Source organism: Lipophrys pholis (assembly GCF_963383615.2).
Source record: "Lipophrys pholis genome assembly, chromosome: 10".
Lineage (NCBI taxonomy): Eukaryota > Metazoa > Chordata > Actinopteri > Blenniiformes > Blenniidae > Lipophrys > Lipophrys pholis.
Window position 1 is genome coordinate 30,195,199 of NC_137640.1, and position 72,089 is coordinate 30,267,287.

Sequence of the window (72,089 nt, forward strand, 5' to 3'; positions counted from 1 at the left end):
GTTAGCCGGAGGTCTAACCGAAAGCTTTTTAAAATCTTTTTTTTTTCCATTTCAGAGTCTTATTTAGAAACGTTGCAGGAGATGCCTGTCTTGTCAAAAACAAGCTATAATACATGGGAAACATCTTTAACTTTAGAGGAAGTGCATTGTCATCATCGCGTGCAATGCTAATCACCCGTTTTCTTATGCTCTTAGTTAATTTTGAAATGAGATATCTCAAAATCATTATCATAGCTCTGTCACTGCCTGATAAAGCTGTTTCACGTTTGTGTAGCCACCCGGTTTTGTTATTACAGCAATTGTGAAAGGAATGTTAATTTTACCTCGGTGGAGGAAATATTTCAGTGACCAAGATCAGTTTGTTTTTGTTTTTTTATGAGCTGTACGCAATAATAAAACCTTGTAATTAAACTGTAATTGCTTATTTATCCATCATGGGGAAAGAAAAAAACATCTACAAATGTTGATGGAAGTAAATTCAAATATACAAGAGGCTGTGGTGAAAATGAATTTATGAGTGTTTCATGCTGTATTCCTTATGTGCACTTGAAACATTTCCATAGAAAGAATAAAGTCAGGAATTTATCACAATGCTCAATATATTTTATGCAATGCTTGCTGATTCACGCTTAGTCTCCATGGGAAATCATATGGTGCTTCCGTAACTCACACCTACTTAATTTTATTACCTTTTGACATAAAAGTGTCCTTGTGCAAACTTAGAATGGAACGCATGCAATGGTGAAAAAAAATACATTTGACTATTGATGAAAGAGTATTTAACTTTTGTTTTTTGTTTTTCATGTGACACCATATTACATTGAAAAGATATGTATTTGTTTCTCTGTTTTTATCTGCAGCTTGTTGCTCTGATCACCACAAAACAAGTCCTCCATTTTGCCTTTGTACATCTTAACCTAGCTGTGGTCCAGCAAAGGTGGATTGTGTTCTCCTACTTTATGACTTCATCTTTGGATGGTACGGCTTTAATGATTAGTGGCTTGCAAAAACATTGAAACCCCTTGACCATTTCCATATTTCATCACATTAAAGCCACAAATGTGTTTTACTGGGATTTTATGTGAAAGATCAACACAATGTGCTGCATCATTGTGAAATGGAAGGAAAATTATGCATGAAGTTGTTAAATTTTTACAATTAAAAAACTTTCAAGTATGGCGTGCAAATGTATCCAGCCACCTTTATTGTGATCCCTGAGATAAAACCCAGTGCAACCAACTGCAGGTCCGTCCATCCATCCATCCATCCATCCATCCATCCATCCATCCATCCATCCATCCATCCATCCATCCATCCATCCATTTTCTCCCGCTTATCCGTTTCCGAGTCACGGGGGTGTCAGTCTGAGCACCGTCACCCAGATCACATTGCACCCATTAAGAACCTTCCTGCAGGTGGTGAGCTCACTGGAAGGTGGTGCCCGGCGTGGGACATGAACCCTCTACCTTGAGATTGTGAGTCTCATGCTCTACCAACTGAGCCAGCCGGGGGCCCCAACTGCAGGTCTTGATGCTCAATTCCCATTATTTGCTGGTATGCGATTTGTTTGCTTGATCATTCACATTACACTTTAAACGCAACTCCGATAGCCACGGGTCCACCGCGCAGTACGTGCCGGTACAGGGCAAGGCGGGAGGGTACGGTTTGGCAAAGCACACCCAGGCCCACCTCTGACGTGCAGTCCCACCAAAGACAGTACGGTAAAATGTAGGTGGGGTTGTGAACGATGCAGATATGTGTTGGGGCAGAGAATGCAGCTCAGCGGCCGTCCGAGTAAAGCCTTGAGCCTCCGTTCTCTGTGACAGAACTTAAATTTCTCCTTCTGAACAGCAACGTCCAGCTCCTGCTGAATCTCCGCCTCTCCTGTTACTGAGAGGAGCGTCTGCACCTCGTTGGACATCTCAATAAATTGAGTTAACAGAAAAACCAGTGACCACACAGCGGAGTATTTAAAGAACAACAGGAGGGTTTACTGTCGATGGAATATTTAAATATTGCGGGCAAGTCGAGAGTAACGATTGTCACTACAATCAGCAGTCGGCTATGTTGTCGCTCCTCCTTATAAAATCCCTTCCTCAGTGCTGGGTATCTCAACGGAGGGGTGACGCAAAATGAAACCGGTGGTTAAGTTTTTTTCCATACCATCCACAACTTTTGTCAGTGGGGCCACATGAAAACCCGTCCCGCCCTGTTGTTGTTAAATACGAGCTGATAAAATGTTGACAACATGACGAGGGAAAGAAGGAGAAGGGTGAGGAAAAATGAGAGCACAGCTTTTAACATTTTCGGCTGTTTCCTCCGGCGCTAATCCGTGACGTCAGTCACACGTCAATGACGAAGCAGGTGCATGTAGAAAAATATCTGAATTGGTACCACATACGATCGAGGCCTGGGTCTGGTGTGAAAACATCCGATTTGGAGCTTTCAGATGGCCACAAAACAGGTCGGATATGAGTCACACTAAAAAATCAGAATAGGGTTGCATTTCTCTGCAGTGTGAACGAGGCCCAAAAGCCTTGAGAAGTCACCTAATTAGTAAATAAAGTCCACCTGTGTGCAGTCTTATCTCAGTATAAATCCAGCCTTCCTGTGAAGGCCTCAGACCTTCATCAGAGTACATTTGTGATCAAACATCATCATGGGGACCAAGGAACACAGTAGACAGGTCAGGAGTAAAGCTGCAAAGAAGATTAAAGCAGGAGTAAGTTATCACAAAAATTATCACAAGCTTTGAACATCTCATGGAGCACCATGCAATCCATCATCCTAAAATAGAAAGACCTTGGCACAACTGCAAACTTACTAAGACATAGCTGTCCACCTAAACTGACAGGTCGGGCAAGGAGAGCAATGATTAGAGGAGCAGCCCAGAAGCCCGTGGTAACTCCACCATCTGTCCACAGGTCAACTATGAGCCTGTACTCCACAAACTGAACCTTCATGGAAAAGTGGCAAGAAGAAATCCATTGTTGAAGCAAAGCCAGAAGAAGTTCTGTTTGCCACAAGCCATGTTGACGACAGAGCAAACAGGTGGAGGAAGGAGCTCTGGTCAGATGAGTTCAAAATTGAACTTTCTGAACTTAATGCAAAATATTATGTGTGGTGGAAAACCAGCATTCATCATGCTGTGGGGATGCTTTTCTTCTAGCACAGGGGTCCACAACCAAAGGCTCCGGAGCCGCATGCGGCTCTTTGGTCCCTCTGCTGAGGCTCCTTGAGCCTCGGTCCCACTGTAGTTCATCACACAGCGGGGCAGGCCAGGACGGTACGATAAGGCAAAGCACACCCAGATCCAACTGTGTTGAGCGGTCCCACCACAGAGAGTGCAGTAAAATGTAGGCAGGGTTGTGAACGGCGTTGTGAACGTTGCGGCGGCAGCTCATGGCAGCCGCAGCTCCGCGGCCGTCCGAAGCTGCGAGCTTCCTTCATCTGAGACACAGTGGAAAACTTTCTCAAGCTGAACTGCAGTGTCCAGATCCCGCTACATCGCCTCCTCTGATGTTCCTGAGAGGAGCGTCTGAACTGACATTTCAATAAACACAGTCAACTAAACAACCAGTGTGCAAAGCGGCGTATGTGAACAAAACCGGGAGGGTTTACGGCAGATGAGATATTTTAATATTCCCAACTTGTTGAGAGTGACGATGCTCACTACCAATCAGCAGACGTGTGGAGGAACGACGCTTCATGCTCACAGCCACAGAGACGGCCGCAAAGTAATACGGATTTACACAACAACTGAATGACATTGAAAGCCACAACGCTCACACTCATGGTTCGAAAACTCCTAGGAGCTGCTGCTCCCAGTGTGTTCTGTTCTGTGCGAATTGGGTAACTGGGTCAAAATGGCTGTTTGAGTGTTGAAGGTTGCCAAACGTTATTCTGGAGGGACAGGGAGGAAACGTAGAGTTGAAGGGAAGATAAGTGGAGGCAAATAGAGGATAGTTCTGGAGGAGTCTGCAAACATCTTGGGACTGAGGAGGAGGTTCACCAGCAGGACAACAACTCTAAACAGCAAGCCAGAGCTACAAGAGAATGGTTTAGATCAAAACATATTCATGTGTTAAGGCCCCTTCATCCTCCATAACAAGAAGAAAGTTCGGCAGTGCAGGGTCCTGCAGAACAAAATGACGTAATTTCCTTCTTCCAGCTTCTTCTGGCCGAAGAAACTTCTGCTCTGCCGTGTGCTGCACATGCGTGTTCCAGTTCGCTCATGACTATCAGTCATATTTTAATCATATTTAGCTTGTAACATCGCTACTGTACGAGCGCCGCAGCTCCTTAAAATGTCAGAGTGCAGGCTTTTACATGATGCACCTGAACGCATCACGAGCAGCTGTCAGCTCCTGTCGTTAGAACCGGACCAACATGGCGCTCTGACAAAAACTCTCTTTTATTACTGGAACAGTTCAGAGAAATGTGTTTCTGAAAGCACTGGAGGTGAGAAATAAACTGTTTAGTTAAAAAGTTCTCCGCATCATGGGGCGGGTGGGATATGAGGCTCCTGGGGGTGTAGAGTTGACTGTCCTCCGACCGGGGCCTGCGCCGGCCTTCGCTTTCCTGGGTCTGGGGGCGGGGCTGGTCCGGGGCGCGGCGGCTGGGGCCGTCTCTGCCTTGCCGGGTTGGGGGGGGCGGTGGGTGGGCCTGTTCCCGGGGGTGCGGCGGGACTCGCCGCCGGGGTTGGGGGGGCTCTCGACCCGCTCGGCCCGGGGGCCCTGCTCCGGCCTTTTCTCGGCTTGGCGGCTTGGGTCGGGGCCTGGGGCCCTGTGCCCTTTATCCTTCTCTTGTGGGCCCCTCTTGCCTGGGGGGGATTCCTCTCTGCATTCTCCGTCGGGTGCTTTTTGGGCGGGGACGTGGCTCTCTGGGGTGGTTCTCTGGGGTCTCCCCGGGCCTGGGGGGCTGCCGTCTGCCGGGGTGGCGGTGTCCGGGCCCGATGGCCTCGGACCCCGGGGTCTCGCCACGGGTCCCCCCGCAGCAGTTCCGGTCCCACCCAGTGGACAAACCACACACACACACACACACACACACACACACACACACACACACACACACACACACACACACACACACACACACACACACACACACACACACTTCTACTCCTCACGAAAGGTGCTTCTGAAGTTGCTTGTTCTCTATCATCATTTGCTCAAACTTTAAAAATCATGTTCCTCTTTTGTTGTCGCCTCTTTGTTAATTCATGTTCCTGCTTCACGTTACTGTCTAGATAGAGCTGCTCAGGCTGGTTAATCTAAGAAATCATCTTACTGTCTAGATAGAGCTGCTCAGGCTGGTTTAATCCAAAAACAGTTGGAAAATATTTGGATCAGTGTGATAACTGCAAATAATATATGGAGCACAACAAGGATATTGTATGTTATCCCCCTACCCCCTCCCCCCTCCCCCCTCCTCCCTCCTCCCTCAACCTTTTTCTCTCTTTTCTCTTCTCTCTCTCTTTGAGCGTTCCCCCCGGTCGTGTACGGCAGCCATGCCATCTTCTGACAGAGAAGGCAACAGGAGGAGACTCCAGGTCTCTCCCTGTTGCAAGACCAAAATCTGTTCTGACTCCGAAGGCTCTCAATCACATCATATTGTTGGCCCAAGCTGCCGAACAGGACAAGGGCAAAAAAAAAAAAAAAAAAAAAAGTTCTCCGCATCACAGACGTGTGGCTGCTGCGAAGGGGCGTGGCCTGCTGTGAGGGGGCGTGGCCTGCGAGTTCGGCAGCTTCTTATCGGAGTATGAACAGTCCTGCCGAAAAAGCTTTTTTTTCAGCAGCTGGCTGACGTCACTGCTGAATGTTCTTCTTGTTCTTCTGGGTTCAAACGGGAGAATGCAGGGGCCTTTAGAATGGACAACTCAAAGTCCAGCCCTCAATCCAGCTGAACATCTCTGGCATGACTTGAAAATGTCACAGATGCTCTCCATCCAATCTGACTGAGTTTAAGTGATTTTGTAAAGAATGGACAAAAAAATTCAGTCTCCAAATGTGCAAAGCTGATAGAGACAGGCACCAAAAGACTTGCAGCTGTGATTGCAGCTGAAGGTGGCTCTACAAAGTATTGGCTTGGGTAGTAGGCCAAACATTTCATTTTAGGTTTGAATATTTAATTCCCATGTATCATTTTCATTCCACTTCAAAATTATGCAGCACATCATGTTGCCCATCACATACAATCCTAATACATTTAATTTACATTCATCTGTGGTTTTAATGTGACAAAAATGTGTGAAAGTTCGTGGGGTATGAATACTTTTGAAAGCCACTGTACATTCCTGGACCGCATCATGCATATACCCACGAATGCCTGAATTTAGGAACACTGAAAGAGAACATGTCACTGTGTGTAAATCACTAGGAAGATACAGGAACAGTGTGTGCATTTTCAACTTTTTAACTTTAATATTTAAGTCACTGTGATGAAAAGTAGACCAAAGATAACCAGAGGACAAAGACACTGGGATAATGCTCAGTCCTGGCATTTATAAATTAATCAGTGGGAATGATTTTTGTACCATGATTACATTGGGTATGAAATTACCCTTGTGAATAAAGAAATATTTCCATAGAATTTTGACAGATTTAAGGTGGGTGAACTAAATGTTCAATGATGGAACTGTATCGTTTATTTGTTCAACTGGAATTCCGTCAGAAATAATACTGGCAACAGGGTGGCGCTATGAAGTAAAGTGATGGTGTGTCTCTCTCGGGACCAATCATAAGGAACCAAGAACACGCGTAAAAACATGGGCATGAGCTTGCATTCCTGTGTTGATCTGTCACTCTGTCTGTTGGATTTTCTTGACTGGAAGCTGAAACAAGTCCCAAACACCTCCCTCCCGGTGTAACATGTGAGTAATAGGCCCCGCCGCCGGTACCTATAAACACGTTGTTGACGCTATCGGCAGTCACAGACACCAGATCTGCCTGCACAGTCCCGTCCCCTCTGGTGCGCTCCGGAGAAAAGTGTGTTTACAGAAAGACTGCTGCGGCTGCTGCGGCGGCCGCTGCGGCTGAGGGCTGAACTGAGCATCTGTGCCTTTAAAGGCTTGTCAAGTGCGCCGCTATCAGAACGCGCAGTCAACTTCCCACAAGTTGGATCGGAGAGTATAACCGGGCTACCTTAATCAAACGGCACGCTCTCACCTTCTCAGCAAGACCCATGGAATAAACACAATGGATTACCACTGGATACTGCTATATGTGTTGCTGCAGCTCGCATTTCATCCAGGTAAGACCTTGTTTTTTTGCGCTTTTGTGCGCCGGCTTTTACGCGAGCAACTTGTTGCCGTGCACTTATGGAAACTGCGCTTGGGCGACCCGCTAAGTATTTCGCCCCCTTTTAGCTCTGTGAGATAAAGATAATCCACATAGACTGATCGTAATTACTCCACTGGTGGCGCTTCGCCCTCGTGATGCGTACTTTTCTTTGTTCCCCGAAGTGGAGCCCTGGGATCTCGCGGGCTGCTGATTAAGACAACCTGAAGTCACAGAAACCCAATGAGGGAAGTGGATATATGGGCAGGGACGTTGATGCCAGCGCTACTTTAATTATTTATTTTTCACTCAGATAACAGGGTTCCATTAACAAAAAAGTAATCACACAGTGCCACGAACGAGGCTGATGATTGTTATGGGTGTACGTGATGCGTAAATACATGTAAATACATGTTCAGATAAAGGAGGCAAGTTGAAGCGGTATTCTTCCTCTCCAAAGGGCACATACCCGTCATTTATGGAAATACATGGTAACTCTTGGGAAGTCTCTTGCATTTATACTTTCTGTATGATTCTTCTCACATGCGAGACTTCAGCGCTGCTTTACTCCACCCTCCGGGTTGGTTTATTCTGCTACCATCGCTGGACATTGGGCACGATTTTGAAAGCACATTGCAAATAATTCTGCCTTGGCATGAGCTCCAGAGTCTATAAACACATTAATACGTTCCAATTGCCTCGTCTGAGTTTTTTTTTTTTTTGTTTGTTTTTTTGTGAGGGTGTAACAGTTGTTCATGGGGTTTTTAACATGTCATTGTCAGTTAACTTCTTTTTATAATCTCCTCAGGATACAAAACACGGGACTTCCCCAGGGATAGAGTGCAAATGTATGTAAAGCGGGGAACAGCGTATGTTGGTGTTTAACTTTGCGCTCCAGGTGCGTCTGTGCAGCTCAGCTGCAGCATCAGATGGACCTCCCTTTCTCTACCAATTTCCGTCCGACGGACAGCTTGACGACACTATAATGCGCCCGTGGGAGGCCGCTGATGTTCACACCATACTGTTATCATCAGGGAATTTGAACGACTGCCACATTTCCAGGCAGTATGTACAGGCTTTACCTGTCATGTGATGCAACAGTGCACGCCATGAAGTCTGCCTTAAGCCTGTTTGCGCTTGGCGCAGACCTTTTGAACTTGTGCTCTTTCAGTCAATTAATCTATTGCCAATTCATGAATTTCAAACTAATTCAATTAATGTCGTAACTTTGCTGTGCGTCACTTTGAAACGGTACTGTTTATTATTATTATTATTATTATTATTGTTGTTGTTGTTGTTGTTGTTGTTGTTATTATGATTATTGTTATTATTATTATTAATTGCAATAATAATACAATTTTTAACATTATAATTTTTTGCACAATAAATTGAGCATCTTTTATATCTTCCTCATTTCATTCTACGTTGCCAGTCAAATAGAAACACAAATCACTCAGCATCAGAGCTTTCTTTGTCTAATGACCATTAGCTGGTCTCTGATCCAATGAATTTCATTTAAGTTGAGCATGTGTCCATACCCTTTTCACCAGAGTGTTTTCATTTGTGGCTGATTTTTCCTGCTACTCATCTTCCCTATGGTATTCTCTTATTGTTCAATGTTGAAGGATGAAGAATGTATTTATTTTTCTCTGAGCAACATGTTTCACCCTCACTGGAGGCGGAAGCAGTCACAGTCCTCCTCTGTTTATCACATGTAGCCACCCCCTGTAGAAAGCAGCTCATCTTGCATACATTTGGTTTATTTTACACCATGACTGTATAAATTCAGGAATTTCCTGTTCATTCTACACAGTTTTTGCTTGAAATCATCTGATCTGCACAGATTTTATTGAGGTTAGAGATACAATTGCTGATGTCTCACAAAAGCTACTTGTGTGTTTTAGGAACCATTTTGCTCTGTATATTTTCACCCACATCAACAACTTAGACAAATTGTTAACAACGTGGTTCTCAAGCTAAATGTCGTGATCCTCCAAATCTCTTAAAAGCAAATTTTTTCATGAGTTATTCTTTGTTTTGCTTCTCAGCAGATTCAAGAAACCGTGCTTAATAAGGGACCGAGCCCGAAAGGCCTTATTGTATTTGTAATGTTTCTTATTATTATTAGGGATCAAGGCCGGAGGCCTGGCCTGGAGGCCTGGCCTGGAAGCCTGGCCTGGAAGCCAGGACCCCATTGTATTTCAATTGTTTCTTTTTTTTTCTTCTTCGTTTTCTGCACTCCTGAGGTGGCGTCTTTAATCCCATATTCGACCCACGGAACACGCTAAAATGTTGATCAAATTTGGCACGCTCATCAAGACTGGCGAAAAAATTAAGGAAATATAAAAAATAACCCCCAGAGTGCCAAAATGTGCTCTCTAGCGCCACCTAGAAACACTAACACGGCCACCATGGCCTGTAGGAATGTCATAGAGAGATCAATCCAAAACTCAGTTGTTGGTCTCATCGAGACCTAAAAGTCACGTGCCGATACCCCTGACCTAAATTCAACGGGAAGTCTACAATTTGCCTTTCAAAGCAAGATTTTCACCCACAAAAGGCCCTCACGCAAACGCTACGTCCTCTGAGGGTGAATATTGTATCGGCTTCAAAACAATATTAAATGACAGAGGAGACTCTCCTGCTCAATAGTTCTGTTCAACCTTTTGATTAGTACACGGGAAAACCAAGATGTCTCCTCAAAAACAGCCGTGACAGAACACCCCGAACAAGTGGTGACTGTGGCTAAACCTTGACTGATCGAAAAAGCGAGCAGATCAGAAGCACGACAAGAACCTACCGAACAAGACGATGTAACACGAGGGGAAAATTCCATAAAACATGACCTTTTTGACGAGAGAGAACAATGCTGTCAGTTTCTTTGCTCCCGCAATTTCAAGCTACATTTATTATTGAGTCAGATGGAGCAAAATCGTGCGTTCGCGTCAAACTGCGCCTCCTAGTGTCTAAAGGTTACGTCTGACTGCTTCGAAACCCACACAGACTGAAAGACGACAAATATTCCTTATAAGAAATGACAATTTTATCCAAATATTTGCCCGAAAACTGGGGATTCTGAGGAGTTGTTTCCAAGATATGTTGATAAAAGCCGACCTCTCTCCCTCTCTGATGACATCACTACCTGGTGGTGGTCAGAACACTGTTGCATCATTCACACCAGGATGACGTCATACCAGGAAAGTCCTGGTTTATGGGCTGATCTGCTATCATGTGCTACATAAACAAGCTAACATGCTAATATGTGGTTTAAGGATGAGCTACTTCCTGTGGGCTCTCCACCTGCAGGAAAAGGTTCTTAATGGTGCAATGTGATCTGGGTGACGGTGCTCAAACTGTCACCCCCACCACCCGGAAACGGAGAAGAGAGAGGAGATGGATGGATGGATGGATGGATGGAGAACTAGCTAACGTGCACTTTGTGGCCTTGCTAACATGCAGTTAGTGGACGAGCGAACAATCGGTTAGTTTAAGAGCTAACATGCTAACAAGGGGTTTGTGGACTTGCTAAGATGTTATCATGTCAAAGCTCAAAACTCCTTCAAAAACAAAAGTCCTTATTTTTTCTAATGACAATGTAAACCTTCAAATTGGATCTTAAGTGTTTAGCTAGGCTAGGGGCGAACTGGCTTTCAAAAGAAAAGCCCCCAATCTTTTCAAAATAAAAGCCCCCAATCTTTTTAAAATAAAAGTCCTTGTTTATTATAAATGACACAACAAAACCTAAAATATGAATATATAAGGATTAGCTGGATTAGAGGTTAGTTGGTTAGTTTAATGCTAATGCTTATAACGCTTTTTAATACTTATGGTTTGACCCCACCATAGGGTTAGGGTTACACCAACTGTAGCTGAAAATGGCTTGATTTGCATTATCTAAATACCACCCCCCACCATCCACGCCCACTTTAGTAGATCCTTATTAGCTTTTAATGCTTTTTAATGCTAATGCTTGGCTAGTTAGCTTAGCAGATTAGCATGTGAGATAAGACCAGATTCCAGGTCAGGGACACCTGGGGAGTAACCTGTGTCATTTTCAGGTAGTTAAGAGGTACCAGCCTAGCATGCTAGTTAGCATGCTAACAAAGTGTGTTCAGTTGAGCTGATATTTGGGGGGGTGGCCTAAAGGGGGTGCTAGGGTCATGGATCACGAGCTAATTAGCTGGGTCCCGCCCACTTTTGACCCCACCATAGGGTTAGGGTTACACCAACCCGAGCTGAAAGTGACTTGGTTTGCTTTAGCTAAACACCCCCCACCATCCACGCCCACTTTAGTAGATCCTTCTCTCTGGAAACCAAAACAATTAAGGCAAGGGTTAGGGTTAGGTGGTGGCCTAAATGCCACGAACTACATTAGAGTTTAGTTGGCTTTCAAAATAAAAGCCCCTCACATTTTTCAGAAGAAAAGTCAATTTTTATCAAAACCTTCAAAATTTATATTTGATCAATATTTAAGGGGGCCAGAGGCCATGATTGGGCTGACCCCAAGAGAGCCCAGAGTGCGAGGTCCTGATAGAGGCTGCTTGCAGCTTTAATTCCATCTGTCTTTGCTTTTCAATTTTTCTTTTATTTCAAGCAGTCCGTCTGTAATTTTGCTTTGCTTAGCTAAATTCTGTACAGGGTTTACACAAACACATTTTACTTTAACGAGCCTCAGCATCTAAGTGTGAAACCACTGTGTTAACAGAATCATTTGTACTCATTTACATTGAGTCAAAAGTTAATCCGTGACTGATGGCAAACACACGTTTTGATGTGGGTGACCCCTCTTTTGACCTTTGAATCATGGATTTTACCTTTAAGCTGTTGTTATGCACAGGATTCTTGTGGGGTTGTGTATGCTGACACAACTCGATTTCACAGTGATGTGCAGATTTCACACCTCTTGCTCAGCTCATACTTAAGGTTTAAATAAATGACATAGTTAAACTGGGAGTTCAAGTCTATAAAACATTTAGTGTCAAACTGATGTGGCAGTCTCATGCACACGGAGTGTGTGCTAAAATGGGAATTGTATTGTGCGATATTAACATCACTGTGATTTCTCTATGTCTGACATTCAGTTGAAAACCATCTCTGCTGCCTTCTAGGCAACTCCAAGCCCACCATCAACCCTGCTGAGTCCTACCTTGTTGTCCCCATCAACAAACCCTTCAGCCTGGGGTGCCAGGGTGAGAACAGGACAGAGTGGAGGAGGCAGGACCGCCCGAGGACACTAAAAGCAAAAGCAATCAATGGAATGTGGTCATTGCAATTTCCCAGGGCTCAGCCTCTTCACATGGGCCGCTACATCTGCCAGGAGGAGGGCTCTGATGAGCAAGCCTCCATCTACATCTACGTGAAAGGTAGCTGGTGTATTTCAGGGACTAAAAATGTGTGACACTTTGTGGCATTTCTATGTCAAATGAAGACAACTGAAATCAAGTGGAAAGTGGAAAGAGACTACTGGGAACAGCAGACAAAATCTTTTGGTCTTTCTCGCTGTGTGTGTGGGTGTGTGTGCAGAAGAAAGTGTTTGTAACTTTGCCCTGGACAGGTGCTGTAGATACCGGAGCTATTTATTGAGAGCATGAAGAAGTTTTACTGTATTTTCTTTCTCTGTGTGACCCCCACATCGACTTGGCTGATTGCCATCACTGCAGGCTGATAAATTGATCATTCACTCGACAATCCCTACACTTACATTTGAAGCCGCCACACTGCAGATGAGAGCCTCATAACTAGTAACAACGACTCTAAATAAATAACGACTCCTGGAATTCAAGTCATATGTGATTAATGGTTACTTCAGTTTATACATCTTTGGGATTGATATCTTTTTCGGAGCCAACAAAACCTGAAGAATGAAATCACAGCCAACTTGTGATGCTGGCACAGATTTTGTTCTTGTGAATTTTCCAATTTTTGGCGGATGGATTAATTGATAGAACTAGATTTAATTTTGTAATCTCTCTGGTTGAAGTTGGCAAAACACATGGTTACCATGGCAATCGCAACCATGATCTAACCCATTTAGACCATCTTTTTCTTTTTAGAGCCGGGTGAAATCTGAGCTTGTTTCAAACAAAATATAAAATCCTTTTCATGCAGAGGGAGGTTGACTGTGGAACACTTTGTCTTAGTGGTCAGCACAGCAGATACTGAAATTCATCTGAACGCTTCACTAACTGTTGTTGAAGTTTGTTTACAGTAGCAAAAACCTTACAGGTGTACTACAGTACAACAAACTTGTTGTTTAATTGCATTTGTTGTCTCTGTCTGTTCAAAAAACAACCAGTGGAAGTTCTCACAAATAGTTGAACATGAAGCATCTGATTTCACTTTCACCTTTTCCTCCGCCAGAATTCCTAATAGCATCAGAGTAAAATGTCAGCTTTGTGTGGAGCTCCTCAAATCCATAACATATCCTCAGCATACATGCATAACAGATAGAATATATATTTAATGTATGTATTATTTGATGTATTTCAATGGTCAAATTCAAAGGGAAAGAGCACTTTGTTTCTCTTGTCAAAAAAAAAGTTGAGAAAAAAAAGAAACGTCTGCTGTGTCGTCCAAATGGCTTCATATTCACACTGGGATTTTTCACTGTGTGGTGGATTGAATGTAATACAACGTGAGACTGTTCTGGTCGTTATTCTTACATGCAAACTGTCTCACTTGCAAATATCAAAAAGTATAAAGGCGTCAAAACAGCAGAAGAATTTCCTAAATTCTGCACGTCCACAACAGTCTGCTGCAGGGACGTAAGGCTTGTGAGCCCTCCCTGCCCGGTTGGGTTCAATCAGAGCTCCTTAGTCTCTGCTGCATTCAGACTTGAGTTTAACTTAAATCCATCTAAACAACGCAAAAGTGAGACCTGCTGTTTAAAGTGATTTACTCTACTTGTTTGGTGTGCACCAGATTTCACATGATAACATTAACTTCCACATAAATGGAGCAATTGTACCACTGCTCACTTTAATTTGACCAAATATGATCACACCTTTAAACACGCCATTTCCTTCCTTCCCCTCCTGACTGCTTGAGCAGAAAGCTGATATTCATACTGTGTTGTACAGAAAGTTATTTGGTTATGCTGCAGTCAGTGGTAACCTCAAAGCAAGGAGCCCTGGTTGTACTGCGAGGTTAGTTTTTTCTGTGTAGAGTTTGTTGATTTGTCACTACAGAGCTGACTCCTGTCCTTTCTTAACTTCTTGTCACTCTTTATTAGAATAAAGTGTACGCCATCTTTTACTAATTGTTTGCTGTGATTGGCGAGTTTAAATTAAACCAACACATGTTGTTGTTTTGGTTGAGGCATGTTATCAGTATTGAGAATAGAATCTGGGCTGGTGGAGCAGCTTCAGCAGGATGGCTTCACATCAGAAATAAAAAGCACTTGCTCATTTTGTTATATCAGAAAGAGCATTTCATTTTCTAAAGAATCAGGAAGAATTTCTCTTAAGCGTGACTTTTGCTATTTCTATTATAATCACTTTCCTCTTGTATTTTTCAAAGTTGTGAGAATATCTTGAGTAGTTAATGAGTCAGCATCCATGGACATGGACGATGGCTGGAGGGAAGGATGTTGAAGATGTTGAGGTGTGATATCATATTCCTGGTGCTTCCCTCACTGGTCTACAACATAGTCTCTACTGTTTCTTAATCATAAACAAGTAATCTTGTTTTGTTGCTCAACCCCTGCTTTAGTCTAATTTATGTAAAAACCCAAGAGGCTATCAAGAAAAGTTCTGGTTCCCCCAACCCGTCTGCCCCTGTCAGATGAACATGTTTCAAGAAAAAGAAATAAACGTGTTTATTGAACCCCTCCATCTGCCTACATTGTCATTAAAGATAAATATTTGCTATAGGTTTTGAGTGACAAATCATAGTGAAGGAGGGTGTGATGGAGTGATTTAGCTGAAATGCAGCTTTGCTGGGATCGTCACACCGGCACAAAGCAAAAAGAAAATGCTTTAAATCTTCAGCAACTGATTGTGCCGCCTTGCTTACAGCTCTGACACCATCTTTGCAATTTCTTTGATTTTTTTTGTTTTTTGTTTTTGGCAGATCCTGCAAATCCCTTCAGAAAATCGTTGGTGTTCAACATTCTCGCTCGACAGGGATCCACAGCTTGCATCACCTGTTTGGCAACAGATCCAAGTCTGGACAATTTAGGCCTGGAAACATGCTCCGGTAGAGCTCTGCCCCCTGGCCTTAAGTTTTCTCCAGTACTGGAGCAAGGAATCATCATCCACAATACACAGAGAGAATATGAAGGTTGCTATGTTTGCACGGGAATGCTCATGAAGCGGCGTGTCAGATCACATGACTATTACCTGACAGTTAAACCAGGTAAAATGGTGTGCTTCTTTAATGCTTTGTACTGCACGTATATCATGGGTGTGGATGGATAAAAAGTTGGTTGTTTTTTTTCTTGGGGTTTGTTTCTCGTTCAGTGGCCATTGCTCCTCCAGTAATCCAAATGCAGCAATCAGGAAGAATAATTCTTGTACGAGATGAAAGTCTCATCCTCACCTGCAATACGTCTAATGTCAATGGCAACATTACATTGGACTGGATCACTCCACCCGGCTCGGTAAGATTTGTTTACTTAGTGTTTCCATGTATTATTGCTGGAAAAATAACTGTGTGCCTTGGAGTCTTTTTTTTTTTTTATTCAGTTGTGTGAATTCACATCAGTTCACTTTAGAAACCTTTACAGAGACCAAAGGTTAATGACTAAAGTAAAAGGGGTTAATATTCATGCTGTCTTGACTTCAGGACCTTGGTTGTGTGTACCTTCCCACCTGCTGTATGAGAGTGATTGATCGTGTGTGTTGTTGCTCTGTCTCTGTTAGTGTTTGGCTGGCAAGGATAGACATGCAGATAGGCTTAATCTCTAAAGATCTCTGGGTGTTGACAGGGTGCTGTCTGGTATCCACAGCAATCAGCAACGGTTGACGGCTCTTCACGGATCCTACTGGAGCCCGTCACTCACATCCGCGGCGCCACATTGAAAATAGCTGCGGTGAAACCACAAGACACTGGAAGTTACAAATGTGAAGCCACAAATGAAAAAGGCACCACCACCAAGTCAGTGTGGCTCGATATTTATGGTGAGCACGTTATGAGAATTCCTTGGAGATAAAGGTGCACATGCCAACTTGTTATTAATGTGATGAAGACTGAATGATATGTGAAAATAATAAATGTCTTTTCCTGTCGCTGACTGATATGGACTACCTGAATTTTCAAAGTTTGTTTCCTACAAAATCATATCACATTTTTACTACATTATGATTAATTTAATTTAACACATGGAACTCAGAGATTCAACACGTGTTTAATCAATAACACTCCCAGTCCAAAGTATGGAAGAATTAAAGCTTCTTGAACTGAATGAGGCTGGAAAATGAGAAGTAAACAAATGTCACTCACTGCCTGAGTAGATTAATTGTTCAGCATTCATGTCAAGAAAACATATTTCAGTGAATCTGTGCCAGTATAATCTAACCACCTATCGGAAATCTAACTTCCTGATATTCAGTGCTTAATCAAACGTCTTTATTAAAATTAAAAAAAACAGATTTTCCAAAACCATAAATCTGTGTTTTAGATATAAACTTATTTTGCTCATTTTGTCTTTCTCAACTGTTAAATCTTCCATTATGTATTTAGGTCACCAATAAATCAAACTAACAAATATAAATGTAACTTTTTTTCAAACTTTTTTCTGTTTTACAGCAAGAGGATTCATTAGCTTGAACCTCACGAGCAACCGAACCTTCCACGTTCGGTCGGGAGAGACTGTTCCTCTGAAAGTTACCTTGGAGGCATATCCGAAGCTACAAACCTTTTCCTGGAGTTTCATGGGGTATGAGCTCAGGAACACAACTGACCACGTAATCATCACACAAAGAAAGGAATACAGGTACGACCACTCACAAACACGTACCTGCCTAATGTTACTCTGGGACTTCCACGAAGGTGAAGATGGTCATTGCTGTCCTTTGGTGGAATTTAGCAACTGTGCTTGAGCCACAAGTCACACTTCACTGATAATACAACTGAAAAGCTGAAGCTCGCCCTGGGGGCTGTTCTTTGGAAAACAGCAGGAAAGAAAATCTAACATGCACGCTTATTATAATGTGTATAGTCATATTATGCAACTTCATAACGTTTTCATGTATGTTTCCTAATGTCATGAAGAGAAAAACAGTTTACTTGGTCTCGTCATCTTTTTGTGGCGATCAAAATGATATTAGCAATATGTGACCCTAAATGAATGTGCAAAAGAAAACAAAGAAGTGTCACTATTTATCAACTGTTATGTGCTGTTTGTCAGCAGATTGTAATAAAAGAATAGAACAAACAAACAAACCTGATCTGAGCTGCAGGTATGAGACTGTGTGGCTGCAGGTTTGAGTCATAGGAGTTGATTCCTTTATGCTTTGTACAACTAAACAGTAATAAAAGTGCTATTTTCAGTTAAGAATAAGTGATTGCATTCATGATAAAAACTGTGATTATTTCACATTTAGTTACATCAGCGAACTGACACTTGTGCGGATGCAAGTGTCGGAGAGCGGAGTTTACACCTTTCAAGCCTCCAACGGAGACTCATCAGTCAACCAGACATTCACCATCTTTGTGATCAGTAAGTTCTGACATACGTTTTCTTAAATACTTTTTGTGCCCTGAAGCTACACAATAAATGTCTTTACACAGTATTAATCTTCTGCCACTGGTACCTGGGAACTGACCTTTTCTTTGAGTAAAATGGCGCTCCCACCCAGTCACCCCTCCCTCTACCGATGCCTCCTTAAAGGTTTTTCTAGAGTAAAGACATGTTGGGATGAGCTTTCTCAGGCTTGTCATCTATTTGTTACCAGGTCTATTTTTGACGTTACAACTTCTTTATAAGGTAAACCGGAGATTGTGTCTCATGAGGGCCCAGTGGATGGACAGGTACGCTGTGTGGCCAAGGGGTTTCCTGCCCCCCAGTTCACCTGGTACTACTGCGAACAGCCTTATGTCAGGTGAGATGTTAGAAGGCAGACAAGATCCCACAAAAAATGTGTGCGGGTGTGTGTGTGTGTGTGTGTGTGTGTGTGTGTGTGTGTGTGTGTGTGTGTGTGTGTGTGTGTGTGTGTGTGTGTGTGTGTGTGTGTGTGTGTGTGTGTGTGTGTGTGTGTGTGTGTGTGTGTGTGTGTGTGCTACAGGTAGTAATCAAAGTTTTGTGATGACAGCTACCACCTGTCATTAAAGATGTGACCAAAACAAACTTTTATTTCCAAATGTTAAAGTTTCATAAACATGTAAGAAAGTAGTGATTGCATTAAATCCATAACTTAGATTGACAAACACAACATAGCTTTTAAAGAGAGGCGCAGATGAGATCCCACCAATGACTTATTTCATTTTTGAAAAATTTCAAACTCAGGTGAAAAAAGGAAAACATATAATGACAAAATACTGGAGATATAGTTTTCTCACATCGTGGGATAAGTGTGTTGAACTGTTGCCACATTGATTACTGTGGTTGAATCTTGTATTAGCCAGATTGGTTGTCTGTCATACAAACTGACGTAACACAGCCCAACAGTTCTGCCTTGTGTTATCCAACAAACAAAATGCTCTAAGGCAAGGCAATTATCAGATTTCTGTTCTCAAAAAATTCAGCTGTAACAGCTTTCCAGGAATGGGTTATTATTCACATCAGGTAACATGTTTGTTTTGGTTCTTCAATGAGACCGTTAAAACAAGGCCGCTGTCAATAGCTTCAGTTCGATGCCTTTTTCAGCCTATTAATTAAAACTTGAGATTGGTAGGGGACTGGGACATCTGCCCGGATCCAATTGGATCTGGCTTGTCTCGTGGAGAACTACCTGGTTGCCATAGCAACACCAATCCTGAGCCGTACAGGCAATGAATCATAGCTGATAATCCAAACTTTATCCACTAATTAAAACAAATTAAAATACACAAATACACTTAACACCTGTCACTCTCTCGTTACCAGCACACAAATGCATGAACAGAAACAGGAACTGATGTGACCTCAGTGGGCCTTTGACTGGGGAGCACTTAAACAGCTGCTCTTCTTGGTATGGTATTGTGAAGAATGAAGCCACATGGTATTCTACAACATTTTCACCTGTGTATCATAAGCATAAAAGGAATTTCTAACTCTTACTTTGACCTCAGGAAAAACCAAAGGCTGTTTATCTGATGGAATGTATTTGAATTCTGTCACATATTACATAAAATCATATTCTGAAAAGAAACGTGTTTTCAGAGCTCAAGGAAGGAATTTGAGACTTGCAGCGGTAGAGCAACAACACACGTCTCGGTGTCCTGAACAGAGACCGTTAAAAAATATCCGCCATGCCATCAACCTTATACCAATAGTGTATAATCTTCTTCCTTCAGGTGCTCCCAGCAGGTGAATACCTCTCAGGAGGCACAGAATGTCCTCACCATCATTCTGTTCAGCCCCACATTTGGAAGGACGGAGGTGGAGAGTCGGGTGAACGTTAGCAAGGGACGCTTCAATACTCTGGAGTGTGTGGCCACAGTGGAGGGAGAACAGGCCTACACACTTTTCTCCATCAGTGGTGAGTTCTAATCATGGACACACCTGAACAGAGCTGAGGGAGTCTAAATAACAGCCAGGTGTGTTTGAAGGTGGCGCTGGTGCCTGCGAGTCGCATGTTTTGTTGGTGTTGAACTGATGTAATCCCCTGCGTGTCTTCAGATTAAATGGAAGAGTGACACAGTCAACAGCAAAACAGGGAGTGCACACATGTAAAAATCCATTTATCTTACAGGTTAGCAATCTATCGCCAAATCATTCAGTCTTAACTAAAAGTGACTTGCCACACCTTGTATATATTAGGACTTCTGCTTCTGCCTCCAGAGCACTGGAGCTTGTAAGAGTTCTTCAACTCTAAAACTCCATATGAGATCATTCTTCAGCTCAAGATATTTACTGAAAGCATGATTTTGGCAAGGATTAGCAGTTCTGCTACGAGGTGTTGGTAATCCATAATCTGTAACGGAAACATTGGCAAATAAAGATACCAAACCATGACAAGATGTTGTATTTTACAGAAAAGTATTCGCTTCTCCTTTGTTTACTCCATGACTCCAAAATCTGCACTGTGGTGACGCCCCCCCCCCCCCCCCCCCCCCATCTGTCGTACAGTGGCCAGCAATGCATTGGGATCTCAGCAACTGAAAAAAGTATAGATTTTTTTTCTTTGTTTGTGGATATCTACAGACCCAGGCTTTCACAGGGGGGCAAAAATGTGACTACAGTGTGAAAATGAGTGAGCATTATGAGGAAGCTGAGTGTTTGCGACTGTCCAAGATGGGCCATTGGTGAGGGCATGTCCTGGATTTTTGTGTTTCACAAAGTTCCAACAGACCAGGCGGAGGTGCTGAGCGTGTTTAACGCAGTAGGAGGCCTGGCGGTGTGGGGCATTTTGTGGCGGTGTTAGGCTTGGAGGTGTCAGTGGGCTGCAGCAGAGAATACACTAAGCTTTAGAAACCACTGACAGGTTTACAGGGGATTAGTTCCTGCAGACTCTGCATTCTCAGATTTGAAGTAGAGAGAAAGCTTCTTATCTGTAAAGAGCTTATTACACCCCACTGTACAGAGGAGCAAAACAATAAGGCATCGCAACCAGCCAGACACAAAGAAACAGAACACCGATTACATATAATTACCCACCAGCACAGCTGTAAAAACAATAGCAATACAATAAAACTGTTGTATAATCAAAACGATTCAATAGGTTCACAAAAAAAAGCTGAATTTGTAAACACATAAAAGCCAAGAACCGTACAGTATCTATACATATATACGTAAATGGATTAGTTTGCTGTTATTTGATCAAAGAGGGCTTTACCATCACTTAATGCCCTCTGTCTCACCTTAATACTCAATTTGTAATGTCCTTTAAAGTGTAAACACTGCAAACCATTGATTGGTATCAAACATTACAATTTGTATCTCCCCACAGAGAAAAGAGTTCCACATGATCTGTTCACCCCTCTGCTAATTGGCTCTGTCTCAGCGGCGTGCATCCTCTGCCTTGTCCTTATCATGCTGTTCTACAAGTACATGCAGGTAGGACTGACTGTACTGCACTTCTCCTGCACGACACACCTTCTGAGACACATTTTGATGCAAGCTTAACAGAGGATTAGACCATATTGAAACCCTATGAGTCCATGTCTAATGTTTGCAAAAATGTATGTTTTGGTGTCTTTTTTCATGCCAGAAACCAAAATACCAGATTCAATGGAAAGTTATCGAAGGGATCAACGGGAACAGTTATGTGTACATTGATCCCACCCAGCTACCCTACGATCAGCAGTGGGAGTTCCCACGAAAAAACTTGCGTTTTGGTGAGCATGCGGTTCTTTTATCCAAATCATCTGTAGCACGTGTTGTATCATGATGCCATTGATCCATCACTCCTGACAGGCTGCGGCACTGGTGTCCTTGTCTGAGGTGTAAATCACCATTGGAGAAGCATGATGTGGAACTAAGTGGGCTTAATAGTCCCACTAAAGCCGAACAAGGCAGTTAGTATGACATCATTGCTGCCACCCTCAGGCTACTTGGAAGTGACTGACAGGCACCCTGGTTTCTGTGTGTACGGACAGAGCATTAAGGTTTGAGCCATGCCTCTGGTCATTACTGATGAACCAGTTCCACTGCTCATTAATGATGAAACCTCACTCCTACACTGCAAACATGATATTGTTGACATATTCTGGGTGTTGTTTTGAAACAGGATGCTGTGTGTCCTGGTGCCTATGTACACAGCCTCGGGGCTAAAACTTGTGTTTTCCTAGGAACGCTGGCACCGAGCCTGCTTGTGGGAGGGAAAAATAGACTGGGGGAATTACAGCTTTGTTTCTTCCTTCTCATTTTCAGGGAAGACGTTGGGATCTGGTGCGTTTGGGAAAGTAGTGGAAGCCACCGCATATGGACTCTCCAAAGCAGATTCAGTTATGACTGTGGCTGTGAAAATGCTCAAATGTAAGCACTGTCAACACATGCAAAAGAAGTGGGAAGTGCAGTTATTTTGAATATGTCCATAGCAGCTTTCTGCTTCCAAGAAGTTCTGGTGAATGAATAATTTCCCTGCAGGTGTCAAGAGCCACTCAGCTACGATGTGGATATTTTTATATGGTAGTTTGTAAGCTGAGGCCAAAACAACATATTTAACAAACATTTGACTTTATTCAGCCAAAAGCATCAACCTAGATCTTGCGGGTCTGAGATCACAATTCACAATTTGTAGTGATGCTTCCTCTCAGTGTTTTCCTCATCCACTTGTACATTCTGATTGTGTGTCCCTTTTTTTCCTGCCACTCCACAGCAAGTGCTCATGCCACAGAGAAAGAGGCGCTGATGTCAGAACTGAAAGTCCTCAGTTACTTGGGAAACCACATGAACATTGTCAACCTGCTGGGAGCCTGCACTGTTGGAGGTGCGACAGACAACATGCCTGTGGAATCAATTTAGAACTTTCAGATTGTTCAGAGAATTTTCAGAGATTCATTTTCTTGTGATTCTGGAAATCACAAGGCTTCACTTGGAAAAGTCCACTCTGAGGAGGTTTGCCTCTTTGTCTGCAGGCCCTACACTGGTGATCACAGAGTACTGCTGCTTTGGAGACCTTCTTAACTTTCTGCGCAGAAAACGAGAATCCTTCATCTGCGTCCAGCTTGAGAAGGACTACTACTACCGCAACGTCATGCAACAGAGAGTCACAGATGGGTCAGGTTCTTTTTAGTTTTAAGAGTGGTTTATTGTGTGGAAGAGAATAGAGAGTATCAGCATTTACTATCCAGAACGTGCGTAGGAGATTTGGACTGCAGCGTGCTTTTGTGTGGCTCTGCTCAGCTGAGACCAGACTGCTCCTTTCCTCTTCACAGTGACAGCTTGAATGGCTACATGACCATGAGGCCTTCTGTTGCTGGCAAACTGCTCTTCAGCTCATCTTTGGAGAAGCGATGCCCTGTAGGAAAAGGCAAGCCAGCCAGTCAGCCGTTCATCACGTTTATTCCACAGCCAAAAACACACAAAAATGCATTTGGGGAAATACAGTTCCATCACTCTACTGGTTGTCCTCTCAGGTGACTCCTACCTTGAAGCAGACGTGGAGGGTGAAATGTTTGAGGACGGTCTGTCCCTTGACATCGAAGACCTGCTCAGCTTCTCGTACCAAGTTGCCAAAGGCATGGAGTTCTTAGCCTCTAAGAATGTGAGTGTTTGCATTGTTTTCACGTTATGTTTTGTATTTATTTCCACGCAGAACAGAGATCTCCTTTCCACAGCTAGTAAACGGATCTAAAATGCGTGTTGGAGCACACTGCTGAAAAATTCATGAGCTGTAGAAACAAAGATACTCTTGCCATTGAGCTCATGTGTCAGTGTCAGAGGCTGCATGTTACAAAACCAAGTGTGGCGATTCAGGGCCAAAGTACATTAGAAATTAATGACTTATGTTTTGTTTTTATTGTTTGCATAACAAGAGTCATCAGAATTTGTAGATAATGGTGCTTGTGTTTTTCAGTGTATTCACAGAGACCTGGCTGCCAGAAACATCCTTCTGACTCAAGGAAGAGTGGCAAAAATCTGTGATTTTGGTCTGGCCCGAGACATCACCACGGATTCAAACTACGTAGTTAAAGGCAACGTAAGTGCACGAACTGTGGGACTGGCTGTCCTACGATCTACATCCTTACATCTCCTGGTTTGGAACTGTCTACATTATTCTTTCAAGTCATACACATGTTCTTCTCTGCTAATGTGTTAGCAGACTGTTCACGTTCTCTCTCACACACACACACACACACACACACACACACACACACACACACACACACACACACACACACACACACACACACAATAAGAAAAAAAAATGTGAGTGACTTAAAGAATGAAAAGTGTTGATGGGAAGTTTATGTCTTACTAGTTTCTTCTTAATATTTTGCACTATAGATTTATCAGTAAATATGTAGATTCTTTAAAACTTTGCAGACACTGCCAGATGTTATAGTATATTATTATAGTATATTACAGACCTGGTGCAACTATATGAGGAAGTATGACTTTTTTTCTTTCCATTTTTTGTTCTTGCAGCTGTGCACCTTATTTTCTCACACCCAGATACACGGTGTTATGCAATTCCCGATGTACCTGTCTGCAAGACTAACATACTTATATTCACCGTTTAGATCACCTCTAATATGCAAATGATCAAAAGATAAAAATTGTCCCTCAGTTTGTTTGAAAAGCTGAATTGCCTCTATCTAATTTTATCTGTAATATGGAGTGGCCTTCATTAACATGTACATCTTCTTTTTGTCTCATGTTATTAGTTGTCAAAATAAGTAGAAAACACTCATTGGGCACTAGTGCAGCTGTCAGTGGACACACAAGTAACATTTGATCATTATTGGGGTGTTTTTGCAAACTCAGAAACAAATGCTCTGGTATTTGGGGTATTAAGCAACATTTGGTCTGTTTCACAATTACAATTTCATTAAATTTCAATTTCATCAAATCAAGTTTTTTTTTCTGAAACAAAAAACACTGATGTGTTTGTTATTTAAGGAGCACAGATTCTGAATGAGTGAAGCGCTGGCCATAAGACGAGTCATGACATTAGTAATGAATTGGACACCAACCTACAGTCCTTATGGCTCATGACAGTGGGCCTCATATGACAGCCGTCATATTTTTGAAAGATGTGTCCTTCCATTTTAACCAAGTGTTAGACAGGGGCTTTGCAGATGTTCTGAGCTCTGTGTTTATGAAGACCTGGGGGCAAATACTTGGTGCATACCTGACTTTGTGTACAGTCTGTTCACTTAGCAGTCCTTGTCATTTATATTTAAACCACAAATACTGGAATATGCTCAAATTTTCAAATGTATTGAGCAAGTGCTTCCCTTTCAGGCTCGTCTACCAGTGAAGTGGATGTCACCAGAAAGTATTTTTGAGTGCGTGTACACATTTGAGAGTGACGTGTGGTCCTATGGTATCTTACTTTGGGAGATATTCTCACTGGGTATGTCATTCTTGACACTTAATTTGTTGGCATGTTTGTTGCATGTTTCTGTATTGTCTAAAGTCAATCATGAAACCAAATCTCTCTGCTAAATGCAGGAAACAGTCCCTATCCTGGCATGCCTGTCGACTCCAAGTTCTACAAACTAATAAAGGAAGGATACAGAATGGATGCTCCAGAGTTTGCACCGACTAAAATGTGAGCTTTTGATTTGTAAGAATGTGTGAAAAAGATGTGAAAAGTGAGCATGTGTAAAAAGTTATTAAAAAAGAAAGAGAGACTGCTTGGTTGGACTTAGGGAGGTGGTGAGACCACGAAAACAAAATGTAATGTGGGGGACTTAAATAGCTGCTCTCATCCTGTTGCAACTGGCTTTTCACAAGAAAAATTAATAACGAGGACATGTTTACATCCTTAGATAGAATGAGGGCCGAAAACAATTATACACATTAAAAAGTACACAGTGGTAATAATTACAAATAAATGTGTATGTTTGTATGCTGATCTGCAGGTATCACATCATGAGGTCCTGCTGGAATGCAGACCCTTTCACGAGGCCCCCCTTCAGCAAGGTTGTGGAAAGGATTGAACAACAGCTCTCAGATGCCACCAAGCATGTAAGTCACACTTGGCGGTTGTTTTCTTTCACTTTGCTTCAGACAGGAATGAACAACAAACAGTCCATTGGGCATTTTGCAGTTTGGGGTCCTATCTTGATTGGAAGTCAGGTGACATGACATTTGACATTATTTCACAAAAGCTGAGAAGATTTGGACGCCTTGCCACAAGTTGAGTTAATTAATGCAAAATCAACAACAAAAAATGCCTTTTGTTATTTATCTGTTGTAATCTTGTGTACTATAATTAGATTATGACAGAGCTTAACACAATAAGTGAATGATTGTGAAGTTTCCTCAATCACTTCTTGTGAGTGTGGTTCAGTAAACAGTCTTCTCTCAGCATCAGCACTTGTGTTTGACGGCCCAGCTCATCTGATTTACTCGTGGTGTACATACAATGACCTCAAGCAAGCTCGTGTCTGTTTCCAGACAGCCCTGCAAAGTGTTCACGCTTTGGGGGTTTACATTATCTCACTCTGGGAGAGAGCTGGATGTGCCAGTTTATAATAATCGGATACTAATGGTTGTGTTCAATTTGAAGAAGAAGTCAAAAGACAGTTTGTTGAGGCTCAAGCACAAAGTAGACATGGGGAGGTCTCTAAATCAAGTTATCAGCCTATTTTCCAGGAGACACAATGTGGAAAAATTACATGAATGGACAAAGATCACAGTTGTCTCTCTCTGTCCCTCTGTCTCTGTTTTTCTTTTTTCTTTTTTCATGTAGGTTTATCTGAACTTTAGCTCCAGGCCTCCTCTGACACCCAGAACAAGGGAGGAGCCCAGCTCTCAAAACGGGGCACTTTACCATCTGAACTCAGCTGGCAGTAATAGCCCTCAGACCCAGCCCTTACTGGTCCAGCATGAGGTCTTCCTGGAGGGGTCAACCCTCAGGGCCCAACGGGTGTAAGGACCCACCCGACCTGTCTGGCTGCCTCTTAAAGTGCCTGAAAATATCCGCCACAAACCACCCCTGCACCCGCCCGCCCACTGCCGCGATACCAGCAGCGTCGTTGTTCTGTGTTGCAGACATATTAGCAAACGCCATCAAGGAACAGAAAGATAATGAAAGGACTTGTGCATTCTTATCTTTGCTGTCACTGTTATTGCCTACTGAGGGAGTACACTGGGAATAGTGTTCCCCTGCTCACAGCGAGGAGCCTTGAATGCACCAGGAAGGGTGGAGGGACTCATTCTGTCACTCGAAAACTGAGTACTTTATTACCTTTTTTGGTTGTTTTATTATTTTTCTTTTTGCCGGATACAATTTCCTACTCTTGTCATAAGGATGTTTGTTTTTGGGTATCAAATATACACATTTCTCTCAATCTGTTTTTTTGTTGTTGACATTTTTGGGTTTATTTTTTTTGTGGTTTTGCGGTTATGAAAAGTTATGTAGCATTTTTATTTTTAGTTCGCTGTTGCAGTTGATGGAAGAAGAAAAAGTACTTCAGGACTTTCACGTCACTCCATACATCATGTAATACAACTTTTGTTTCATGTTTTTGTTTTCACTTCTTTAATGTCAGTATTACTTCCAACTGTCCATATCTCTGTTATATGAAGAAGGGTTATTGGGGGCCAATTTACACTGAAGTGTTGAGACACTGGTATATAAGCTATTACAGGGCATGGTCAGTCATGCTTAGAGTCCATAAGTGCTTCAAGTTGAGTAGGAGATACACTCTCACTTTCGCTCTTCGTTTGATGTTGGGTGTCTCTATCTAGAGGGCAAATAATTGTCTTATACTGGACCGTACTTCAACATACCACAAATAAGCACATGATTTGTCCACATGCAGTGGTCTGCAGAGATTTGGTATAGATATGGTACGCTAGCTTTCCTTTATGTGCTTGTTGACTGTATATGTGTATCTATGTGTAGGTGTTGGCGCTCGTCACTGCTCTACAATCAGATGTCAGATCAGAGCCTAAAAACAGAATACAATCCGTGAAGCCTGTAGTGTTTGTCTTAGCTTTGTTACTCAAGGAGTTCATTTTTGACAGCTGGACTGCTGGAGAGAAAATTTTCTTGTAAATAACTATTCATGTTCATATGAATTGCTCCTGCCACACTCAGTGTATGATATTTGTTTACAAGCATGATACAGGTACTGCTATTTCCTACATGTGTTTGCTCAGATATTTCACCTTTGACTCCTCTAATGAAGGAACTTGGAAACGTGATTTTTTTTTTTTCTCAATCTCTCTCTCTTTAGCTGGCAGGCGGGTATTATGTCTTCAGCCCACACTCACACTGTAGTTCTGTATTGTATTGTAAACATGGATAAGGTCAACACTCATGTGACATGCCATTGGTGAGTGGACAGCAATGTTCCCTGAGGTGATAAGCTCGAGGAGAACAGCAGGTCTTCAGCGCTCTCTGTTCTGATGCAGTGACACCAGGTGCAGATCTTGGTTTCTCAGTCATCTCATTGTTCTCCGGCCAGTAGCTGGTTTTCCCAGCAGTCCCTCTCTTCTTTGTGTCCAGCTGTTTCCTCCTTCTAATCTGAGACCTTCAGCACCTCTCAGCCAGTAATCTGCATCATTCCAGGCCTCCATGTGTCCCCTCTGTCCACAGGTGGATATTGTCCCGAAGAACGCCTGGAAGGTGTCCTGTTCATCTGTGCGTGCATGCACATTTGTGTGCATGTGCCTGCGTGTGTGTGTGTGCGAGCGCATGCGTGCTTGTGTGCATGTGCATGTGAGCATGCACTTTCACTTGTATGTCTGTGTAATTGCATACTTAAAAGAAATACTGTCAAGAGGTGCCACTGCTAAAGATTCATGTTGTTTAGGCTTCTAAGACCCCACGGTCTTACTGCTCTGTTATTTTGTAAATATAAATGTAACCCATATTGTAAAGTAATGTCAAAACTTTTGGTGATGTTTATCCTAATGAAGCTATGGTACATTGATGCAACCTTTTGTTGTGCTGTATTTTCTTATCAGATTTCCTACTTAAGATTCAGGAAGCTTGTGTCTCTGTTACCAGAAACTGTTACTGTTACTAAAACTTCACCGGAGATTTGCTTTGGGAAATGTTTAAATTCTGGCTTAGGCCCCGTTTACACAACAACGTTTCATGTGACAACACCTAATCCGCTAAAAAAAAGTGGGGGCGTTTACACTGCAGTAGCGGACACACAGACAACGATGTAGTTAGTATGCCGGGCCATGTGAGGGCGCTGTTGCTTGATTTTGTAATGAAACTACACAGACGTGTGCAGAGAACAAAACACTATAAACCTGAAGAAAATAGAGAGAACCTGACATCCTATGGACTGATGAGGAACCGGATGATATCAGGGAGAGTCTCAACTATTAAACTACTGATCTGGACCATAAAACTAGAATACGGACCGCGGGTCGTACCACTACGGGTCGTACCACTACGGGTCGTACCACTACGGGTCGTACCACTACGGGTCGTACCACTACGGGTCGTACCACTACGGGTCGTACCACTACGGGTCGTACCACTACACGGCCGCCATGTTTGTTTACAACTGAATGAGCAGGAGGGAGGAGGAGATGAGCAGTAACAGGCTCTGTAGCCTCCATCAGTCTCTGCAGGAGGGATTTGCACAATGAAAGAATCTTTCCACTTTGGGAGCCGGATTAAAAACTTTGCGGATACAGTGGATCAGAACACTGGTGCCTTGTGTAAACGGACCCCCCAAAAGTGAAGGAAGTTTTGCGGATACACTCCAATTCGTTGTCGTGTAAACGGGGCCTTATTTTGTCCTTCAGTTAGGTTTGTCAGTTCACTTGGTAACTGCCACAGTCTTGCTGTTGTCAGTGGTCATGTGTAAGTGTTAATTACCTATTATACCAAAAAAGAATAAAATAAGGCTCAGAATTCTGGATAATTTTCCACATCATTACTCTCCTCACATTAAACAATTTTCCACCATTTTGCTGCATATTTATACAAAGCATTAGAGTTATTGGGTAAATTTGATGTGATGCTATTTAAATGTGTCCAATTCAATAAAGGTGTGCATCATGAATTACCTTTAAAACTGTTTTAGTTTTTCTTTTTACCTCGCCCACAACAAGTGATCAACTTTGTCTCACTGGACAGTGAGATGACATGTGACTGATTATCTAACCAACCATTGGCTGAATGAAGTTTATAACTTCAAGTAACCGTGGACATCACCAAAGAAGCACCTTGGACAGGACCATTCGTTTTAGGAAAGACTGAGGAACCCTTGTCCAATCCTCAGTTGACCAAAACATCACAGTGAATCCAAACACTGGTGGACACACTGACTAATCAATATGCAAAATAATTCCAAGTAAAGACAATATAGGTCTTTCCGAAATTCTTTAAAATATCTCATTCTGGTTTTCTTTTACAGACAATTCAAATTCTGAAAGGCCTCAGGCTTTCCCGTTATCTCTGGTATGCCCCAAGGTTGGGTATCGCTGCCCTGCAGCAGAAAAGACAGCCTAATGTCTTTAAGGCCACACTGTACTTTTCATTTACACAGGTTGCCTTTTTTAGTTTGGGTGAAACTGAATCCTTCTTCTAAATCTGGACTAGAGTTGTAGGAACTTTAATCACCCATCACAGGATACAAGCAGAGTACAGTCTCAATAAGTCCCTCGTCCATCACTTGGCTAACATAAGAGACAATCTTGTAACTTCAGTGTTGGAGAAATCTTGTTTAGTCTCATAAAGAATGCTGTGTAATGTTCAGTCAGTGTTCAAGGAGAACTGTGTCAGCACTCTTCAAACCTCTGAGCTGCTTTTGGTGTCCTTCAGTGCAGACTCAAAACAATTCAGTCTTTAAGAAGGAGCTGTCTGACTTCAGAGTGAGACAAACTCCTGGACAATCATGCAGAGGTTGGACTGTGACTTTGTCTCTTCTTGCAAGAATAATGTAATAAAATTGTCTTAAACTTTTTAAATCGCTCTCAGTCTGATTTCTGTAGATTCTGTCTCCCTGAGGTTTTCTTACAAGGAAAATTCTCCTGACGTTCAGAAATGGACTTACTACGTTTGTTTGGATCTGTGAACTGTGATGGCCCATTTCCACCACCATCCTGGGACAAATTTGCAGCACATGACTGTTCACATTACAAAGCCTATGTGGTCAGATGCATCCGGGACCACCTCGTGAAGTGGTTTGAGTGAAAGTGCTTTGGTGCCTGTTCACACTCGTCTTCAGGGCTTGCCATATGTGATCTGATCACCCAAAACGCATGTTAATGTCAGGTCTGAACAAGCCAAGAGACAGCCAGTGACGAGTCCCAGACCAAATGTTACCTGAGGTTACCTGTGGGTAACTTACAGTCACTAGGCAACCGCCAAAATGTTTCAGTAGTGGAGCCACAGGAAAGAAAACCTGAGCAGGCAGAAGGAGCGTTTACATTTTTATAAAGAAAGGCCTCGGGAGAAACAAGTTTCAAGCCAGAAGTTTCTTGCTATGAGATGACTGTGTTCCCACTATGCAGCCCAAAGTCTTTCAAGCCGGTGATTATCATTAGGGATTAGTGCATTAAGAGCTAACTTCACTAACAAGCTGGTAGGATTGATGTCCATGAACAAGTCAAATGGCCTGATTCATTTGTTAGTGAAGATCAAGTAACTACTTCACTGGAGCCCCACGCTCCATACAAACTCAGAGTATCTGAGCTGTTTCCATTGCTTTCTTGATTTCTAGTTAAACAAACAGTGTTAAAGAACCACTGTGAAATAAACCTGCATGAAACATAAAAATCAACTATTTTAGATGTGTAATTACTATTCTATGTGGAACAAAGGGCTGTGTCAGGATTTTGATGTATGTCGTTCGTTGAAAATCTTGTTCACAGTATTCATTTCACTGTGGAGACTGAAGAGTTTAAAGTAGTGTGCAGGATAACGTCTTCTGCATGTTATAATAAAACAATAGATGCTTTTGCCGCTTTTAAAATAATATCGTTCAATGGTGGTCACTAAAGCGTGAATAGTTGGTTTCTGTTTTGTCTAATTTCTTCATATTTAATCTCCAATATGATGAGCAACAATGGTTGTGGATGGTGAAGCTGAACTCTGCATAAAAATCCTGATATTCCGTGCTAACAATCTGGGGTTGAATGAACGCTCCTCGCAGGCCATTCTCTGAGGCGACTGTCACACGTGATTCAGATCATCTGTGAAAAGAGGTTAATTGGATCTCCTACTGTAAAATATTGTAATGGATGACACACTATCTGATTGGGTTTTTTTAGCCCTTCTTCCTGTTGTACTCTTGATTTGTTGGCTCCAGCTCAAAAAAGGACATCTGGTCATGTAGAGAATGCCAAGAGGAGGACAGCAGCACTCGAAGTAGCCGCTGAGGCAATGCTGCGGCAGAGAGTTGTGGGGGCAGAGTCCATTGTTTCAGGATCTAACTGATAAGAGCGAGGCAGGAAATCCCACCATTGAAGTTTGTTAGTCAGATTCAAGGACGTTTCAGAAAAGCAGAGAAAGGCTGAGATGACTATTTGTAGTATCCCAGTAATCAGACCGAATGTGAAATACAGATATTCATTGCATAAAAAGCAGATTTTAATGTCAGTGAATCACATAAATCAGCATTAACAAAGACTGTTTTTAGTTTCAGGAATAGCTGGAAAGATTGCTCTAATTACCACAGCAATGCCAATTTCACAATTGACAGACAATAAATCTGTGGTTTCTTCAGGCTTCATGTCTGAAAACTCTGATTTACCAGAATAAGGCCACAAACTAAACACTACACAGTACAGCACTTCAAGCTCCAGGTCTCCTTGAGGGCTAACAGATGCAGCTACTGCAAAAATTGCAGTAATTATGAGAGCAAAAATGTTCTTGTTGAAACCACTGTATAACATAATTATCATGGCAAATCACATTTATTTATAAGTTGGCTAATTATCTTGCAGGGACATCTTACAAATTTCAGCAATCTTCTGTTTTCTGTTTCCTATATAGACAGATGATCAGACAATATCTCACATAAGGATCTTTTTTTTTGCCTTGACTAATGTCTATCAACACTTCATGTGTAGGGTTATAACTGATTTTCATTTTGCATACTTTGGCTCTTGTGCAAAACATAAAGTGAAACTGTTTACAAACTGCACAAACTTGTCAAAACCTTGCAACTATTTTTATCACAGTTATTCACAGGAAAGATTTCTAATGGATCAGGAGTTTGAATTAACTGCCCGGTGAGAATAATGGACCAGGAATCATAGACACCAACATCATTTTTGAAAGGTGCTTGGACCCCCAAATAATGCACATTTTTGGAGAATGGTTCCCATGGTGGAACATTTCGAAAACACTTGGACTCCATCTGCATGTAGATGGTGGAAACGCTGCTGCTGCGCGTGCACAGAACAATCATAGCAAATAGTTCCTCTGCTCATGCTGAGTAGATGGCCAATAAGAACAATGTTTCCTCCAGTGTCATGACTCAGTCCAGATTCTCCAGGACCTGGAAGTTTTATAGTTGACAGTCACTGTAATAGCAATCCAACGTGCTCATATGTCCATACCCATGTCTGTGTACTCACCATTGTTTATGTGTGAAGCTAATTGTTCTCTTCATGTGTGTGTGATCAAATGAGATGTTTTCTTCACAAGGTGGTGGACCTCAGTCTTTGGGTTGGAGTGATGCACTCAACCATCGGGGAGAGACTAAGGCTCCATCCACACAATAACGCCATTTCATGTAATCGCATCGTTTCTGGCTGATCGCCCACACAGCGTATCATTTTTAGGAGCCTGATAACAGATTTTTTTGAAAACTGGTTTCAGAATGGAGAAATTTGAAAACGCCGCCTCGGCTGGAACGTGTGGACTAACAAAACACACATTTGTTAAAAACGATGATGTAATTGTTGTGCCACCCTCCCTGCGACGTGACTTAACAACAACAATAACAACAATGGCAGACTATATGTTCCAGGTTGTGCTGCAGGAGCTACTGGTTGGATTTTACAAGGATTTTATCCATGCTCTGTGTCTTCTTCAGTTTTGCATGCGCCATGTCATGTTTCAGTGGCAGAGTTACAGTGCATCATTCTGAGTCATTTTTAAGGTGCTGTGTGGATGGGGGGGGGGGGTAGTGGGGGGTGGGGGGGGGGGGGGTGGATCAGAAACAGTTGTTTGGATTGTTTGGGGGGGCAACATTAATTAAAAACAAGAATAGGTAAGGACACTTATACCTATGTACTGTACAGTCACATAAAAAGATGAGCCGAGATGAGATGGGACAAGACAAGACAAGACAAGACAAGACAAGAGAAGACAAGTTGAACCACAATAATGGGTTTAGCCATCTGGGAGTAAACTGACAATCTGAGTTTTAAAATGTAACCCTGAGCATATTGTGAGAGAATAAACCACCAGTTAGTTTAACAACCACTTATTTAAAACAGCTATTCATTATTCCAACTGTCAAGGTTGCAGGTGAATTCCGACTGTTTCTCCCTCCTACAGTTCCGCCAGCCCGCTGAGGTTGAGGTAGGTCCTTCAGCACATCACTCCATGGAAAAGACGTCTCACCCTTTTCCTTGAATGCAAAGAGAGGTTGAAACCATGAGTGCCTTAAATGGTCTGCTGGCTTCTTCCCCACCTCCTCTCAGAAGACCCTCTTTGTTTCTGCTGTTCCACCATACCCCCCTGTTTGTCCTTCATTTGCCTCCCTCTTTCTTCTGTACCTCCTCTATGTTGACCTCACTGTTGACCTGTCAATATTTAGCTCTTTTGTCACTGATCTGATGGACTTCCCACCCTTGACATCATTGGCTGCTCTCCTCATCTCTTCAAGCTTGTTTTCCTCTGACAGGTTCTTGGCATGATGCCTTTTCTACAATGCTTAATATATGACAAACAAACCAAACCGGTTGAGTATACTCAACTTAACTGTCATTTGATACGTCAGAGACCATTGAACCATTGGCCCAACTTATCCCACAGCCTGTGGTTCACTTTACCTCTTCGCCACCAGTTTGGGGGAAATGAGCTCGCTTCGAAATTCAGACTAATCTTTAGTGAAGTGATTCACATGATTTCATATGCTAGCAAATCACCAACATGCATTATATACGTAGAATTTTAGACCCAGATAAATTTGCTTTGGTAGAATATTCATTTTATCTGAAAATTTACTTTGACAAGCAAAAAACAGTTTTCTGTGTAAAAAGTTACTAACCCTATCTTCCATGTGTTTTCTGCATCACAGCAAGATGGAAATGATGGGTTCTTCCTGAATCTATTGTCCCATGACAACAAATCTGTAATTACCTGGAAACAAGGGGAGGGTAAGCTTTAGGCTGGTACACACTACAGGATTTTTCAAAGCTTCACAGATGAAGAAACCACACACTTGATGATCACAAAAGAGAGATCGCACAAGATCTTCCTCTTCTGATCTGATAGTTTGGGGTGTCACTGCGGAGCTCACCACACACTAAGCGATTCTTCAGCAGAGTACCAGGCTCTGCACCATATACTTCTATAAAACTATTTATATAGGTCTATGTTCTTCACGCTCAATATTCCAAATCTGGCGCAGTCAAAAGTGACTTCAGATTAAAACACGGCCTGTACATGTAAACAAATCCACCTCGGGCCGACGTTGTGACTCAGGAGTTTCTTTTATGGAGGAAACTTCAGGATTAACCTGGGATTTCAATCCTGGGAAGCAGATTCACTTCTTACCAGGATAAATCACCCCGGTACTCTGATGTTTAACTCCGGAGCAGAGAATCTACTGACCGATCAGATCTCTTGGAAAATGACCTGCCTGTTTTTACACGATCCTGATTGGTGCACGGATTGTCCCGGCTTCTTGGGAGCGGAGACGGAGTGGTGAGAGCAGTCCTTCTGACAGAATAAAACAAATCCTCCTCACGAGGCTTGAAGGACGTTTTGGTTCTTGTTCTTGACTTGTTCTCAAGTCTGTCTAGTTCCACAAGTGTTTATCTGTAATAATGAGGTTATTAATAATGGTCATGTCTGATATAACTGGTGAAGCATGAATTTATGGAACGCACATCTACTCTGCTGATGAATTAATATTCCAACACAAAATGTATTCACACGGGGAAACAGCCTCAAAACAACTTGATAGAAAACAGAAAGTTAAAGAAGAGCAGTGAGGAATGATGAAGTGGAGCTGAGTGATCACGCTGCCATGCAGGTCTGCTTATGTTGTCTAATGAATTCATATTGTATATTAATGTTAATACTCATGAAGTCAGCATTAAGAAAGAAAGGAACCTTCTGGCTTTGGCTGCAGCAGCAGTGTTGCTTTTGGCCTGGTTGGTTCCATAGAATGCCGCCTGGACGTCACAGCCTCTGCTGCTCGGCTCCTCGTGGAGCAGAGCACACACTACAGGATTCCTCCTCACAAATACTCAACATGTTCATTATCTACCAGCTCTCTTTCTGACACCTTCCCAGTGGATCGGACCAGATGAAATCACTCTTAACACACCACACACCACAATTTTCTTTTGCATCTGAGAGTCGAGAAAAGCTTGCAGTGGACAGAGATGACTGAGCTTCTTTGCACTTCTCACTGTCCCACTGGATGGATGGATGGATGGATGGATGGATGGATGGATGGATGGATGGAAGTGAAACGTGTGACAGCTAATAAACTTTTTTTTACTTTTAACATATAAATGTATAAATACTTAGGATAATACTTAATACAATAGAGAGCAGCATTTTTATTATGTTTTATTTTTTAGATATTTATTCATTGATGTGCATAAAAGGCACATTTTAAGACAAGGTTAATTGCTGTGATGAAGGAGAATCTGGAGTTGTTGACCAGTGCAACACAAATGATGACAAAATAGCCTCTAAATTTGGTGCTATTGGCTGATGAAGGGTTACACTAAAATGGGTATGGCTGCCGACAATGTTGAAATCCTACTGATCCGTGATGTATCATCAAACAGTTGTGAAATTAACAGTTAGGTGGTTAATAAAAAAACAGATAAACTGCAGGAAATTATAGAAAAAAACCCATCTGAGGGCATGTGTATGTAACCCTGGCTTGTGTGCAACAAGGCTCCTGTCTATGTGTGGTGACTGCAGTTGCTCAACGTACTGTGGTTTCTTGCTCAGGTTGTAAATTTGATTAGCATGTCACTCTGCTTTAGACACTGTGGTAAATCTGGCAGTTTAATGTGAACCACTGTGTGTTTTTAAGATAAGAAGGAAACACAAATGCTCATGGATCTTGGGTACTTCAGCAATTAGTTTCTGTGGCCATGAAATAAAAGAAAATAAAAAAAATTAAATTAAATTAAATTAAATTAAATTAAATTAAAGACAATTTTATTAAATTATATTACACTCATCTTTTTCGAACTTGCCAATCGGGGTAAAACACATATTTACCCAAATCCCTCCAGGGCATATCACAATGTCTTTACTCAGCATCATGTGATGTTTTATGTCCTCCCATGTGATGCTCAAGCTCTGTCTTTATTTCATTGTACTGCTATGCTGCAGAGATAACATCAAGTATCCACTTGTGCACCAGAGCACATTCCCATATCCTCTAGACTCTCACAGTGTTGGTGAGCTGAATACCAGCATTGTACTTTTGGTAGCAAACTTATATAAGCTCCCATCATTTCGCCGAGATCTTCCTTTTGGAAGTTAAAATTAGATACACATCAAAACAATGTTAGTTCATTTGCACAACCTGACTAACATTACACTTTCTTTATTGCATATAGGAACCAGGCAATAATAAGCAGTTAACGAATGTGTTGGGGTGCAGATGGAAGGCAAAATAAGTGCAGCATATGGACTATTTTTCGGGTCACCACCACTTCCCATATTTGCTCAAGCTGCTCAGGAAACATGCAGCCCCTGTGCTGCACCCTGACAAGACTGTGGATGGGTGCCGCTGGGGCCTGCCAGCCGGAAGCTCAGAGATACACATACCACAGAGGGAGCAGGCACCAAAGTGTGTGTGTGTGTGTGTGTGTGTGTGTGTGTGTGTGTGTGTGTGTGTGTGTGTGTGTGTGTGTGTGTGTGTGTGTGTGTGTGTGTGTGTGTGTGTGTGTGTGTGTGTGTGTGTGTGTGTGTGTGTGTGTGTGTCTGTGTCTGTTGGGGGAGGTAAATTTTATCTTAGGTACACTGCACTTCCTCATATGTTCAGAGTGAACCTTCTGTTCCCAGCAGTGCGTCAGGTCATTAAGGGGCCAGATTCAGTCCCAAGCAGACAATGCTCGGGTCGGCAGCAGATGGCTTTCGTTACTCTGTTGTAAATATGTAAACATAGAACAAACTTGATACTTTTATGGAGTTTTTCCCATCCTAAGTAAATATATAATAGATAGTGACTTCAATAAGTTATCAACCCCCACCGTCACATTTATTGAAGCAGCCTGGAGAGAAAGGTGAAAGTTCCTTGAAGCAGTCTTGAAAAGTCAGTTGGCTCTTTTTTCATTTGGATGTTACATCTCATTAGTTTAATCCACTGAAAAAAGCATGTTGTGGTTTTGTAGGGGATTAAAAGCCAGTTTGTGTACTGACTGAGCACCATGTCTTCCTTGTGTTGTGACTGAGAGGCAAGCTTCTGTTTTCCTTAAACCTTTGTGTGAAGACGGTCTGAGACATCTCTAAATGGACATATATTTCTTAAAAATCACTTAAAGTGAAAGATATATAATCTTGTTTCTTTGCATATAACTGTAAATATGAATTTAAAAAAATCAAACAGGATTTATGAAGCCCAAAGTCTCATCTTAAGCTGTTTTGGATGTTAAAGAAAAGAAAAACTAGGCTTATTGAAACCATTTGTTACGGAGCACGGTCTGAGGCTCAAGCGCTTAAAGCAAGAAGAGGACACTATCTTAAGTTTTAAAGATAATTTATTAAAGGTTCTGAGCTGGCTGGTCTCGGGCTGAGTTGAGAGAGCTTAGCCGTTGTCCGGGTCTCACGGATCGTGGTGAGGTGTCATCCCAGATAGACGATTCCCAGTTAGACGACTTATTATATTAAATGAATTATTTGTAACATTTCAGTTACGTTGGATGCATAGTAATGTATTTTCACACATAAGGACACATAGTTCCTTTGCAAAAGTAGCTCAACATTAGTTTAAAATCACGAGAGGGGAAGAAAACAAAACATGTTGGACTAAAAACCTATGTTTTATAAAGACACATAGAGCAGCTCAACAACGGCCGCCTCCCCGCCCGCAGCGGTGAACGGACAACTCGTCTACGGACAACTGTCGTCACCTGAGTGGTGAACCTCCTCTTCGTTAGTTCACTTTTCAAATTATTATCAACATATTATTTCCACATATTTCCACACCATTACTCAGATATGGAAGAATGAGGGAGTTATATAATAAGTTGACTGAATTTTTATCTAATGCTGATCGGATTTTACACATTATGCCAATATTATTTGCTCATTTTGACCAGGATATTTATATGATGAGCTACTTTATGTGTCTTTATAAAACATGTGTTTTTAGTCCGACATGTTTTGTTTTTTTCTTCCCCTGCTGCGATTTTAAACTAGTGTTGAACTACTTTTTCAAAGGAACTATGAGTCTTTGTGTGGGGCTTAAATACACTAGGGAAGACAAGCCACAGGTGAGACGCATCAACACCAATCAGACACACAGAGGGAGGGTGAACAGGAAGGACAAGTGAATGGAGATGCAGACGAGACAGGAGACTTCAAAATAAAACAGGAAGACACGAACGTATAAGAGATGCAGATTTGACGAAGACACAAGAGAATCCCTTAGATCAAGGTCCTGGACAGATGACGAAACCGAGGCGGATTCTTGGACAGAGTCTCCAGATTCGGGATTGTGGATTCCAGTGAGTTTCTAGGAACAGGTTTGCAGATTCAAGTGAATCTCCAGGAGCTGGTTTGCGGATTCCAGTCAGCTAAGGTTCAGGATGATAACAGGCAGAGATTAGAGGAGACCAGAACTGGGCTGATTGGAGGTCTTGTTATGGGCTCAGATGGTGAATGCCACTACAAACCTCCGGGTGTCTTGATCCATGGTGGACTCCCAGAACCTTTGTTGCAAAACTCCCAGTGTGGGAGACACCAGGATGACAGAAGATACAGGACAAGTGGGACCACTGCAGGACCTGTGAATGCATGGTGTCAAGGACAAAAGTGGGATTAGTGGGACCATTACCTGGGTCCTGTTGCCGGTGGAGAGCTTGTTGGACAAGGGCCACGATTTTCCAGGTGAGAGAGCCTACAGTGCAGGTCTTAAGGCCCCTGCATACTCACTTTTTGAACCCATAAGAACAAGAAGAAAATTCGGCAGTGACGTCAGCCAGCTCCTGAAAAAAAAGCTTTTTCGGCAGGACTGTTCATACTCTGATAAGAAGCTGCCGAAGTCGGAGGCCACGCCCCCTCACAGCAGCCACACGTCTGTGATGCGGCGTTAAAACTTTTTAACTAAACAGTTTATTTCTCACCTCCAGTGCTTTCAGAAACACATTTCTCTGAACTGTTCCAGTAATAAAAGAGAGTTTTTGTCAGAGCGCCATGTTGGTCCGGTTCTAACGACAGGAGCTGACAGCTGTTCGTGATGTGTTCAGGTGCATCATGTAAAAGCCTGCACTCTGACATTTTAACGAGCTGCGGCGCTCGTACAGTCGCGATGTTACAAGCTAAATATGATTAAAATATGACTGATAGTCATGAGCGAACTGGAACTGGAACTGGAACGCATGCGCAGCACACGGCAGAGCAGAAGTTTCGGCAGTGCGGCTCCCACATAGTTCGGCCAGGGCGGTTGGAACAGCCGAAACTAATTTCTTCGGCTCTAGGGAGCTGGAAGAAGGAAATTACGTCATTTTGTTCGGCAGGACCCTGCACTGCTGAACTTTCGTCTTGTTCTTATGGAGGATGAAGGGGCCTTTAGGCAGAATAGAAGCCGGTACAGAGGGTTCCTCCACAGAAAATTGACGGGACAGAGCGTTAGGTTTGACATTGTGGGATCCAGGACAATAGGTCAGAGTGAAGTGGAAACATCCAAAAAAATAGAGTTCAACCGGCGAGACCGGAGTTTAGTGTCTTAGTAGGGTGGATATACTTGAGGTTTTTGTGATCAGCCTTAACAATTAATGGTTGTTCAGCTCCTACCAACCAGTGTCTCCATTCTTCCAGAGCCAGCTTGACTGCCAGCAGTTCTTTACTACCGATGTCATAATTCTGCTATGGTCCTGGATGAATTGACGGTAGATGTTTGTGAAACCGAGAAATCGTTGAAGCTGTTTCAATTCTTGGGCTCCGACCAGTCCTTTACCGCAGAGGGTTTGCTGGGATTCATTCTCACGTCACCTTGAGAAATGTTGCAGCCCAGGAAAGACAGTGGGCTTGTGGAATGCACATTTCTCTGCTTTTACATGGAGGGATTCTTTTGGGGCTGTTCCAAGACTTGATAGACGTGCTGGGTGTGTCCCTCAGGGTCACAGGAATTTATGAGGATGTCATCAAGGTAGATGAACATGAAATTGTTGATCATATCTCTCAGGACATTGTTCATCAGGTTATAAAAGACAGCAGGGGCGTTTGGGAGTCCAAAAGGCCTTACTAAGAACTCGTGGAGTATTGAAGGCAGTTTTCCACTCCTCTCCTTCACGGATGCGTACAAAGTGATAGGCGTTCTGGGGATCCAGCTTATTAACAATGGTTGTGTGATAGTCATGGAGTGATGTGATGAGTGGGCTAAAATATAATTTAGAGTGGGTTCTTAAAAATGATCAGGCGGTGAGTACACTGTTAAAATGAAAGAAGCAGGATGATTCAGGTAAAAGTGAAATGTGATTTATTGTGTGTCCTTAAATCCTTGCTGCTCACTGGTTGGTTAGTATGTTCAGAAGGAAACGCACCGCAGGTGCAAGTAATTTACACTACTGATTGCCTGGCAGGATGTGCAGCAATAAAAGTCATCACTTTAAAAAAAAGCCTGATAAAAACAAGATAAAACCAAGCCATGGAATGAAATAAAACATATAAAGATAAAACAAAATACTTACACTGGCCAACAGGTGTGCCGGGGGGAGGTGTGAAGGCAGCGCTGAGTAGAGCTCAAGGTTTTAACAGTGAAGTTGTTGGGACAGTCTCAGTGGGGATGTAGCCTTCCTACCAACAAAGAAAAACCTGGCTCCAACCTAGAAAGAGGACAGTCGGGTGATGCCCGCAGCCAGAGTCCTCCCAGATATAGGTCTCCATGGCTGCTCGTTTGGGTCAAGACAAGTTATAGAGGCGACAGTGGGGCAATGTCGCACCAGGAAGTCGGTCAATGAGACAGTTGTATGGAAGATGTGGAGGGAAGAAGAGAGGCTTGTCTTTACTAAATATGGGAGTCAGGTCATGACAAACGGCCGGGACTTGGGAGAGATCAATGGATTCTGGTGGTAACTGACGGTGTTAGGGCAGAGTGCAGATAATTCAGGCAATGGGGACTCCAAGCACTGACACGACTATTTTCAACTACGCTCTGGAGGAGTTTCTCATGTTGGTCTAACCTAACATCAGGATTTGCCAGGGTATGCTAAACAGAAGGGGCCACATCTGATCTAAGCTTGTCATCTGCTGAGCTCATCTTGGCTGGACGTTACAGAGTACAGTCTGAGGCTCAAGCCCACAAAGAAAGCAGAAGACAATAATTTAAGTCCATCCATCCATCCATCCATTTTCTCCCGCTTATCCGTTTCCGGGTCACGGGGGTGTCAGTCTGAGCACCGTCACCCAGATCACATTGCACCCATTAAGAACCTTCCTGCAGGTGGAGAGCCCACAGGAAGGTGGCGCCCGGTGTGGGACATGAACCCTCTACCTTGAGATTGCGAGTCTCATGCTCTTCCAACTGAGCTGGCCGGGGGCTTCATAATTTAAGTCTTAAAGAGAATTTTTTTAATGTTCTGAGCTGGCTGGTCTGAGAGAGCGGAGAGCTTAGCTGTGGTCCGGGGTCCACAGATGACGAAACCAAGGCTGATTCTTGGAAAAAGGCTGCGGCTTGAGTGAGTCTCCAGGAGCGAGTTTGTGGATTCAAGAGAGTCTCCAGGAAGGGGTTTGCAGATTTAAGTGAGTCTCCAGGAGAGTGGTTGTCGACAGGCAGGCAGGCGACTAAAACTGAGATGCAGAAGCGGATCGGTATCGCTGGCTAGGCTGATTCAGGTTTGGTCACGGAGCAAATCAGAGAGTTTAGATGAACAAGTCTGAGAGTCAACACGAACTGAGCTGGACAGATCTTCAAGCTGAGAACACAAGAGCATGGAATTAGTTGGGGGCATAGAGAAGCTGAAAACCACTTATGGCATGATACTGACTGTCGGAGTTTTCTGATCCAGCATTGAGTGAAAATCAGAAGCCCGGTTAAATAATGGCGGACCACAGCTGGAAACAACCTGCACTATGAGCAGCAGGTGAAGTCCATCAAGCTCAATATTCTCAGCCAGCGTCCCTACTACCACAACAACAGCTCAGCACCCCTACCCGGAGAGAAGAGAGGAGGGAGGGGGAAGAAAACACCTTAAACAGGGCAACAGCTGAGGTGCAGGGTGCTTTAGGCTTGAGTCTACTGTCAAGAAAATCGATGCCAGTTGTACAATTAGTCTTTTCTGAATGCTATGTTCATCTTATTCTTTTATTATCAAGAAGAAAGCATCTATCAACTTATTCTAAACCAGAGGTCTCCAACCCTGGTCCTGAGAGCCCCTGTCCTGCATGTTTTAGTTCTCTCCCTGCTTCAGCATACCTGAATCTAATGATGATGTCATCACCAAGGTTGTGAAAAAGCCCAATACTGAGCTCCTCATTGCAATCAGGTGTGTTGCAACTAGGAGAGAGCTAAAACATGCAGGACAGGGACCCTCGAGGACTGAGGTTGGAGACCTCTGCTCTGAACTATCATAAAGGAACAAACAAAACCAAAAGCCTGAACGCCTAATAAAAAAGTAGTCATTTAGAAAATTGTTGGCACAGCCATCCAAAGTGCAAAAGTTTCATTAAAAAAACAACAGAACATGCTTCCACTGCTGGAGGAGAAACCATCTGACAGCCCAACAGAAAGCCACAAACAAACTGTTATGAAACACAATGTTGGAAACAATTTCCTTTTTTTTAATCCGAAATGGACAATAAACTGCCAGCGGGATACAGAAATAATAAGTCTCTAAATTAATTAATAATATTGTGTAAGGACTCAACGACTGATCAACAAAATGTTCCAATGTGAATTATCAGTCCTGCAACCCTCAGTTGGATGAAGCAGTGTTAAAGATGGACGGGTGGATGGATTTCCACAGGTTTGGTGAACACCCCTGCAGAGAATGCAGGATCAAATTTACTTGCACATTTAAAAACAATCACCAAACTAGATGACTGAAGGCTTCCACTTTCAGACAAATTACCCCTATTTGAAGGCTCGCTCAGAGTATTGCTCAGGTTTTTATCAAACAATGAATTTCATACGAGTCTATTAGGAACTTTTTTATTACCTTCACTTCAACAAGAGTCTCTGAATTCACTGAGTTTCATGCTCTTGCAAAAAAACGCCTTCTATTGTTTTTTAAACATGCTTGGTGGGTAGATGTATAAAAGTTTTATGAAAGCCAATATTTTATGTTCAACCTTTGTTTGATATGCTCAAATATGTCAACAGCAATGCAGTTTGGATAATCATTAATCTGATGTGGCTCAGTTCACCTCAGGCTCAATGTCAAGTCATTTGAGTCCGATCACATCCGTCCGGTAAAGCAAACCCACTGCTTACTTTAAAACACTTTCTGGATGTGAGCCAGTATTTCAGACACCTCTCACGCTTAAAGCTGAGTTACATAATCAGATTATTTTAAATATGCTGCTTACATAGAGTTGGAAAAGTTCATATTCAAGTACCTGATTGGCACCTGAGTGTCATCCCCTGGGGGTAACAGAAGCTTAATGCAAGTGTGCTGGTAAAGAGGAAATGTTTTCATTGGTTTAACCCAGTGCTTTAGTGGGCCGGTACGCAGTACCGGCACCTTTAAATTTGACCCCTCAGCGTACAAGGATCCCCAGAGTGGTTATAGAGAAAAAACTAAAAAATACTTGTGGGAACGATATAATAAGTCGCTTCCTGAAGTTAATAATACGAGGGAACGGGATTATTTAATTTGTGTTTGTGGAGCCGCGGCTCTCGAGATGCTGCAGAGCTCCTCCTGTCAGTCTGCTACGTCGGATTTAATTTAGAAGCAGTTTTCCATTGTCATTTACTTTTCACACTTTTCATGGTAACATTATTATAACTAACGTCACATCCAGGTCTTGTTTTGTGTTCTGACCGCCGGCTGAGGAGCTGCAGCCGCTGAGCAAGGCAGTGTGAGGCTGCAGGGGGCGCTCCGCTCCACTCCGAGACGCTCCAATATTATTTTATAACCACAGAACTTCTTAATAATGAATACTTTGGGTTCATCAGCAACTAAAAAACAAACTACATACTACTGTAAATGAAAACCTGGGTTTTATAGGAATAAAATCAGCCTTTTAACGGTGAAAGAACTTTAATCAGAGTGTTTACGGAGGTTGCCTTTGGAAACAGCTTTAGAGCAGCGTTCTATCATTGTAAACCTCCATTGTTCTCCGATGTTGAAGCATTGATTCAGACACGCCCAGAAATAAAGTGAAAGGAGCAAAAATTCACAATGTAATGCCAAAATGTTGATAAATAAGACCCAAACTCATTCACGCATTATTTTTTTCACCTCTATGGCCACTCTGGGACTCCGAACTAAAACAAGACGGACGTGAACAAACACCAATAGAGACAAGAAGAGACGTAATGTCTTCTTTCTCTGTGGTGCATCAGAGGTTCAGGCCAGACTAGATGAAGCGAGCCGGACTAAACCGATGAATACAGTCCGTCTCCTGGTACCTGGATGAGCGCTGTCAGTGCCAAATTGGTGAAATCAGTGACGTATCACGTTTTGGAGTGACGCAATGACGTGGCTCCCACTTGGCTCTGTTAACGGTGGAAAAAGAACCGGTTCTTTGGTGGTGCTCATTTAAGAACCGGCTCTGGCACCAGCCCTGAACTAGAACCTGGTTCTTTTTGGTGGAAATGCCCTACAAGAGGAGTACCGGCCCTGATTTCTTTGCACTTAAAGCACTGGTGTAACCTATATTCTCAACTACGCTGCTCGTCCCACAAATGCACATTGTCTTTTATAAAGGTGGCAGCTTTTTTGTGTTTAATATATTTATCAAAGTTTTGCCTGAACAAAGGTACAAAGAACGAACCAAATTTAAAACTCTCCGCACACACAGAAAACAAAACCCATAACCACTGACAATTACAGGAAAAAAAGGAAGTTATTAATACAAAGAAAATAGACCTTTAGTCAACCAGGATATAGTGTATAACACAATCATTCTTGGCCCCCAGTAGATTGTTGATCAAAAAAGTTCAGGAAAGGCCTCCACACCTCTTCTCTGATCCTCTCAAGCTGAATCTGATTGTATCCCATTTGAGATGGAATAGCACATCTTTAATCAATGGGACACTGTGGGTGGGGGAGTTGGCGTCGTGCCAACAGAGTCGAAAAAGCAATAAGCTTTTGACCCCCAGCAGGTAATGTTAAACCCTCAGCATGGACCCCAAAAAGAAACATGAGTGGGTTTGAAATTATTCGGATACTAAATATACAGGTAAATGCATCACAGATATCTCATCAAAATCATTGTATTTTGGGACAAGACCAGAACATGTGAATTAAAGTGGCCTCTGCAGATTTACACCTATCACAAATGGGATCGATTTGAGGATAAATCTTAGCCCGTTTGAATTTATGCAGGTATACTCTACGTATAATTTTCCCTGGGATGGAACCTGAAATGACGTGCCGCACCTGCAAATATCTGAAAAACGAGAAGCTGGAAAATTGTATGTTTCAAACAGCTGTTCCAAGGAAATTAATTTGTTCTCAACGAAGAGATCATTCAAATGTTTCAGCATTTGTCTTTGCCACCTGTGAAATGTGGCATCCTGCATTGAAGGAGAAAGAAATGTTAGACGCTGTTGGACTGAACAGACTCGTCTTTAAAAGACCAAAGTGTTTTCGAAATTGTGAGCAGATTTTAATAGAATTGTGAATGATAGGTTTTCAGATAATGGAATTATAGTCGCCAGTGACAGAGGATCAGCACAGATCTTCTCCATTTCCACCCATGCAGGCCCACCATTATCAAAATGATGTACCCAAAAAGAAAAGCAGCACAGATTAGCTGCCCAATAGCATTAACGAAAATGTGGAAGCAAGAGACCGGCTTCTCATCTTGATTTTTGCAAATGCTCTTTGCGCAAGTGTGGTTATTTGACATTCCAAAAATATATAGAAATTGCTGAATCAAGCTTCTTAAAATAGGCATTAGAGACACACACAGGAAGGCCCTGAGACAAATATAAATATCTTGGCAGCATTGACATTTTGATTACGTTCACCCTGCCAACTAATGAAAATGGAAGAGGCAACCACTTAGACAAATCCTGCTGTACTTTAAGCTGTAATTTAATGAAATTTCCCTTATTACGGTCACAGAATTCCCTGGTCACAGTTATGCCAAGTTAAATAAAGCTATACTTTGCGATCTTAATGGGTACTGTTATTTTCGTTAATCCAGCATTTGTAAAATTGAGCAGCAGTAACTCACTCTTATGCAAATTTAGTTTGTATCCTGACACATTTCCAAACTTATCAAGAAGTTCTAAAATATAACGAATGGTTGTCTCATCCTGGGACACAAACAGCAGGAAATCTTCTGCGTAAAGAAAAAGCTTATGCTCAGTACCCAAACCTTGAAATGCCACAAATAGAACCATTATTTCTTATAGCTACGGCCAGTGGTAGAATTTTATAGTCACAGTTTAAAGTGAGATTGGCCTGTAAGACCCACATTCTAATAGATTCTTATCCTTTTTAGGGAGCAGTGTAATACAGGCCTAATTTAAACTATTTGGAAGAACACCTCTGTTAATATATACTTCCGGTGCGCTACCCAAGTGGCTGCACGGTACAACAGCTCCTGGCTTTTTCTTACTTTTTTTCCTACTTTCTCCTACTAACTGTTCTTTTAGTGGATTTTTTTGTACGACAATCATCCTGCCACAAGATGGATAGAACTCTGGCCAAGTCTGTTCTGGTTTTTCTCATTTTAATAACTTTACTGGCTACACCTGTGACCGCGGAGGCCAGGCGCTGCGGCGGTCCTATTGTTTACACCAAGGATCAGCTGTTAGCCCTCGGTAACGCAGCTAAGCTAACCGGCGAAAGACCCGATGTTCCCAACGGGCTGAAGAGGAGGAGACGGGGGGGCCGTGCCGGGGTAAAACACCGCAACAGGAAGCGACGCTACAAACCCGTCCTACCATCGATCGTCACCGGGAACGTAAGATCCCTTACAAACAAGATGGACGAGCTCGCGGCGCTAACCCGGCATCAGAGAGAATATCGGGAATGTAGCCTGATGCTATTCACGGAGACCTGGCTAACGGAGCTAACACCGGACTTGAATGTTACGCTGGATTGTTTTCACCTGACACGGGCAGAGAGGACAAAGGAAGGTAAGAGGAAAGGAGGAGGGCTGGCAGTGTTTGTGAACGATAGATGGTGTAATCCCGGGTACATCACTGTTAAAGAACAACTCTGCTGTAAGGACATTGAACTGTTAGCCGTCAGCATGAGGCCGTATTACCTGCCGCGGGAATTCTCGCACGTTATCGCGATAACTGCGTACGTTCCCCCCTCTGCTAACGCCCACACAGCGTGGGATGTCCTGCACTCACTTACAAACAGGCTGCAGACACACCACCCACAGGCACTCCTCCTCATCACCGGGGATTTTAATCATGCCTCTCCTTCCTCTACTCTGCCCACCTTCAAACAACATGTCACCTGCTGCACCAGAGACAATAAAATACTGGACCTTTTCTATGCCAACACCAAGGGGCCATACACCTCATCTCCTCTCCCTCCCCTTGGCCGATCAGATCACAACCTTGTGCACCTCCTGCCTGTGTACAAACCTCTGGTACACAGACAACCAGCTGTGACCCGCACCATTAAAATCTGGTCCGATGAGGCTGTTTTGCCAACAGCAAACCGTGGATCACTCCTGAGATAAGGGCCGTCCTCAAGGACAAAAGGACGGCCTTTGAAACAAAAGACAGGGAGGAGATGAGGACTGTGCAGAGAGAGCTGAGGAGGAAGATCAGGGAGGGGAAAAGCAGCTACAGGAGGAAGATGGAGGAACAGCTGCAGCAGCGGAATGTCAGCGGAGTCTGGAAGGACCTGAAAGCCATCTCGGGTCACAAGGACTCCAACACCAAGCTGGTTCGGGACCAGGTGTGGGTGAATGATCTGAACATTTTCTTCAACAGATTTGAACAGACGTCCACCCCTCCCCCGACCCATTCCATCCCGCTGCAATCACCACCACCAGCTGTCCCCACCCCCATCCCACCCCCCTGCACACCGCTCTCTGCTTCCCTCAGTGTCAGCCACACCCTCACTCCCACAACTACCCCCCCACAGCCCCCCTGCTCCAGCCTGTCCTTCACAACAGCCCAGGTGAACAGAGAGCTGAGGAGGCTAAAGGTCAGGAACCGGTCCGGACGGCATCAGCTCCAGACTCCTCAGAACCTGTGCAGACCAGCTCAGTGGGGTCATGGGGCACATGTTCAATCTGAGCCTTCAACTGGGGAGAGTACCACAGCTCGGGAAGACGACCTGTGTGGTACCGGTGACGAAGACCTCCCGCCCCAAGGACTTCAACCACTTCAGGCCGGTGGCGCTGGCATCACACCTGATGAAGACCTTGGAGAGGTTGGTCCTTCTCCATCTGCGCCCCCTGGTGAGCTCATCGATGGACCAGCTGCAGTTGGCCTACCAGCCAGGCATCGGGGTGGAGGACACCGTCCTCTACCTCATGGAGAGATCTCTCTCTCACCTGCAGAGGGCTGGGAGCACTGTGAGGATCATGTTCTAGGATTTCTCCAGAGCTTTCAACACCATCCAGCCCACGCTTCTGGGGGACAAGCTGCAGCACACTGGAGTCGACCCGCACCTCACATCCTGGCTCCTGGACTACCTGACCAACCGGCCACAGTTTGTGAGGACACGGGACTGTGTGTCTGACCTGGTCATCTGCAGTACGGGGGCTCCACAGGGGACGGTCCTGGCTCCCTTCCTCTTCACCCTCTACACTGCAGACCACAACACATCCACCTGTCACCTGCAGAAGTTCTCTGACGACTCCGCCATCATCGGCCTCATCACCAACGATGACGAGGCGGAGTACAGAGAACTCAACCTGGACTTTGTGACTAAGGGTCACAATACTGGAAAAAAAAAAGGCACGAAAGATTCTTGCTGTACCAGATCGGGATTTCCAGGAATTGCTAAAACTTAAACTCGGATAAGCTTACTTTTCATGTCTTGTTTAATATTAATTAAAAATCAAATGGAATTAATATACCCAAGCTTCATACATAAATTGAAATGTTTACATTTCTTATATCACTTCTTTTTCCTCCTTTCTATAAGCTGTCAAACAAAAGGTTACCCTATCATTACCAACAGCGCCTTAGAAGTACCAGTGCCTGTTTATTATGTATTTTCTGTTAACAGCCGGAAAGATGAAAATGCTGCAGGCATTGGAGCGGTCACCAAAAAAATTGAAGAGCTCATAGTGGCATCACAGAGCCGACCAGATGTCACTGCAGCGATCAGAGAGCTGACCAACGAGACTGCCACTCAGTCACCCTGACTCGTTCCCAGCTACAGACCATCAAGCAAGGATTCACCTGTGTTGTTTGTTTGAGTAAGTATGCAAAGGATAGTTAAATTGTTATCACACATTTAAAATAATTCAGGGTCCATTTTATTTGGTGTGTTCCAGAATTTCAGATGAAATACATGTTCCTAATGGAAAAACCCATGTATGACGTGAAAACCTACATTTGTAAAAGCCTTAAAGTTGTGCAAAAACTCAAGTATTTTAGGGTTCATGGACGAGCCAGTCTTCATGCGGAGCTGCAACAGCATCATTGGCTGCAAGGCATGTGTGGAACAGTGGCTGGAGAGCTCTGACTACTGTGCAAAATGTCGGGGGAACTCAGGGCACAGCAATGTATTTGAGGTTAATGGTCTGAACGAGACATTTTCTGTGCTGAAATCTCTTTTTGAGGATCAACATTTTGCACTTTGACACTTACAGAAAGCCATGGTGTATTCAGATTTATTTTGACTGAAAATGTGGGTCAGAGTTGTTTTTCAGAATTCATTAAGCATAAAGAAGGAAGTTCAAAATCTGATCAAAGTTTTTATTGACATCATTTTGTCACTTCACATCATTTTTCTTTACCAAACATCTACTGCCATCAGTCACCTGCTCCTGGTTTCCATTCTGTAATTTCACATGAAGCAAATGGCATTTCACACATATGAATCTTCTGACCCACGTCGTCTGCTTGATATGGAGTGGGGTTGAGATTGTGAGCACCCTAAATGATAGGGAAATTAGGAAGCACAAATACAAAAAAAAACAACATTACCTCAACTTTGCATTGATTGCAAGCACTATAATTGTATTTCAGTCTATTTTTTTTTTTAAATGTAATTAAATTATATCGTCACTGTCAAAATGAGCAAAATAAAGAAAATAAAACTTCATTTAAAAACTATTAGTTTGTAATCTTATATGAGCTATGACATATCCACAATTTTGATGATGTAAAATATTAAGGCAGAGAAAGTAACAACCCTGACTTCATGGTAAGGCTGAAGCAGAGTCCTGAGCACTGATCCAATTCGTGTCTCATCAGCATGCATTCCTTTCATGGCGAGATACCTTATCATCCTTCATCCATACGTAGGTCCCGTCTGGAAAATAACCAACATAAGTTCCACATTGTAAAATCATCCTACATAATATATTTATCATGGGATCATACAGTTGCAAAGTGCGTGCAAGTAAGTCTTTGTATTTTGGGATTTGTCCATGTTGTGTGAGAATTGTGTCGACTATGCAAATACATGTTTTGTTAGTTAGAACCCCATGGCACTCAATTTTCATAACATAAACTCCCGTCCTAAGTTCAAATCGCCACCTGTTAACGTAATCTAGTCTGTTGTTTAATAATAATATTATTGATAATAATAAGTAAGAAGTATTAGAAGAAGAGAGCTTGGATTTATACAGAAACCATTATTGATTCACACCAGTCACACTGGTGGTGGTAAAGCGTTGTAGCCACAGCTGTCCTGGGGCTGCTGACAGTAGTAGTAGTAATAGTAGTAGTAGTAGTAGTAGTAGTAGTTGTAGTATTCATCATCATGAGAAGGGAACATGAATGACAGTTGAGCAGAGTGGACGGCGGCGGAGGCGGTAAAGGGAGAGCAGGTTTTACTGGCTGGATCTTTGGCGCCAGAATGCAGGCTGGTTCGTGTCCAGACGGACAGATCCAGACAGACATGAGAGGTGTAGATTTATGTTCCTGCGTTGAGTGGAATGAGGAGCCCAGTTAAATAGTGGAGCTTCCCATCTTGAAACCACCTCCACCTGATAACCGCAGCTGCGCCCAATCCAGATAATTACCCAGCCGCTCTCCCCTCTCTGTACACAACTGCCTGGCACGCCCACCTGAAACACCTGCAGCACCATAAAGGCCCTGCATCCTCCCTTTCTGAACCCAGAAGAAGAAGAAGAAAATTCAGCAGTGACGTCAGCCAGATGCTGAAAAAAAAGCTTTTTCTGCAGGACTGTTCATACTCCCATAAGAAGCTGTCGAACTTGCAGGCCACGCCCCCTCACAGCAGGCCACCCCCCTCACCGCAGGCCACGCCCCCTCACAGCAGCCACACGTCTGTGAAGCGGCGTTTTAACTTTTCAACGGCACAGTTTATTTCTGGGGCTCGTACTGTAGTGATGTTACAAGCTAAATATGATTCAAATATGACTGATAGTCATTAGAGAGCTGGAACACATGAGCAGCACACGGCAGAGCAGCAGTTTCAGCAGAGCAGCTCCTACACAGTTCAGCCAGGACGGTTGGTGCAGCCCAAACTAATTTGTTCGGCCAGACGGCGCTGGATGAAGGAAATGGGGTCATTTTGTTGGGCAGGACCTGCACTGCAGAACGTTCTTCTTGCTCCTATGGAGGATGAATTGGCCTTCACCCTCCTATGAGGCTGCAGAGGAGCAGTACATGGCAGCAGTATTGATTCCTTGCTGATCTGTAACAATTTTCCCATCTTGGAATGTCACACCATTAATTATTTGTTTAGATCTTGCACTTTCCAAATGTCTTGCCAGAGCCTCATCTGTCTTGTCTCCATGCTTATACAAGTTATATTCTAGAGAGTGTGAAGTCAACAAGTCGTACTCTGTGCCAAGCTTTAAATGCTCTTTATTCAGATCTTGAGAGGGGCTCTGAGAGTTCCTGTTGCTATTTGTCTTTCCAAATCTTTCTGCTTAGAAATAGACTTCCTTTTCTTATTGGCCATAAAGGAGATCACCTGACCCCTAATATAGGCCTAAGAGCTTCCCAGACAGTCGAGATGGAGACGTCTGATGTCGAACTGAATTCTAAAAATAGGGAAATTTGGTCGGAAATAAAATTAATGAATTTGCCGTCACTTAATAAAATAGAATTAAATCTCCAAAGTCGTCTGTGAGGGATAATACCAGGGAAACTAAGTTTTAATACAAGGGGTGCATGGTCTGATATTACAATAGGTTGGTAATCACATGACTGAACATTTGCGGTTATTTTATTATCAGTCAAAAAAATTATCAATTCTGCTATAAGTTTGATGAGGATTTTTTTTTTAATTAATACTGTCTGTCTTTTGGGCATAAAATGTACCAAATATCTAAGAGGCCATAAGTGGAGAGAAATGAAGAGGCGGATTTAGATATTGTATTCCCAGGTATTACAGATGACCTGTCCATCCCAGGGTCCAGACACAGATTGAAGTCCCCACCACACCACAATGAGTAGGCGTGGGTTTAAACAGGGAATACTTGTAAAAATCTGTGAAAAGAATTGTGGATCATCACAGTTTGGGACATGTATATTGGCTAAAATAACTTTAATATCATAAAGTGGACCGGTAACTATAACATATCAACCATTTGAATCAGTTTAAACTGAAGAGGGAGTGAAGGAAACATTTTTATTTATCAATATTGCAACACCTCTAGTCTTACTTTGAAAGAGTTGAATTGTGTTCATTTTGTCGTTCTAACTACGTATGTATAGATTGTTTTTAAACGACGATAAATGCAGGAAACGTTATTTACCGGAGACCACTGGACGGCGGGGGGCGTGGCCAGCCTTACAGAATCACCTGATAAAGACCGGCACGTCATCACACGTCTGATGACGCTCTGAGGAAGGTATCAGACGCAGCAGAAACACGTCAGCCAGGTAAATAACGTTTCCTGCATTTATATTTGTTTAAAAAGAATCTATAGTACAGCTGCTTAGCTTCAAAATATGAAGGAATCGTGCATTTTGTGGTACAAGCATGAAATTTGGTACACTTATAGCCAAAGGCAGTCCAAAAAGAAATGGATATGGAGCCATCATAAATCTTCAACATGGCGCCCATGGCAGCCATTTTTCAAAATGGCCACCAGCAACAACTGTTTTCTTATGACTGATGGATATAATATGATAATTCAGGCTTATTTATGCATGATTCCTTTATCTTTTGAAGCTAAGCAGCTGTACTATTACCATACATAGTACTTGGTAAATTGACTTGACCATTTTCATTGAAAATTCAAAATGGCCACCATTTTTTCAGACTGGTTAGAATGGATGATCTCTGTGTCGAATTTTTAAAAAAAATTTTATTCAGAATTTGAATTAGAAACTTTAGAATTTCTAAGAAGCTTCCTTCTGTCTCACAAGACTTATATTAAGTGAGGCCAAATCAAGGGTCTATCACAGGGAAGACTATTCACACTCACCTTCACAGAAACAGGGCTGTGCACTGGAACTGAGCTTTCTTGCACTTGCAATGCCCAACACAACCCTTCTTGCATTTGCAAGACACCAGTTCATAACTGGACTGGCCTGCATCTGGTAGGCATGTCCAGAAGGGTTCATAGTTGCCCTCAGATGTCTTTGACCAGCCCCATTTGCATGATGAAGGTAGTTCTGGTGTTGACACCAGCACTTGACCCCACACGTGACCTCCTTGGTATACTGCTCTCTTGACATGCTCTTCTAGGGCAGCCTTGGTTGGAGGGATTGATTGCACATTGTTCCTCTTTGCAAATAACTTCCTCCTTGCCATATCTATTTCTGTACATGTGCTGGTTCGGTCACAGAGTAAGATAATAATCCTCTCAATTGGGGCCATTACCGCCTGAGGTATGTCATTTGGGGCTGAAGACAGTTTCAACAGGGCATGTGTAAGCTCAGGAAACACAGCCCATACAGCCCACGCAGTCTTTTACCCGTGGCCGACAAAGCTTGACACAGTGTCACAACCCGTTAATGCATGGAACACTGGTAGTATGCACCCTTTCTCTGGCCCTAGCCGTGCTGCAATTTCTGTAGAGTCTGAGCCACTGCCACAGCTACACCACAACATCGGTATCAACCGCTTGAATCATATTTTTATGATGGCCATTTCTTGCTGTACGGGCTACGTGCAATAACATGCGACTATCAGCTTCCTCATGCGTACAAGGAGCTATTGAAGACCTATCTGGGAGTTGTGGCTTGCTAAGGACTTCCATATCGACAACAAACTGTTTATCCTCCTGCACTAACGATCTGCATTTGACAGAAAGATAAACAACTCAGTCTTATTGCTATCAACTCTAAGAAAGTTTTGCCAGTTCCTTGGAATGGCTGCATCACCTACCACACGTCTCTGAATCCCAGTCCCACGCTTTGCTCTTGTAGCAGCTTTCAGAGAGTCAGTAAGTAAGTAAGTAAATTTTATTTCTATAGTCCTTTTCACAGACACAGAGTCACAAAGTGCTTCACAGTAAAAACAGATAAGAGAAAAAACATCTTAAAAACACAACAAATGCCGAGAGTCAGTGGCAGCGTGGGTCGATTGGACTAGAATGTTTTAGCAAACAAATGTGTTTTTAGGCTTTTTAAAGACGTCCGCTGAGTCCAGAGAGCGCAGGTCCAGTGGGAGTTCATTCCAAAGTCGGGGCGCAGCAGCTTTGAATGATCGGTCTCCCTGAGTTTTAAAACAGGTACGTGAAACCTTTAACAGGTCCTGCCCAGACGATCTCAAGCTCTGAGTCGAGCTGTAGGGCTTCATGAGGTCAGCAATGTAAGGAGGAGCTGGACCATGTAGGGCTCGAAAGGTTAGCACCAAGATTTTATATTGAACATGAAGCTCAGCAGGGAGCCAGTGAAGAGATCTTAACACAGGGGGAAGATGGTTCCTCCTGGTGGTGCTGGTCTAAAGTCTGGAGCCTGAGTTCTGGACTAACTGGAACCGAGCAGCTCTTCTTTGTTGAGGCATGTGAAGAGGCTGTTGCAGTCGTCCAGGCGTGACGACACAAATGCGTGGATGATCATTTTGACCTCTTCTCTAGACATCATGGACCTGAGCTTGGTGATGTTGGGTAACTGAAAGAAGCAGTTCTTTACCAGCTGTCTCCAGTGATGATCCAGGGACATGGACTGGTTGAAGATCAGTCCTAAGTTCTTCAGCTTTCTTTTGGCTGAAAGGCTCAGTTCACCCAGGTTCTGTTTGATAGAGGGGGGACCACTATCTGGGGACATAATAAGTGTCTCAGTTTTGGCAGAGTTTAGTTGAAGACTATTTCCACTGAACCACTGCTTGACTTGAGTGAGACAGCTGATGAAGCAGCTCAGTTTGTGGACCTCGGAAGATTTAAATGAACAGTACAACTGAAGATCATCTGGTGGTAGGACACGTCACTGGATTATCTGACCGAGAGGAAGAACATACAGCAAGAACAGGAGAGGCCCCAAAACAGAGCCTTGGGACACACCGTACAGCAGATTGCCAGACTCCAACATTATATTGTTGACTGACACTCTGAAGGTTCTACCACTCAGGTATGAAGAGAACCATTGAAGCACTGGACCCGACATTCCAATCCAGTCACGTGACCTGTTCATCAGAATCAGGTGGTCGACTGTGTCTCAGGCTGAGGAGACGTCCAATAGGACCAACACCGTGCAGCTCCCTGAGTCTGCAGACATCATGATGTCACTGGACACTTTCAACAGAGCAGTCTCTGTAGAGTGGTGTTTACCAAACCCTCTGTAGAGCGGTGTTTACTAAACCCTCTGTAGAGTGGTGTTTACTAAACCCTCTGTAGAGCGGTGTTTACTAAACCTTCTGTAGAGCGGTGTTTACCAAACCCTCTGTAGAGCGGTGTTTACTAAACCCTCTGTAGAGCGGTGTTTACTAAACCCTCTGTAGAGCGGTGTTTACTAAACCTTCTGTAGAGCGGTGTTTACCAAACCCTCTGTAGAGCGGTGTTTACCAAACCCTCTGTAGAGCGGTGTTTACCAAACCCTCTGTAGAGGGGTGTTTACTAAACCCTCTGTAGAGGGGTGTTTACTAAACCCTCTGTAGAGGGGTGTTTACTAAACCCTGATTGAAACACATCAGCGATGTTATGAGACTCCAGAAATGAGGAGAGTTGCAATGAAACCACTTTTTCCAGCAGTTTGCCCAAAAAGGGAAGTTTAGAAACGGGCCTAAAGTTACTGAGGTCTGATTGGTCCAGATTGGGTTTTTAAGTTGCGGTTCCACAATAGCGTGTTTGAACAAATTAGGAAACCTGCCTGAAGAGAGCGACAGATTAAAAAACTTGGTCACCCATGGTCCTGTTGTGTCAAATGTATTCACAAAGAGCTTAAATGGCAGACAAGTCAGACAAGTAGCGGTCCCACACCAGATCAACCCTGGACACACTTTAAAATTTTGATATGATAGTTTATAGCTCTATTTCCTGAAATTATAATTTTGATTTCGGTCATATGGCGGACATCTTGAAATAAACAGTGGTCATAGGACACCAGTGGTTAACAGTTGCGAATACTGATGTCATCAGTTGTGTTGTAGAAGGAAGCTTCTGACCAATTTCCAAGTTCAAAATTTGAACACGCACAATCAGTCATTTTCCAAGAAAGGATTATTGATTTGACACGGGGATCACCCTTATCAGACAGTCACAGAAGTGACGGCTGCCAGCTTGACAAATGGCGGCCATCTTGAAAATTAAATGATGTTTATTTTATTATCATAAAGACATTTACCAAGTACTCTGTATGTAAATAAGCCTGAAACATCATATTATATCCATCAGTCATAAGAAAACAAGTGTTGCTCATGGGCGCCATGTTGAAAATTTATGATGGCTCCATATCCAAATCTTTTTTGACTGCCTTTTGCTATAAGTGTACCAAATTTCATGCTTGTACCACAAAATGCACGATTGTTTTGGTTGTCTGCTGCACTACTATACATACTTACCTTAAAGGGTTGAGTGAAAAAGCTACCCCACCCATCCACATTTTAAACGAACAGTATCAGAGGTCTTAAGATGGGTTTCTTGAATAAATGCTATTCCAGCATCCAAATGTTTCAGAAGTGTGAGAACCTTCTTCCTTTTAACAGGATGGTAGAGATGATAAAGAGCACCATTATCCTGGATGGATAAGAAAAAAGGGGGACAAAATAAAGGCACACAGGACTTTGGTCTATTAACAATGACAGTGGAACCCAACCCCCCGATGAACCCCTCCAACCCCAATGGTGACACCAGCTATAAGAACATATAGCACACCGACCCGAACTAACTGCAATACTTCCCTACCTATTACTGCCTATATATATTCAAGCCCTAGTGTTAAAAAAATAAATTAATTAATTAATTCATCCACCAGTAAATAAGTCATGCTTATAAAGTGCATATATGTAGTTACAGACATGTCAGTACCATGACTGTGATGCACATGCAGCTGTGAGCATATGAGGACGTTTGTAGTATTAACACACTTTGCAGTTAAAGTAGATCCACAGCTCACACACTACACAACAAACCTGTCAGTCCACCTTAAAATCCTTCACAAACTTTTCAGTCCTTGGCCACGGAGTTGAACATGGAGCGGGTGCCATCGGCCATGGGGATGTGGAGCCGTGCAGGGTACGAAAGCAAAGGTTTCAGTCCCATCCTGTACAAGTCCGACATCACCGATCTGTATTGCCTCCTTTGACTAACCACATCAGGGCTGTAGTCTTTGTAGACTTGGAAATGGTTGTCCAGGCACTTCAGTTTGCCCCTCTTCCTGGCCTCCCGGATCTCTTTATTTTGGTACCAGTGAAAACAGATGTTAACGGGCCGAGGCCAGTCTATGGGGCTCAGTTTGGGGCTAAGCTACGATGTGCGTGGTCCAGCTCCGGTGGTGAAGGGAAAGTGTCCTGCCCAAAAACATCCTTTAACAGCTGTGAAAAGAACTTGGGTGGTTGTGGGCCCTCGAACCCCTCGGGTAGACCAACGAGGCGTTACCTTGTTAAACCTGTTTCTCCCCTCCATGTCCGTTAGCTTAGCCTTTAGCTTTTTGTTACTGACCCGCAGCATTGTGCAGCTTTCCTCCACTTCAAAAAGATGCTGATGAGGTGACTCAGCATTGTCCTCCAGTGACTCCAGATGCTTGTCATGGCTCTCAGATTTCTTCTGAAGTCCATCGAGTCTTTCGTTCACTTCATCTATAAAATATGTTTTCAGTCGTCCTGTGCTCGGCTAACAAGGCTATTATGTCCGCTTTGCTAATGTCCGCGGCCGAGGGCCAGACTCTGTCTTTTCGCTTGTTTTGGCCAACTTAGGTGGCATAGTAGAGCAAAGTGCAAACCAAAAATAATACAATCAAAAAATGGTTTGCTGTGGGAAAGTGAGACGGGTGGGATCTGATCAGTTAAAAACGGGGTTAGGGTTAGCTCGAGAAATACATGCCGACCTGTTCCGCCCCAGCCTAGGAGCTACTGGAGCGCAACATAGAATTACCACCATTCCATTAGTCCAAACAGCCACAACACTACTTCTCAGTGCAATAGTGAGTTTATTTACAAGGTGGTCTAGTGTACAACAAGCAAATAAGTGAGTGAGCTCTACGATAAAAACAAACCAAAAATCACCCTATTCTGTCAGGGGTAAAACTTCCCTAACAAACAAAAGGAAAACAAACACAAAGTCTTTTCTTCCTATCTAACATAAACAAGAGAAAACGATTCAACCCGGAAAGTAAAGCTCACTCCACTAACACACACTGCAGGCTGCACTCTGGCTGTTTGGCACAATGAAGATGGCCCCGCCCCCCTGATCCAAGCCCCGCCCCCTGGCAACGTCATCCTTCCTCCTGTTGAACCAGGGTACTTCCTGAGTTTGGTCAATCAGGTCGTCGGGACGGCACAGCCCTATTTACATGTTTGACTGACCTGGAGAATCACCCAGGACACAGAAAACACACACAAATACGACCACAGTCGTAACACTACCCCATGCTCATCAAACCAGAAGTCCAAGGTCGCAGCTTTTAAAAGAGAAATAAAGAGGATTTTCCTGAGTGGTTGTCAGGAAGCAAAGTAAATCTAATATATAAACTACCGAACACAAAGTGATTCACATGTGTGTAGTTTGTTGAAGCGAGTGGTCAACTTTCACAAAGCAATTCTTTTTTTTTTAAAGCCTTAAGTGTGTCAGAACCAGTGTTGCCACAGTTACCTTGAAAAGGTAATCTGATTACAGATTACTAGTTACTCCTTTTAAAAGTAACTTAGTTACTTCTGTGCTTACTTGTTTTTAAAAGTAAATAAGTTAAATTACATGTAACTTTCTAGTTACTTTCACCGTCTCAACATAAAAATGACAACCGGTTTTAACAAAAGCTCAGTTCTGGTCAGTGCCTGGCCTCCTGCTGATTCAGGTTTAACCTTTGACCTTCATTCTGTGTTGCATTTATATCTGACTCATGGTTTTATTATCAGACTTTTTACTACTACTGAGTTGTAGTTGTAGTCTGTTGTGGCATTATTTATCTATTTATTTGCACTTCCTGCTCTATGCAACCTTTTAATTCCCCCCTCACCACAAATAGTCTTTCATTGATTGATTGACTGATAAAAGGGGGGGGGGGGGGGGGCTGCAATGTAAAGATTTATTGATGATGTTAGGTTGTTCCCATTCTTTTGTGTCACCTGAACACACCGTCAGAGTGAGTTGGCCTGTGATTGGCTGAGAGTGGAGAAGGGGGCGGGTCAGGTGAGCGTGCAGACTGCATGCATGCTCTGGTGGGTCTGTCAGTTTGGAGGAGAACGAAGGAGCGGCCCGGTTCTGTTTAATAGTAAAGCGGCTTTGCAGACAAGAAACTCGTTCTGTTGGACGATAAAATAGTAACGCACAGTAACTTGGATTAGTAACTTTAATCTGATTACTGGTTTGGAAATAGTAACGCGTTTGATTACTCATTACTGGAAAAAGTGGTCATAACAGAGTAACGCCTTACTAATTAACGTGCTACCGACATCACTGGTCAGAATATTCAACCATGAAAAAGAGTGTCACATTTCTCCTCATCTAATATTTAGTTGGTGCTGCAAGGCTGACAAAAGCAAGGTATAGAGTTCGTTTTAATCTCCAGTTTCTTGGGATCTGGCACCAACATCATGCCGGGACGCAGTGTTCGCCCTGCCAGACATTCCACTCACTCACTCCATCTCTCAGTTGTTCACTCAATTCATATGTCATATCTCAACATGGAAGACACAGCAATCAAACCCAGCAGGTCACAGAACTACACTGATGAGCAGTGTTGGTCATGTTGCTTGGAAATAGTAATTAGTTACTGATAATTATTAAATTATTATGTAAAGCTATTTTTAAAACCTGTTTTGTTCATTGCAATCTTTTAACTTCATGCACATTGCATCAAGCATAAATTAAACCAGTCTCTGAATTGAAGGGAATTGTTGAACATCGAAACTTATTTTCTGCACATTGCACCATATTTGATTGAAATAGAGTAGTAAGTATTCCGGGGTCCGTCTGGTGTTTTTTCACTCGTTTCACTTTCCTGTGCTTCTTTCATGCTGCTTGCTCAGATTTGAGGTGGAATTTGCCGTACATAAAAGTTTTCTTACCATTCAGAGTGCTGAGTGAACGGTGATGTGTTTGTGACCTTCTACTGAGTGGAACTCAAAGTGATGTTGAGACATTAAACGCTGCAGGTCCTGCTTTCTGCTGCGCTTCATGTCGTCTCCTGTGGATCTCTGTTGTTTACGTTGCGTGTCAGATAAGTCATTGTTACAAAGGGTGTCACGAGACTAAATCATGGTTTACTAATGCAGTAACGCGGGAAAGTAATGGTAATCTATTGGGAATCACTTACTTTACTCATTACTCGAAAAAAGTAATCAGAATACAGTAACATGTTACCGCCCGACAGTGCTGATGAATGATACATTTCACATATATTAGCAAAAGACAGGATGTCTTTCCTCATTACATAAAAAACATTAGATGCAAACCTTCTAACATGGTTTAGGCAGAAATCGGTGCTTTGGGTGTCCAAAGTGTTTTAGATGTGCGACCAGAGATCAATGGTACATTTTAATGCATTCTGGACTACTAAATACTACAATGTGACGTGTAGATTTAGCTTCTTAACAGTAATGTATTTCCTTTTCTCCTTGACAGTATTGCTGATGCATCTATATCTTTTCTTGTTCTTCTTTGTTAAAATGTTGTATTTTTCTTTTAAGGTAATAGCTTGTTCTCATTGGTGATGGTTTTCACTTGTACCTGTACCTGTACCTGTACCTGTACCTGTACCTGTACCTGTACCTGTACCTGTACCTGACTCACTTCACTCCAAACTTTACTCCAGGTATTTGTTTATTCCTCCTGTAGTTGGCACATTGCTTCTATCTGCACCCCTAAACTGAGCACCTGTCGACTCTGAACTCTGAAATAGTTTCTATTCTCCTCTTATAAGTTTTTAATTGAATATCAGATGCTTATTTGTTATCTGGACGCCATCTATAGCGAGACCAAGACCTTAGAATGTCACAGTCGTAATAATAAATTGCTAATGGAGCAAACATGATTGTCAATATTTAAATCACCGCAAAGAATATTTTATTCTTCAATGAAAAGCATGAATGATGTGCAGTTATCCAAACAAGTGTCAACATTTTGGAAATAAAAAATCAGATCGATCATAGGTCCATAGAATTAGTCCCACCTGTGTGGATTCTGCAGATATAATCCCTCAGCATCTTGGAAAGAAAATTTGTTCAAATTCCTCCTCTCTGCCCCATTTGAACGCATCAAGGATGAGTCAGAGAATGACAAACCAATCAGAGGCCGCCTTTCAAAACGTGTATACCACATGGTATCAATTGACCAATCACGTTGCTGGTTACTGGGCGTAATACAAACCGGAAGTCAGTGGCGAGTTGTTTACTAGAGCCGATAATTATTCGCTATATTTTGGTATTTCGGCTTTGAGCAAACCATCTTCTATTTTTTCGTCCGTCTTTTCCAAAACTTGACCATCCAAATGCTGGCTGGACGGCTCACTGCCTAAAGCCATGCTCTTAAAAAACAACTGTTAAATCAATGAAAGCAGCCTGTGTGATTTTTCTAGGTCAGGGGTCGGCAACCCACTGTACAGTACGTGGCGGAACATGGTGGAGCGGGACGGGAGGGGACGGGCCGGGACGGTATGGTAAGGCAAAGCGCACCCAGACCCAACTCGGTCCCACCACAGAGAGTACGGTTAACATCATTAATCAACAGGAGTCACAGGAACAAAGCGGACGTTGCGGCCGTCAGAGCAAAGCCGTGAGTCGCCACTCTCTGTGACACAACATACAAAACTTTGTTCTGTACACTGCATGTCCAGGTCCCGCTGGAGCTCATCCTCTCCTGTTATGGAGAGGAGCGTCTGCAACACTGCAAGACCGTGGTGCTGTGGAGTGCCAACATTTAAATAAACTGAGTCAACAAAACCACCAGTGTGTGCAAAGCTGCTTATGCAATCAAAAACGGGAGGGTTAACAGCAAATGAGATATATTAATATTGCTTGTCGAGAGTAATGACCGTCACTACCAAGGAGTATACGTGTGGAGAAACAATGCTGACTGCACCTCACTGCCACAGACACTGGCAATGACTCACTTAACGCTCTACACAACCACTGACTGACATTGAAAGCCACGCCTTTTCATAAGGATATTTTCATCGGGGTGTGTCATGAGCAATCCCTCTTTTAATAGATCTACTGAAATAGAAGAAATAAATCTCAAGAGCAATTTGATACACAAATGATATTTTGGAAGAACAGTTACCGTTCTTCCCAAGAAAGGGTGGGTCGTCCGTCCTGACTGATTAAATGCACAAAAGGTGTTACCACATGATTTAGATGATCGGGTGATGAATACAAGTGCTGAGGAATTTCTTTACTCATGGTCATTCAATTCAATTCAATTCAATTCAATTCAATTCAATTCAATTCAATTAGTAAAGGGCCTGTACCGCAGCATTATGTATTAATGATGGTGCAATATGTAATAATGTAATACACTTTCAAGTCATTATGTAATAACGCTGCATTTTATAATAATCTGCTGCATTTTGTAATAAAATTCTTAAACGCATTTTCTAATAAACTTTGTGGCATTTTGTAATTATTTATTACACATACATGTTGCATATTGCTCCACCATGCGTTCCTCGGGTAGGGACTCTTTATTCAGTTCAGACCACAAACTGTCAGACATCAGAGAGAGAGAGAGAGAGAGAGAGAGAGAGAGAGAGAGAGAGAGAGAGAAATGTTAGGGACATGTTATAGTAAAACATGGTGCGTGAGAAAGGAAAGAAGACCATATGGTCTGGAGCAGCTCCTCACAGTCCCTCAACGTCGTCACAGTAATGTGAGTGGGAATCTGTAAGGGATTGTATAACCAGCAGCAAAACCAAGCAGTACATGAAAGATCTCATTCAAATAAGATATGCAAACAGTCTTGTGCTGCAAACTACACTCTATGATAAAGTTATGAGAATATTTTGTGAGGTTCATTTTATTTTATGTTCAGAATGGGAAATGAGTTCATCTCATATTGTCATGAATGTTCCAACTCTGACGTATTGGTCGTACCAGAGATGTATCAGACCGTGTCTGTGACTGTCTCTCTGTCTGACGACTGGCTTTTCCTTTTGCATCGACAACAACAGTTTTGTTGTGAAAAGTTACAGTGTGAATCATGAATAGAAATAAAGCTACAGTGCAGTTTTTTGTGAGAATCCTTGTGATAAGCGAGTCAAAGCAGGAACTTTCAGTTCAGTTGGGGGAGTGAGAAAGAAGTGGTCTTGCCTGTCTGAGAGCCAAAGTTAAATTAGAGACAGAACTGTTGTCAGTCCCTCTTCAAGAGAACACAGTGCACACAGTAACATCCTCACAATGTCAACAGATTTATAACATATAACTTCCCCACTATAATGCCCACCCAATAGAGCAGCACATGGAAGGTCCTGCTACAGGTTTTCCAAAAGATCAAAAACTCTGTCGAGGAAGGTTTTAAGGAGTTGTGGACTATTGCGTTGGTTTTGTTACATGTATAGAAGTATAACTAAGAGAACGCTCTATTTCTTAGTAAACATTAAAACAAGTAAAACATTTAAACAAGTGAAACAACTCTCTACTTTGTAGCTCACTACGGACCTCAAAGTGGTGATGACTCAGCAAAACATGAAAAGGATGTTGACCTGTCCGACCAGGACTGTGAAGATGTTATTATCTAAGCTCTTTGAACAGTTCCCAGCACAACCAGGTACCAATAGCAAAGGACAGACAAGGGTCCACAGTGCACACACAGCTCTGGGTGAGTTGGGAGCAGCTCAGATGAGCTGCTCACTGTTTGCTCTCTCTCCACCAAACGAGGGACAAACGAGGAAAGAAGATAGGTGGAGAGACTTTCCTGTGTGTGTGTGTGTGTGTGTGTGTGTGTGTGTGTGTGTGTGTGTGTGTGTGTGTGTGTGTGTGTGTGTGTGTGTGTGTGTGTGTGTGTGTGTGTGTGTGTGTGTGTGTGTGTGTGTGTGCATTCCGGGAGGCTGCAGGACGTGTCCTGAGGAGGCGGGGTTTAGTAGTGATCTCACCAATGACTGACTAACACCAGAGTGACTGACATGAAATTCAACAACTCAGCATCATTTCATGTTCGGGACTTTTTACCGCCAGGCCTGCTCCGTGATTGGCTTAAAGTCAGTTCTGGTTTGTTCCCACTGAGCCAGCAACGTCCATAGACGTCGAAAACACGTCCGTCCGTCCGTCCAGGCCGTAATCTGGACGTCTAACTGACAGCCTATTTAAGATAATGGAATTAACTTGTGTGTGCATGTTTTTCCTCAGGGTTCTCTGCTTTCCTTCCATAATCCAAACATATCCATGTGATAGTAAATGGCAATGCTAAATTACTTCTGTATGTGTCCTGTGATAAGACTGAAAACCTGTCCTCATTCTTCTGAATCGTGTTTTCATTGACATCCATACAACATCCAGACGTGAATACAACGTCCAAGAAAGACGTCTAAAACCCTTTCCTTCTGGCCCCTCTGAGGACACTGTCCGGGACTTCTGGAAGTCTAGAGAGGACGTCTCTTAGACGTGTCCTGGACCACTTTTTGCTCAGTGGGTTATCACATGTGTCCAGGAGACGTTGAGGTAAAGACAACAAGCTGTGAGTCTCTGATTATTAACTCATAATAAGTCACTTCTCTTCTAATTTACTGTTTGAAAGAAGAAATGTGGCTGAAGAGCTGCAGGTCAGGTTCAACTTTCTCCAGAATAGTTCATTGATTGTTGTAATGCGGTTTATAAACACACTGTATTTAAATGAAGTTAACATTGGCCTAACTCGAATAATAGAGAACCCCACCCAAGAAATAACTACAGTCTGCGGTCCAAAGACTTGTTTTCACTCACGGTTCCGACTGTCCGTACAGAACTGGGCAAAAAAGCCTTCCTGTGTTCTGCTCCATGTTCATGGAATGCTTTACTTTACACTCGACACAGAGCTGGTCTCACTGGGAGAGTTTAGGGCCCTTTTACAGCACCTGGAAACAAAAGAAATCATCTTGTTCTTGTTTTAACTAACTTATTTTTAACTATTTGGTGGCTTTTAGAGTTTTATCTTTCATATGCTCTTACTCTGTGACTGTACCTTTTATTGTTTTTCATGTACTTGTCTCTCCAAAGCTGAGAGTTTAAAACGGTAGATATTTGAGTTGATACCCATTGAGCTTGTTCCCAGTGAGCCACCGTACTTGTGTCTCTGACGTGTTTACAGCGCAGCCAATCAACACTCTGTGTGCCGTCCACTGTCGCTAGATGTTAGCTCTGTGAGCGATCCTGGATGTTTCTGGTTTGTTAAATAAACGGCAGGTTTCAGAAGACTGTGTGATCGTTGACTCACACTAAGGAACAACTTTCAACAAAAACAATGAAAACTCTTAGGTTTCAGGTTTTGCGAAAATAAAAGAAAAAGTGCTTTAGATGCAAACAATTTCAAAGTGTACTTCTACTTCTTTGCATAAAATCTAATGGGAGAATTTGGAGTTTTCTGAATTTATGTATTATCTTTTTATATCATGAGGCCAATTGAAATTAATCTCACTTTACTGAAATGACTTAATGGAAATTCAATTACAAAATTATTTCTTGTTTTCACAGATACCAAGGCGGATAATGATGATCATTTCTGAAAGCCTTTGGATCCACAGAGAACATCTTGAGAAGAAGCCAGCTGCTGTTCTCCCGAAGAACCAAAACCCAGAGACATGCTTTAATGCTGCCGCCTCATCATGACTTCTTGCATGTGCTGCAATATGCTGGGGAGATTGTCTTGAGGCGATGTCCTCTCTGATTTATTCTCCCTTATTATAGTTGCTGTTTCACTATGGGTCAGGGCCGTGCAGAGACCTCCAAACAGGGCAGGTACTCAAGTTACTAAAAGGGCACATACTCCCAGGCGCATCACAGCGGGTTTGACCAGTGTCAGACAATTTAATCGATCTTTGAGTTTGTGAATTCTAATTCAACTTTAGGCCACGTTTACACCAGGGATGCACCGATACCACTTTTTTCTAAAACGAGTAGTGTATGATTACTTGCATTTGAGTACTCACCGATACCGATATCGAGTACTTAAATTTACTTAAAATGATAATTTTTTTAGTGGCACTGCCACTTATACTGTCAGAAAACATTGCGTGCGTGGCCCCTTTAACAGACACGCTGCTGGCTTGACCACTGTGCTGGAGAGAGCGAGCATGCTTATGCAGAGCGGGTCGAGCAAGAAGCTATACATAAAAGTAACTGGCAAATAAAAACAAGTGTTCATCTCAGAAAGGAGTTCCATGTCCTGCTTTCCTCCGGCTGTGAGGCCAGGGAGTTCACCCGCAATACAAGTTGGTCTCCCTTGCGTGTTCCGATACGGTCTGGAGAGCGGAGCAGCAAGGCTAAACACTTTGTCATAAACAGAACTAACATTTAACAAAAGTGCTTTCAATAAAACTTTATCAGAAACCACAGGGTTTCCTCTACATTCATTTAGGACTGGCGGTCCGCCGTGTGTGTGTGTGTGTGTGTGTGTGTGTGTGTGTGTGTGTGTGTGTGTGTGTGTGTGTGTGTGTGTGTGTGTGTGTGTGTGTGTGTGTGTGTGTGTGTGTGTGTGTGTGTGTGTGTGTGTGTGTGTGTGTGCGCGCGCTCGGTGGAACACACCAGACACAGCATGCTACAGCCAGTTAAAGTAGCGGCAGCTCCATTTCAGTCCACTATTGCAGTCAGCGAGCCTCAAACCGTCGACGGTCGATTTTCCAAAAAGACGGACGAAAAAACCTCGCTGTGCAGTCCTGCGCTCCTCACCGTGCCTTGCAGCGAAGTGTCGTAAACAGTGCTGTTACGTCTTCAGTGTAAATGATGAATATAAATGGGAAAGCGAAATTTACACTGACCCGCACATACACCTGGTTCAGAGTAGGGGGCAGTGTGGCATGAAGCCATGATAGCCAATCAGAAACCTGGAAAAAAACACCACGTCACGAATTGTGACATATACGTACATCCGCCTACCCCCCTTTAGATGCAACCGGAGGCACGGAGTTTATCCAGAGCTCCACTGTGGCCGGAGTTTTCAGGAATCATCGTTTGTGGTGAGGCGACCTGGTTTATGTGTAAATGCGCGGCACAAAAGCAGAGAAATATCACAGTACTTTTCAAAAAACCAGGTACATGGAAACGTGGCCTTCGTCAACGTGACCGATTGTCCAACAGTATGGTGAAGGTTCCAGCTGTTTTGTTTTGTAAGTAGGTAAATGAGTAAAGTTTATTTATAAAGTGCTTTTCATAGATAAAAACCACAAAGTGGAATGAGTGCAATAAGACAGACCAAACAAATAACATAAAAATACAGTAAAAGTGAGGGAAATATTCAGCTAAAATCTTTCTTAAATCAAAATATTTTCAAATTCTTTTTAAAAGAGTTTGTGGAATCAAGCGCGTGGAGGGACAGGGGCAAGTCGTTCCATAGTCTGGGAGCTACAGCCTGAAGGGGCCGGTCCCCCCGGGTTTTGAAGGGTCTTTGGGACCTTCAGGAGACTCTGTCCTGAGGATCGGAGGGTGACCCTGGGGTGTAGGGACACAGCATGTCCACAATGTACCGCCCTCGGTATGCTCCGTATTCTGTCTGAACATTGTAAGCCTGACCATGAAGTGCCCAGAACGTGAGAATCTAAATTTGACTGGGAGCCGGAGAAGATCTGATGGAATGGGGGGGATGAGGGCTGTTCTGGGTGAACCTGTCAAAAGTCTCACAGCTGAGTTTTACCTCTTGTGTGTAGAACATTTGTGTTGTTTGAAACTTTAGTTCCTTTAGCCTTCTAGAGGAGACGCTGCCTTTTTGTTATATTAACTCTATCAGTGTATTGTTGGCCAACAGGTAATGCCACCCGCATTTTTAATACCGAGGCCAGAGCATCAGAATGTTTACAGAACAAACATCTCCCGAAAACACAATCTAACTTTGCTCTATCAAACTGTTCTATTGTCATTATCAAATTCTGATTTTGCAGCTCACACACCTCATGCAACGCAATCAGAACTATTTTATTTAGACATTTTAGGAAAACTCTCGTCTTTATCACTATTCACCTTCTGACCCTGGGTAGGTACAGTAGGCGTGTCTACATCCCTTAATATGGTAGGGGCTTCATGGCCATCCAAGACACCTCATTTCCTTTTTTTGTTCTTATATTATTTTTTGAAATACATACAACTGTCATTACTGTCTTCTTCTTTTACTGCATATTATTGTTCTACATGCTAAAGTCACACACAATACATATATTGCTGTACAGAAAGAGTTTTAAAATGTCATAAAACAGTCAAACTGTTTTCAGCAAACAGCACCAGATTCTTGTTCTACATGCCCCAAGGTACCTCGGTTTCAATTTTCAAGTAGAATCACTGCAGCATTTCTTTTAGAATTACACACTGAAATCACACCCATTTCATATATTACTGTCCAGGCTTATTGAAAGAAGATTCATAAAAAATATCAAACTGTTTTTGATGCAAACTGCAACACACTGTGGTTCTAAATGTCGTCAGGTACCTCTGGATCAACTGTTTTTTTTCTTTTTATGGGATTAAAAAAAGCCTGTATGGCCATATATGTATTGTAAAGAGCCCCTGAGTGCCCATAGAGGGAAAAAATCATAACACAAGGGAACAAGACAATAAGTCGTTACCTCAAGTAAATAACATGAAGGAACAAGATCATTTAATTCATGGCCAGGAGATAGTAACTCATGGCCATTACTTAAATCAGGGGTCTCAAACTTGTGGCCCGCAGGACGATATTTGGTGGCTCCCACCTTAATATGAAAGTTGAATATTAGTGCGGCCTGCGATCAAGCTCAAAAATAAAGGCGACTGCTACTGGTTGCAGCAAATGCCTGAAACATGGAAATATGATGTCTGTTGTTGTGAAATGCCTCATCCAAATCACATCCAAGGGGTGAAGCACAGGAGAGCCCGTGCATTTTTAGAGGAAATAGAATGAAACAATCTCACAGCTGCTTTAAATGTGCAGCAAGTCATATAAGATATTTACTCTAGAAGTTGAGTTTATCTTTTATGCCTGCTGCAGGAGGCAGAGGCTTTAATTTTGACATCAAACCTGAGAGTTCCACCATGGCAGGACCACACTCCACACAAAACCCTCTTCACTCCAACTTACAACCAATAAACTAAACTAGATGAACTAACTAACTACATGAACTAAGCAACAAAACCACAACACAACACAACTATTACCAACTCTACAAACCTAATATAACCCCCAATAATTACATCTAAAACACGACGAACAGAAACTCCCATAATGCACTGCAGCGCTCAGCTCCGTGACGCTACGTATTAGATATGCGAGAGATTGGGTTTTTAGAACCGTGAGTGTGAGTGGAGTGGCTTTCAATGTCATTTGGTTGTTGTGTGAGTCATGATTATTTTGAGTCAAGAGAGCATTTACTGCTCTCAGTGGATGTGAGCATCAGCATGAAGCATCCATAGTGACGATTTGCACCCTCATGCTGTGTTGCCCTTTTGCCCACACTGGTGGTTTTGTTGACTGGATTTATTGAAATGTGCTGCCCAACAGCCCTGCAGTCATCCTGCAGAGCTGTGGATCTGGCTGCAGCGAGTTGGTCTGGGTGCGCTTTGCCTTACTGTACTGTACCGTACCGTCCGGCCCACCGAGCGGTGGGGGGTGGAGTTGCAACAGAGGGACCAAAGAGCTCCATGGGGCTCCAGAACCCCATGCAGGTTGCCGACCCCTATTCAAGACATTGTGAGGGTCTCAACTGCTTCCTCTCTCAAGCCAAATGTGGCTCAGATATGTGAGAAGAAGCACTGCCAAGTCTCTGGCAACAAGGAGGAGGCAAGAGAACCCATGTTCAGGAGAACCGTCCGTGATCTTCACTCAA

The 72,089-nt window shown here is 42.9% G+C and overlaps 1 protein-coding gene across 2 annotated transcripts; it reads left to right on the forward strand.

Annotated features, from left to right (window-relative positions):
- The first annotated feature begins 6,930 nt into the window (after nt 1-6,930).
- On the forward strand, nt 6,931-30,019 carry kita (KIT proto-oncogene, receptor tyrosine kinase a). Of its 2 annotated transcripts, none has more exons than XM_080473044.1 (21): nt 6,931-7,251; nt 12,386-12,640; nt 15,348-15,632; nt 15,737-15,876; nt 16,204-16,396; nt 17,025-17,211; nt 17,822-17,937; nt 18,205-18,319; nt 19,713-19,897; nt 21,308-21,414; nt 21,569-21,695; nt 22,231-22,335; nt 22,679-22,789; nt 22,938-23,079; nt 23,238-23,332; nt 23,439-23,566; nt 23,879-24,001; nt 25,270-25,381; nt 25,480-25,579; nt 25,893-25,998; nt 26,726-30,019. In XM_080473044.1, exons 1-21 carry the CDS (start codon nt 7,197-7,199, stop codon nt 26,906-26,908), a joined length of 2,970 nt encoding a protein of 989 aa, XP_080329170.1. In that variant the 5' UTR covers nt 6,931-7,196; the 3' UTR covers nt 26,909-30,019. The 2 variants fall into 2 exon arrangements, with proteins under 2 accessions (XP_080329170.1, XP_080329171.1); XM_080473045.1 differs by having other exon boundaries at nt 16,225-16,396.
- Nucleotides 30,020-72,089: the final 42,070 nt, after the last annotated feature.

Bases quoted from the DNA above. Each gene is read 5' to 3' on its own strand.
- kita (XM_080473044.1), top strand. From the start codon at position 7,197: ATGGATTACCACTGGATACTGCTATATGTGTTGCTGCAGCTCGCATTT. The intron at 16,397-17,024 runs GTGAGCACGTTA...TCTGTTTTACAG, and splicing joins AGTGTGGCTCGATATTTATG to CAAGAGGATTCATTAGCTTG. The intron at 23,333-23,438 runs GCAAGCCAGCCA...TTGTCCTCTCAG, and splicing joins GCGATGCCCTGTAGGAAAAG to GTGACTCCTACCTTGAAGCA.